The sequence below is a fragment of the Cibotium barometz genome, chromosome 56, assembly GCF_041138505.1.
Source record: "Cibotium barometz isolate CiBa-2024 chromosome 56, ASM4113850v1, whole genome shotgun sequence".
NCBI lineage: Eukaryota > Viridiplantae > Streptophyta > Polypodiopsida > Cyatheales > Cibotiaceae > Cibotium > Cibotium barometz.
In genome coordinates, this window is record NC_141101.1 from 37,846,172 (window position 1) to 37,918,260 (window position 72,089).

The window sequence follows — 72,089 nt, forward strand, 5'->3', positions numbered from 1 at the left end:
TTAGGGGGAAAGGGTAGTGTGAGGAGGAGAGAGGAGGGAGGAGACAATGGATGGGATGCAAGAACCAAGCTAACAAGAGCAGCTGGGAGGAGGAGGAGCACATCACTAGGTTCTAAGGTTTTGCTAATGTTCTACACCTTAGTAAAACCTTAGCATGTGCTAGATTCTAAGCTTCTACACCTTAGTAAAACCTTGGTAAAAAATTGAACAGGATAGCATCACAAATTAATTAAATAAAAAAGAGCGAATAGGCACCTCAAATGTCTTTTTTGGCCTGCCCAAAGGGCAAGGACTAAGTGTCACTCTACCTTTTTTCCTTAACTAAAATTGCAGAGGGAGTATTATAAATATTCATTGGTTTGTTTATTTTTTGGCCAAGGTTATTTTATATATTTGGCTTTGGATTCCTTCTTAAAGGATGGGTTAGGGTGATGAGTGGTGGCCACTTCATATAAATTGTAGGCTTTCTTCACGATTTCTTGGGGCTTCGCCGCCCCAGCCTTTCTGCTCTAGTCATGTCAAGGGCAGTGTGATGAGTGCTCACATTCTTTGCAGTGTTGATTATGGCCTGTTGATTTATGTTGTGAAGCGATCCTTTATCATAGCAAAGTAGGGTCTTTACCATGCAATGATGGTCACTATGAGCATGGGAGGTTTCATCATTTTCATTTTGTTTATTTACAAAGATGATACTTAGGAAAAGTGCAAGAAAGATTTGCATGTGATTTTTTGCATATATATATATATATAATATTATTTGTTATATAGTGAGTGTTATTTGTGATTTAGTATTTCAGGTCTCTTATATATTTGAAAAAGAGGTCTATATATATATTTTGCATGTGATAATGTATGTGTGTGTATAAATATATATGACATAACTCTTATGTGGTGAGTGTTATTGTAATTAATGATTTCATGTCTATTATACATATTTATATATATGACATAATTCTTATGTGGTGAGTGTTATTGTAATTAATGATTTCGGTTCTATTATACATATTAGATATAATATAATTTCTTATGTAGCAAGTGTTGTTTGTGACTTAGGGTTCATGTTTGTTTTTGTGCTTGAGATTTGCATGTGTGTTATTTTTGTATTTATTTATATAAATATGACATATGTCTATATTATTATTTATTAAGTGTTGTTTTGAATTTTTTCTGGTTTTTCAGTTTTATTTCAAATTTTAGTTTTTTATTTTTTACATGTTTTTTTTCTTTTCGGGCTTTTTTTTTGCTCTTCAAATTTTAATCTTTGGATTGTTGAGTGTGACACTTCTACCATGTGTGATGTGTGAAACAATTACTCAAAGTTCCCACCACAATATATATTAAGGCCTTGGACCATATATCCACAAACATGATACATGGAACAAACTTTTGCTATTGGTCAGATCACTCCTCAATTCACAACCTCATTCAGAAGCGGATTGCTACAACCTTTTCTTCCAATTCCTTACCTCCCCCCACCGCCAACTAATAGGCAAGCCCCGTGAAATTTTCACCTTGTTGTGACATTGAATGAGGTTTGTGGAAAAGGGTTGAAGAAAGGAATGATTTTGTAATGATTTTTAAAATGCATGGAATACAAATAATTATTTATTATACATGCAAAAGCCAATTAATTAATTGAATAGGCCGTTATGTTCAAACAGATGGCAACCCCCCGGACGCAACAGACAGAAACAGAGAGGGGGCGCATTTGGCCTGTGTCGTGAACATTTCAGGAAGCAGGATGATGACTGTGAGAAGGACAAAGCTAATGGGCATCTTGTGGCATGCGCTTTTGCCCGGTTGTGTCCCTGTCTGTGCGACATGGCAGCAGGAGGAAGTCTGGAATGCGTGGCAGGTGCGGAGCTTCAAGGGGATGCCAGGCCCCAGGTCGTGCAGGAGGAAGATGATCTTGGAGAAGATGAAGCGGCGGAACAGGGTGCAGAGCTTTCAAAATCTCATCCAGAGTCAGAAGGCCTTACGGCGAGTCCTCATGCTGAAGAAGGTTCTCGCCAACCATCCCCATCGGACCATGCAGGCCTCTGAGCTCGGCAGAGAGCTGGATGCAGCAGGCCTCATGATGCAGAGGAAGGCTATCTACCTCTTGAACAAGTATCCCTGCATCTTTAAGATTTCCCAGAGCCCCCTCTGGGATAGACCCTTTGTCCAGTTCACCGAGGAGGCTAATGCACTTGTAGACGAAGAAAACCGGCTCATGAAATCGTATGAACCCTACCTTGTTGAGAAAGTGGCCAGGTTTCTCATGATGGCCATGGACCGGAGACTCCCACTGGACCATTTGTGCCTCCTTGAACGTGAACTTGGCTTGCCACATGACTTCCGAGCACGCATCGTGCATCAACACCCTGAGTTTTTCAAGGTGGTGGAAAGGGAGGATGCCCTGTACCTGGAGCTCACCGAGTGGGATGATTCCCTAGCTGTTACCATGCGGGAACTGAACCAACAGGAGAGACCCCTGCACAACAAGATGCGGAAAAAGTTACCTTATGGGTTCCATCTTTTCTATGCAAAGGGCCACCGGCCGGGGCTGAAAAAAACCCAGGAAATGAACAAATGGCAACAGCTCCCCTTCATTTCTCCATATGAGAACCCTGAAGGGATTAACCCCATGTCTTTACAGTATGGCAAACGTGCTGTGGCGGTTCTTCACGAGTTCCTGAGCCTTACCTTGGAGAAGATGACTAGTGTAGAAGTTCTGGATGTGTTTCGGAAGCAATTTAGGCTTCCCTGCAGGCTTTATTATTTTCTTCATAAACACTATGCGATCTTCTATGTTGCAGATAAGGGTAAGAAGCATGCAGTGTTTTTGAAAGAGGCGTATAGAGCAACAGATCATCCTAAGAAAGTGGCTCATTTGATTGAGAAAGTTCCCCAGCTGGAGTTAAACGAGCGTTTTGAGAAACTGATGGAAGCTCGGGTGCCGTCAACTAGGATACCTGGTCTAGCAAGAAAGGAGTGACTTTTGGAATGTTTCTCCGGTACCTTCAGACTTTCGATTTCAAAGTGTAAGCTGTCTTGCATTTTAATTAATGACTTTTATGCGTTGTCATCAGGTATAGTTGCTTGTATGTGTTCATATGCTCCCTTACCTACTTAATCCTATTTTCGTTAGAGTTGTCAGCCAGTCCCCATTCAGTAGAAGATCTGCTAAAGGGGTGTCTCCTTTGACCCTTGAGAAGGGTATGGTCATTTCTCTCTGCTACATGCAAGTTGAAGAAAGTGCCTTGTGTTTCTCAAGGTTTGCTTGTGTCCGTTGCAAAGTCATCTTTTTTAAGATGATGTGTGCTACTGCAAATCATGGAGATTCTGAAATATAGAGTCCTTGCCTTCTAGGGTTACCTACACAGCCTTGTCATATTTCAAGCCTATTTAACTGAGGAGGAGCTTGTCCTTCATAGAAATTCCCTTACCATCCTTCATTGAGAGTTGTGATAAGTGTGGCTGTTTATCATTGAATGCAAAATTTGGGGAATTGGTAGTTCACTCAATGGAGGGACCTAGGCCTCTCTCTTTAAGTCATTCTAAGGACCAAGTCACGAACATATTTATCAGCTGCAAAAATCTCATCCTTTGTATGAAGGATGGGTGGTAATACCACTTTGCCATAAATAATCTCAAACGGAGCCTTTCCCGTGGAGGTATGGATCGTATTGTTGTAGGCAAACTCAACAAGGGAAAGATACTTCTCCCATGCAGTCTTTTGATCTGCCACATAACACTTTAATAAATCCAACACGACTGAATTTGCAGCTTCACTTTGGCCATCCGTTTGGGGATGATAAACTGATGAAAACTCAAGTTGAGTACCCAAGTTATCAAATAAAGCCCTCCAAAAGAGGCTTGTAGTCTTGGGATCTCTATCCCCAACAATGGATTTAGGCATACTATGATGCTTGAAAATGTTAGCAAGAAAAAGCTTTACCATATGATCAACTTTAATGGTTTTCTTGACGGGCAAGAAATGAGCTTGCTTGCTAAACCTGTCCACAATGGTCCAAATAGCATCATTCCCATGCTGGGATCTAGGGAAATCCATAATAAAATCCATAGTAATACTTTCCCAAGGTTGCGAGGGACTAGGCAATGGCTGAAGCAAACCTGGAGGTTTTTGCCTGTCAAATTTCACCTTTTGGCAAGTAATACATGCACGCACATAAGCCTCAATGTCTTTACGTATGCTTGGCCAAAAGAAATATCTCTCAATCATGCATGTAGTGGGCATGATACCTCTATGACCACCAGCATAAGGTGGAGCGTGACATTCCTCCATAACCTTTGGACGCAAATCCTTCACTACACATAGGCAATTATCCTTCATAAGATAACCCTCGTTGATAACATAAGAGGCATGTGAATGACCAGCCATCAAATCAGTCCATATATGGCAAAAATCAGCATCCAAATGATACAAATCTCGCATAGTAGATAAGTTGCCATGACAGGCCACTGAGACTGCAGCTACATAAGGCCTCCTGGATAATGCATCGGCCACCACATTTTTCTTTCCTGGAGTATGCACAATCTGAAAATGAAACATGGAAAGAAAGTTTGTCTCTGCTTCTCGGAAAGCTTTGTTTGAGATAGAAAGTATCTCAAGCTTTGATGATCTGTCTTGACTACAAATTCAGCCCCAAGAAGATAACGTTTCCATATCTTTAAGGCATGAATTACAGCCAAGAGCTCTTTGTCATAGATATCCATATGAAGCTCAGCATCATGTAAACGACGGCTCTCGTATGCAACTGCATGTCCTTCTTGATTTAGGACAGCTCCTATACAATCACCACAAGCATCACATTCAACTACGAATGACTTGTGCAAGTTAGGAACAATCAATACAGGTCCACATATGATAGCATGCTTGAGCTGCAAGAAAGCATCCTGTTCTTTGCGAGATCATGTAGAGGGGTTGCTATCATAGCAAAATGCCTTATGAAACGCCTATAATACGAACATAATCCCAGAAAACTTCGTACTTGATGTACGTTTTGCAATTCGGGCCAATTCCGAATGGTCTCTATCATTGCAGGATCCATTGTTACTCCATCTTTGGATACAATATGACCTAGATAATGTATCTCTGAAAGGAAAAACTCACTTTTCTTGGCATTAATGAAAAGTTTATGCTTCTGCAACTCTTCGAACACTGTGACCAAATGAGTTCTGTGTTCCTGCTCATTCTTGGAGAAAACCAAGATATCAGCAAAGAATACTCCTGTAAATTTGCGATGGGGTCGGAATATCCTATCGATCATACGATTAAACGTGGCAGGAGCATTGGTGAGACCAAAAGGCATTACCAAAAATTCATATAATCCAAAGGCTGTCTTGAATGGAGTTTTATGGACATCTTGTGGCACCACTCGTATTTGGTGATAACCACTTTTCAAATCAAGTTGGCTAAAACAAGCTGAACCATCAAGCTTATCCAAAATGTCATCAATACGCGGAATTGGGAATCTGTTCTTGATGGTAAGCTTGTTTAAAGCTCTATAGTCCACACACATGCGGAATGATCCGTCTTTCTTTTGAACAAGAAGCACAGGAGAGCAATAAGGTGAGGAACTGGGCTGAACCAAACCTTTCTCTAAAAGCTCATTTACCTGCTTCATGATCTCTTCTTGTTGTGCAGCACTCACTCGGTATGCGGGTTTGCCAGATTTTACCAAACCTTTTGAAGTAGTTACTGATGCCAGTGGGTTTGCTATGCCTTAGGCGGTGCTCTTATGCAAGAAGGTCATGCTGTGGCCTATGAATCCAGAAAACTTAGAACACATGAGAGAAATTATGCCGTCCATGACTTGGAGTTACTCTTAGTAGTTTATGCTTTGAAGTTGTGGAGACATTATCTTTTGGGACAGAGGTTCACCTTGATGACAGATCATCAAAGTATGAAGTGGATCTTCACCCAAAAGGGATCTCAACATGCATCAAAGGAGATGGATGCAGACCCTACAGGAATTCGATTTTGAAATCAAGTATCGGCCAGGGAAAGAAAATGTGGTGGTAGATGCGCTTAGCAAAAAAGCCTCCTTGCTTGCAATTACAATGGTGTCAAATCCATTAATCAGTGAAGCAAGGGAGAGAATCATGCAGCAAGACAAATTCTTTGCCCCTATTGCTACCCTTCTGATGCAGGATAGCAAGACTCCTTAGGAAATGAGTCGAGTTCTTGGGTACAAATTGGATGAAGGATGCATGTATTATAATAATCGGCTATGCATTCCCAATGATGAGGGAATAAAGGGAAGGATTTTGAGAGAAGCCCATGATATCCTGATAGCTCGACATCCAGGGTTTATAAAAACCTATATGTCCGTGAAGAAAAGCTTCTTCTCGCCAAGACTAAAAAAGATGTAGTTGATCATGTGCGGCAATGCTTATTGTGTCTCAGAGAATCAAGGCAGAGAGAGTCCAGATGCCAGGGAAACTGCAGCCTGTAGACATTCCACAGATGAAGTGGGAATGTATCAGTATGGACTTTGTCACTGGATAACCTTCAGTGCAATCAGGTTACAACTCCATTTTTGTGGTAGTTGATAGACTAACCAAAGTTGCCCATTTGATTCCAGTGAAAGAAACATACACTACAGTGGATGTTGCCAAAGTTTTCCTTAAAGAAATCTTCAGATTGCACGGCTTACCCCTAGGAGGATAATAAGTGACAGAGATCCCAAGTTCACATCAAAATTCTAGACTACATTCTTTGAAGCAGTAGAAACTTTCTTGGATCTCAATACGACAGATGGCCAGACTGAAAGAGTGAATCAGGTAATAGAGGATATTCTTTGGTCATGTTGTGGCAGGGAACCCAAGAAGTGGTTAAAACATTTACATCTGGTTGAATTTGCTTACAATGCTTCTTATCATCGAAGCATTGGGATGAGCCCTTTCAGAGCTCTGTATATGGATAAGATTACCTTACACCATTGACTTGGTCTGACCCATTGATTAGAGTTGAGATGTCCAAACAAACGCTTGATGACATGGACCAGCAAATGAAATCAATCCGTAAAGGTATTAAGGTAGAAGTAGTATGCAGATAAAAAGAGATTAGAGAGTTTGAAGAATCATATATGGTCTTCATTCGAGTACGACTAAAAAGAGATTAGAGAGAGAGTTTGAAGAATCATATATGGTCTTCATTTGAGTACGACCAAAAAGAAGTTCCTTATCTTTAGGGAAGTACAAGAAGCTCTCTCTCCTAGGTACTGTGGACCGTATGCTGTTATAAAGAAAGTAGGCGATCTAGCTTATAAACTTCTTCTTCCTCCCCATCTCAAGGTACATAATGTATTCCATGTTAGTTTGCTTAAGAAATATATACCCAGCCCGAGTCACGTGCTTGATGTGATGAACAATTGATTTCTCCGACTCAAAGCGAGATGGTACTCCAACCTAAAGAAATCCTTGATGTTTTGGAGAAGGTTCTCAGGAGCAGAGTTTCGGTTTTGGAAGAACCAAGGGATTAGTCTCTTGTCCGGATATACGCGGGCGAGTCCCCGAGTGAGGGACCCTGCCTCGCGAGACGATGAAGTGCTACTTCCGTTGCTTAGCACCCCTGACTTTGTTGCCTGGAGAAGACAATGATCTTTCAGCTCTGGTATCAGAGCAAATTGGCTAAAATGGATCAACCAAGAAGCCAAAAATGTCAAAAATTTATGAAGTAACAGTAAAAAGTTAGAAATGTGTGATGAAATTCATACAAATTGATATTCAAACTGAAATTCATAATTTATTATTTGGATCTTCTGATGGAAGTACCACAATAGTCCACAGAGAGTTTTTAGTCAAGTGGAAGTTTTTCCCTCTAGAAGACGCCACCTAGGAGAAAGAAGAAGAGTTGGCAAAAGATTACCCCTACTTTGCGAGATGACGACATCTCGCGTTTTTCAAGGGTGGGAGAGGATGTAAGATTCCTCTTTGAATAATGAATAAGCTTTTACCTCAATCCCCTGTAATCATTCCCTATTTCAGAATGCAAGAAAATATTGTTTTTCCTTGTTTTTGCTTAGAGAGAAGAAAAATTCTAGAGAGAGGTAATTCAATATTGAGATATTCTTAGATATAAAAAATCTCTTAATATCTAAAATATATTTCCCTAAAACAAAAGTTCAAAATAAATTTTCCAATGTGCATTAGGAATCAGTTAAAAATGATATAAGGGACCTTAGCCTAAGGGTCTAGATTTTCAGAAATTTATGGATTATGGTCCAATTAAGGTTCCTATGGGTAGTGTGACACGAAGTTGGGGTTTGGACTTTGGTCACTTCTTAGAATCAAAACACACTTGTATGAAACCTCACAGCCTCCTCACCTCCCTTTCTCTCCCTAGGTTAAGATAAAGATATACACATCAAAGGTGAGATCATAATTCATGGAAGGGAAGATGAAAGGCTCCGGAGAAGCAAGAATTTCTACCAGTCTTGCAGCTCCAAACAAGAGGGCGATTCTTGTTGGAGCTCTATATATGGCTCACTCTACCTAACTTGGTCTCACCTATATATATGTATCTTGTCCTCAATATGAATCAGTCTTTGGGAGCGTACATGATGTGTCTCTTGTCTCGTCTCTTTCTCTCTACATTTCAACATGGTATTAGAGCATCTATAAGGGAAGCATCTATGTCTTCTTGTTAAATTCATGATTATAATTTCATGTCTTACAAGATTGTTCTTTGATTATGTGGTGTCTACATGATTTTATAGCTTAACTTGTTGTAATAAGAGTTGTTTCTTAATCGCGTCCTCAAGTAGGTGCCCACTTTTAAGTATATGTGAACATACAACCTTATAAAACAAAAGGTTAGAAATAAGATATTAAACCAACATGTGCAATATACTTACCACCTGTTCACACGCAACAAAACTCGTCAGAAGACAGAGCAAACTTCACGACTCACTGGCAGGCGTCCCCGCTTAGTAAGTAACACGTCAAGCAGGCAAACACAAAAATACAAGTCATGCGAAAACAGTTTCAAACATGCAAAACATGAGTGCATGTGCAAATAGTATCATGGACATATCTCCCATTCATGGAATAAGTACAAAATATCTGTCGGGCACAAAAATGGTATGACGTAAAACATAAATCCTGGTCTTCCTATGGAGTGACGGTCCCATAGGTAAGACACAGTTCCAGGCACGAGCCTCCCTATGGAGTGACAGTCCCATAGGTAAGACACGGCACAAATACTGGCTCTTCCATGGCGTGACAATCCCATGGATAGAACACAGTCCAGGTCATACACGGGTGGCACCAATCTGGCTCCCGTCCATACGACACCTTCTTGCTAACACACGGGTGGCACGAGTCTGGCTCCCATCCATGTCAAGCAAAAATACTGGCCTCTTCACATGAGACACCGGCCTGGCCTCAAGTGAACGAGACACAAAAACTGGAGATGGACCAAATGGTCGGCCAATTGGTGACATCCCCCCGGGCTTCTAAAGAGTTGTCCTCAACTAAAAAGCCTCAAGATATGCTTGCAACAACTGTGGGTAATCAACAAAATAATCCTCATTTACCCACTTTGCATCAATAGGCAAATAATTTTTAAACTTCACAAGGTATCTCCTGGAAAGCTTTCCGGCAGGTAGCTTTCTCTCCTTGTGAAAAACAATCTGTTCTGGCTGGAGGATCTCCTCAAGCTCATCAATCTCTGGCGGATCTTCTGTGATGACAGGCTCGTCAGGATCTGGCCCCACATATTTCCGAAATAGACTCACATGAAATGCATTGTGAATCTTCCAGTGACTAGGTAAAGCAAGCCTGTATGACACTTCATTGATCTTTTGAATCACCTTGAAGGGTCCATAATAGCGAGGAGAAAGCTTAGGATATGATCCTTCTCGTCCTGGCCTCTTCCGAAGCCTAGCCTTCTCAAATTTCAGCAAAATCCAATCACCTTCTTTGACTTGCATGTCTGTTCTATGCTTATCATCAGCAGCCATTTTATGCTTATCTTGAGACCTTGCAATGGCTGTCCGCACCTGACCAAAGGCTACATCCAAGTCACGAACATATTTATCAGCTGCAAAAATCTCATCCTTTGTATGAACGATGGGTGGTAATACCACTTTGCCATAAATAATCTCAAACGGAGCCTTTCTCGTGGAGGTATGGATCGTATTGTTGTAGGCAAACTCAACAAGGGAAAGATACTTCTCTCATGCAGTCTTTTGATCTGCCACATAACACTTTAATAAATCCAACATGACTGAATTTGCAGCTTCACTTTGGCCATCCGTTTGGGGATGATAAGCTGATGAAAACTCAAGTTTAGTACCCAAGTTATCAAACAAAGCCCTCCAAAAGAGGCTTGTAGTCTTGGGATCTCTATCCCCAACAATGGATTTAGGCATACTATGATGCTTGATAATGTTAGCAAGAAAAAGCTTTACCATATGATCAACTTTTATGGTTTTCTTGACGGGCAAGAAATGAGCTTGCTTGCTAAACCTGTCCACAATGGTCCAAATAGCATCATTCCCATGCTGGGATCTAGGGAAATCCATAATAAAATCCATAGTAATACTTTCCCAAGGTTGCGAGGGACTAGGCAATGGCTGAAGCAAACCTGGAGGTTTTTGCCTGTCAAATTTCACCTTTTGGCAAGTAATACATGCACGCACATAAGCCTCAATGTCTTTACGTATGCTTGGCCAAAAGAAATATCTCTCAATCATGCATGTAGTGGGCATGATACCTCTATGACCACCAGCATAAGGTGGAGCGTGACATTCCTCCATAACCTTTGGACGCAAATCCTTCACTACACATAGGCAATTATCCTTCATAAGATAACCCTCGTTGATAACATAAGAGGCATGTGAATGACCAGCCATCAAATCAGTCCATATATGGCAAAAATCAGCATCCAAATGATACAAATCTCGCATAGTAGATAAGTCGCCATGACAGGCCACTGAGACTGCAGCTACATAAGGCCTCCTGGATAATGCATCGGCCACCACATTTTTCTTTCCTGGAGTATGCACAATCTGAAAATGAAACATGGAAAGAAAGTTTGTCTCTGCTTCTCGGAAAGCTTTGTTTGAGATAGAAAGTATCTCAAGCTTTGATGATCTTGACTACAAATTCAGCCCCAAGAAGATAATGTTTCCATATCTTTAAGGCATGAATTACAGCCAAGAGCTCTTTCTCATAGATATCCATATGAAGCTCAGCATCATGTAAACGACGGCTCTCGTATGCAACTGCATGTCCTTCTTGATTTAGGACAGCTCCTATACAATCACCACAAGTATCACATTCAACTACGAATGACTTGTGCAAGTTAGGAACAATCAATACAGGTCCACATATGATAGCATGCTTGAGCTGCAAGAAAGCATCCTGTTCTTTGCGAGATCATGTAGAGGGGTTGCTATCATAGCAAAATGCCTTATGAAACGCCTATAATACGAACATAATCCCAGAAAACTTCGTACTTGATGTACGTTTTGCAATTCGGGCCAATTCCGAATGGTCTCTATCATTGCAGGATCCATTGTTACTCCATCTTTGGATACAATATGACCTAGATAATGTATCTCTGAAAGGAAAAACTCACTTTTCTTGGCATTAATGAAAAGTTTATGCTTCCGCAACTCTTCGAACACTGTGACCAAATGAGTTCTGTGTTCCTGCTCATTCTTGGAGAAAACCAAGATATCATCAAAGAATACTCCTGTAAATTTGCGATGGGGTCGGAATATCCTATCGATCATACGATTAAACGTGGCAGGAGCATTGGTGAGACCAAAAGGCATTACCAAAAATTCATATAATCCAAAGGCTGTCCTGAATGCAGTTTTATGGACATCTTGTGGCACCACTCGTATTTGGTGATAACCACTTTTCAAATCAAGTTGGCTAAAACAAGCTGAACCATCAAGCTTATCCAAAATGTCATCAATACGCGGAATTGGGAATCTGTTCTTGATGGTAAGCTTGTTTAAAGCTCTATAGTCCACACACATGCGGAATGATCCGTCTTTCTTTTGAACAAGAAGCACGGGAGAGCAATAAGGTGAGGAACTGGGCTGAACCAAACCTTTCTCTAAAAGCTCATATTCCTGCTTAATGATCTCTTCTTATTGTGCAGCACTCACTCGGTATGCGGGTTTGTTAGGGGGAGAATTACCTGGCACAAGATCTATGCGATGATTTTTGGGCCTTTGGGGAGGTAATTCACCTGGTAATGAATCAGCAAAACAGTCGTTGAATGTATGAAGAAAATTCAGCCTATCATTAGTCATAGCATCCACATTTTGATGATTTGGCACAAGGCTATCACGAACAAAAACCAAGTATGCAGAAAGACTCTTTTTCATTGCTTTATTAATTAGGATGTGTGATACAAGTGGGATGGAATCCCCTTCTTTGCCAGCATCAATAAAATGTATGCGGCCTTTATGCATAAAAGAAATCATATTGGTCTTGTACTCTTTGCGGGGCTCAAGCCTATGATGCCACGGCTTGCCCAACAATACATCACATCCATTTAGTGGTGCAACTAAGAAATGTTTATTATCAAGGTAGCCCTGGATATGTATGCGCAACTTCCCTATCAGCGGGGTAACCTGCACCTCTTTACCAACAAATGCAGCTTCGGCTTCAATCTGAGGTCCCATACTCAACCTCAATACCCAATGCAACTGCCGTTTGCATAGAGATGAAGTTATCGGTTGCACAGTCATCAAACATGAATAAGGCGGGCTGATCCTTGATTTGTCCCCAAGCCTTGCATACCATCCACTCTTTTGCATCATGACTTGTATTTCCTTGCACATCAGGAACTGCATGTACATTAGCCTTGGTCTGCTTGTCCTCGTGCTTTGGTTTGCGGTCAGGGCACTGTCTAAACATGTGCTCTTTGCTACCACAAGAAAAACATTTTCCCTCCTTGGCATATTGCTCTCTTTGCTCCGGGGTCAAGCCGAATTTGTTCTTCTTTGGGCCCTGATCTTTAGATGAGGTATTTTCAGCTCTACCTCCCTTGTGGGTCTCCCAGAAGTTCTTTTTAGATGGCTGTCCACCTTTTTGCAGATTTGGGACAGCCTTGTCTTTCCCCTTTGAACCGCCTTAATCCTGCTTAATTTTGAGCACCAATTGCTCTGTAGCAAGAGCAGAAGCTGTGAGCTGTTGCAAAGTATGTGTCGGGTGCAATTCAATGCCCGAACGATATGCTGGTTGTAGTCTGGAGCGAAACTTCTTCTTTCTTTCATCCTCCGTGATTTGCATAAAAGGAGTTACTTCCAGCAACACTTTCCAGAACTTGTTGACATATTGTTGCACGCTTTCATTATCTCTTTGCTCAAGTCTGTCCCACTTTTGGGTGAGAGTTTGCTCCGCATTTGGTGGCAGGAACTGAGCATAGAATCTATCCTTAAATTCCTTCTAGGTGCAAATGGGGTCCTTGGTGATCTTTTCAGTGATCCACCAATGAGCAGCGGTCCCTTTCAAAAACATGCTAGCATGGCGTACTTTTGACTTCTCAGTGAAGTCATCGCTAAAAGCAATGTCAAATTGTGCCACAAATGCTAACACTTTGGAAGCATCATGCTCTCCATAAAAAACATCAAACTTAACAGATTTGTCACCTGTATTAAATTCCTTGGGCTTTCTGGCACGAGGCTCATGGTCTTCTCTTTTTCTTTTCCCCTTATCCAACGGGGCAGCCCTATCTGCATGGGCTCAATGGGCCATCATAGAAGTTTCATGAAGCACGGTGGCTGTGCTCCATGAACTTGAAAATCAGATGCATGTGACTTTCCTGCATAAGGCAATGTCTCTCCATGAGACAATTCAGTGGGCAAAGCTCTTCTAGTTGCAGACCTGTCACCCCTACCATGGGATACATGTCTTGAATGCATGTGACTTTCATGCCCTCCATGAGCACTAGCATACATATATCTGTCAGGCTTTCTGCCTTGTGGGGAAGATGCATAACGAGAGGTGACTGTCACCTCTTCCTTTTGCATAAAAGACCTCAACCTTTGAGATGCAGGATCTCCATGCTTCAAGCGAGGTGGATTTCTGAATTTCAGCTCTTCGTCGTCCCCCTCTTTGATGTCACCTTTGCGGAGGAGGTAGGAAAGTGCCAACTCCCTTGGCTTCTTGCCCACTTCTTGTGCCATGGACTTCTACTACCATTGCATCGGCTTTCCTTGCTTCAATGGCACTTTGCACATGGGGATCTTCATGCAAAAATTTTAACTCTTGCTCTTGTGCCTGCAAAAGCTTTCTCATATGTTCCAATTCAGCCCTCATAGCATCAAGCTCTTCTTCTAGCATGATTGTCTTTCCTCGAGACAGTTGACCCTTTGATTTACTATCATTAACCCTTTCAAGGGACTTGTGCCTTCCTCGTAGAGCATCAGAACCACGAGAGGCACTAGATGGACCCCTCGAGTTAGGCACTTCCAAAGGGTTGCCTTGGCTGTCCATTGTGTTAAGTGTGCTAGAAGCGGGGTGTCCAATACACAGGTTCGTTTCCCCACTAGGAAGAGGGAAACAACTGTGCTCTGATACCAATGAAACCGATCTCGTCAAGTGGGAATAGACTCCGTTGGACACCCACACGCGTAATAGCACAACTTAATATCACAATTTGAAATGGACAACTTAATAACAACTGGAATTTGAAATGAAATGAAATGAAATAGATGGACACTAGCACTGGGGCCGGAACGGGCCGACCCCCCCTCAATATATGATATATTATTGGGAGTATTTAACAAATACAATGCTCCATGGGTTCCAAGAACCAGATGATGTCCATGTACAAATGAATACAGTACCAAACAAAAGGCTCGAAGTAGATGTTCGAAACAGAGCGACCACTCAAGTGGTCCAGTCTCTACGGTCCTGTGCCTTCACTGGACTCCGCGGAGAGCGCCCCACTGGTGTTCCAGGACCACGCACAAACAGGCGCTTCCGTACTAACGCCTGGCTCTCCCGATCTCAGCACCTTTGGACCGTGGTTCTCCAAGAGCTTGGACTACCCGGCACCGAACGGGTGTTGCCGTAGAGAGAATTCTTTATCAGATTTATCACAAAGTTCTTGACTTAAATCTGAATTCACTTACTTGCAGCTTGCAGATGGAAGACCAATACCCGGATGTGTCTGTCTGTGTGCAGCTACGAGTGGAGGACACCAAGACACAGCAGCCTGTCGAAGAGGAGGAGGAGCTGCCTGTGTTGAAGGTGTAGCCACTTGAAGAAGGGAGATGCCGCCTTTGGAAAGGAGGCACAACCACCTACAAAGGAGTTCCACCATCTGCTGTGCAGGACACAGCTGCCTGCTGTGGAGGAGGAGGAGGCGTAGCCGCCTATGGAGGGGATAAGCAGCCCGCTGGAGATGGAGAAGTAGCTGCCTATATGCTGAGTACAGCCGCCGGCCGCCTAGCTGTAGGAGCACAACTGCTGGAGACGAATACACAGCCGCCTGCTGTGGTAGGCAGCGCAGCCTGTATGGCTGCCTGACTGTGGATGCACACACATCAGCCTTGTTGAGGTGAGATGGAGACGCCTGCAGTAGACAGGCGCAGCCTGCTGGACAGAGTTGAAGCAGCCGCCTTGTTGAGAGGTGTAACACCTGGCTGCAGCCTGCGCAGTTGCTTGCTGTGTAGTGGGCAGCCCACTGGATAACCAGCGCAGCCACCAGAAGAGGGTACAGCCGCCAGCAGAGGGGTTGCAAAAACGCAGCCAGTCAGCAGCCGCCTGGGAGCAGAAGTGTCATGTGCACAGTGTGTATCTACCGTGTGCTACACGCACGCAAGACTAGTTTCGAGGCTTGGGGAAGCTTGGAATTAGGCAGGCTGATTGATGAGTTGAGTTAGGGAAATACTAACGGGCAGGCACCCAAGTATGGACGGGCGGGCGCCCAAGTGTGGACACCCGATGACCGGCCAAGAGCCTATAAAAGGGTGGCCAAGGTTAGTTATTGGGATATAGAGAATCTCGCGAGTTGTGAGAGCTCTATGGTCTTGGAGCCTGGATCTAGTGCAGATGTGCACCTGCTTTACGCAGCCAAGGCCGGCAGCAGTCTCGAGGCCCGCGAGGGCAGCTTCGTGGCGGTATGGGACGTCGCGAGGAGGAGATTGGCCGGTACGTCATCCTAGTTAGCTCAGCTCGTGGCTCTGTGGGGACAGCCAAGTCTGTGGGCTTGCTTACGGCTGTCATGGTTGGGAGGTGAGTCAGGCCTGCACCCCTTGTTGTTTGTTTATTCGTTTGTTTGCAGGTTTCGAGTCTCGAACCAAGGACGATCACGAGGAGATCCGTGGGAATTCGACAGTGGTATCAGAGCATACTTCGTGAACGAGCAAGTCGGTAGGTAGAGAAGATGAGGTCGAAGAAAGGTATGTGTTAAAAAGCTTGCTGTTTTTTCTGTGCATATTGCTGTTTTCAGAATAGTATGTGTTTTTTCTTCATCAAAGAATCCCATGTTGATGGGAGGTGGTAGTCTAAGTAGGGTCTTTTTGCTTGGCAAAGAAGAGGCATGAATCGTTTGTGTAGTCGCATGAACGTAGAGAGAGAAAACTGGAAAATGCAGGTTTGCTTTTCGTGAATGAGACAGAGAGAGCGCGTGTGAGAAGGTGGACTCGCTGGCGAGTGGGCTTGCTGGCCGGGTGCAGGTTGATGCTGCGGGTGGTTGAGGGCACAAGTGCTTAGGCGGCCAGGCATGCGTAGCCAGCCCAGGCAGCGCAGCAGCGCCTATGCCAGGCGGCCAGGCTTGCGCAGCCAGCCCAGGCAGCGCCTACGCTAGGCGGGCAGGTACCCCAGCGTGGCCAGGCAGCGTAGCTAGCCAGGCAGCGCCCAGGCCAGTCCTGCGTAGCCAGCCCAGGCCCACGTTGGACAGCAAGCGCAGGTAGCTCCAGCGACGGCAGCCAGCACGCCGGCGGCTAATCCTGGAGGGAAAAAAGAAAGGTGAAAGCACGTTTTTTTTATGGGCTTTCGCTTTTTTGAGTTTTAAATATTTTTTAAAAGTTTTAAAAGCCCCTCCTCCAAGGTTTCAAAGTGTTTATTTTTTTTTAAAGAATATAGAATATATATATATATATTAAAAAAAAAACACAAAAGCAAAAGCAAAAGCTTAGTCTAGCTTTTGGAGATTTTTTGGCTTTTGGAGCTATCTTTATAAACCCCTTAAGTGGGCTTCTTGCCACACATCTCTCAAGTTTTCAAGCTCTCAAGCTCTCAAGTTCCCTCGCACTCTTGTTGTGCAAAGATCGAATTTTCTCTCCACGTATCCTCTTCACGATGTCGACCCAAGAATCAAAGTTGGAGCCCCTTGTGGAACGTGAAGGCTTGCCGGCTACGGAATGTACCGATGACGATCTTTTTGACGATTTTGTGTCAAAATCAGATTTCCAAGAGTTCAAAGTAGCTGTTGAAGCTTCTTCGACGGAACGTCAGGCACAAATCGGAGCCCAGATGCAAGCTTTGCAGAACTCCATTGCTCTATTGACCACTACTCTCTCTACTTTCTCGGGTATGGATACCTTGGTCTCTGCTTTAGGTCCCAACATTACTCCGGAACCGTTCGGGGGCGAGCAAAAGCAGCGCACCAAGGAGAGCGTGGACACTTGGCTACATAAGTGGCAAGTTCACTTTCAGTTTCATCCATATGATGATGAAAAGAAGATCCAGTTAGCAGCAGGTTTCCTGTCCGGCAAAGCTTTGCTTTGGTGGAAGGAACTCAACCCTAAGTCAACGACTTGGGCACAATTCGAAGACGTCTTCAAGAAAGAATTCCTCAAGAAAGAGTATGATTATGATGTTGTTGCCCGGTTTTCAGCTTTGACCATGACCTCGCAGCACCTCACTTATGAGGTCTACCTCCAGAAGTTTCGTGACTTGCAGATGAAAGCTACAAAGATGGATCCCACCACTCTTTTGGGGTTTTTCGTAGCTGGTTTACCAGACTCGTATCGATTACAGGTAAAAAATAACAAATGTAAAACTTTGGACGAGGCCATTCATTCAGCTCGTATCTATGATGATACGATGGTCTCTTCCAAGTCGAAATCCATTACCGAGCAGGGGAACAAGCATACAAGAAAGTTCTCCGCACCTATGGCTAACTCGACAGAAGGAAAGTCTTCGGACCAACCTTCGAAGAATTCCAGTTCGACACCAGCGAAGAAGAAACGACTCCTTCGGGCTTTAAAGCTCAAGAAGGAAGGACGTTGTTTTATCTGCGAAGAAAAAGGACACATGCGTAACGAGTGCCCAAAGCAGAAGGGTACCAAGACGAACGCAGGACCCAAGCCAAAGGCAGCTAACCAGTTGTCTTTGACAGGTACGTTAATAACTGTACTTTCTCGCGCTAGTACTTGTTCTGATTGTCTGTTCAATTCTAAAGTATTTGGCTTGCATGATCTTCTCCGAGTTTATGGAGAAGTGAATGGCCATAAAATTCACATTCTTTTAGACCCTGGTAGTTCACATAACTTTGTTAACTACAAACTTGTGCAGAAATTGAGTCTTGATACGACACTCAGCGACCATACCTATGAGGTACGTCTACTTGCGGGAAGGCAAGTTTGGGATCGCAAGGTGGAGATGCTTCCAATCCAGATTCAGGACTACAAAGATACTCTGGAATGCTATGTAATGCATCTGGAAAATGTAGACTTGTTATTAGGGATTGAGTGGTTTAAGACTCTTGAAGTCCAAATAGATTGGTCTAGTCATATTTTTTCTTTTCAGCATAAGGACACCAAGTATAGTATTTTAGGTGATTGTATTCATTCCTCTTAGGGGCCTCTTGTAAATACAATTGATTTTGGAAATATAATGGATTCTTCTTTGTATACCGCTTTCCATTGTGTATTGATTCCACTTTCTTCTTTTCTCATCCCTTCCATGGATGTAAATGAATTAAGTGTGTTTGAAAGCAAAGAATTACAGAAGATACTTGATTCGTTTCAAGACGTATTTCCTAAGGAACTGCCATCGGGTTTACCACCTGAACAGGCAGTAGATCATCGTATTGACTTGATCCCTGGTGCTCATCCTGTGAGTATTCCACCTTATAGGATGAGCCAAGCCGAGGAAGATGAGTTGGCTAAACAACTCGAAGATTATTTGAGGATGGGCCAGATCCGTCCAAGTAAATCACCTTGGGGTGCACCTGTGTTGCTTAGGAGAAAGAAGGACAATACTTGGAGAATGTGTATAGATTACAAGAGATTGAACAAGCGGACCATTAAGAACCGTTATCCTCTCCCTAGATCAGATGACCTGATTGACTGGTTAGCAGGAGCGAAATATTTCACAAAGATAGATTTACGTACTGGCTACCACCAGATACGTATTCATGAAAGGCATGTCGAAAGAACCGCCTTTTGGACTAGGTATGGCCATTACGAGTTTCTCGTATTACCTTTTGGGTTAACCAATGCTCCAGCCACTTTCCAGCAAATGATGAACGATCTTTTTCGTGAACATTTGGGGAAATTTGTGGTGGTGTTCCTTGATGATATTTTGATATATAGTCGTACTCTTGAGGACCATGTCAGACACCTCATGATTGTCTTATCTATTTTAAGACAGAATCGACTATATGCTAAGTTAAGTAAATGTGAGTTCTTCATGATTGACATCATTTACTTGGGACACAAGATCACTAGAGATGGATTGAGCATTGACTATGACCGAGTTCAGAAGGTTCTGGACTGGCCTATACCGCGAACAGTGAAACAACTTCGTTCTTTTCTCAGTTTTGTTGTTTTTCTTCGGAAATCTGTACGGGAGTACTCTCAGCTCACACTACCGATGACCGACTTATTGAAAGGTCGTGGACGTAAGTCAAATCAGCCTATCACTTGGAATAACGATTTGGATATGGCCTTCAGACTTTTGAAAGATAAAGTCAAGGAAGCACCTATCTTAGCATTACATGATCCTAGTCGGCCTTATGTTCTTGAAACTGACGCCAGTGACTATGCTATCGGGGCTGCTTTATTTCAAGCTAGACGACACTCAATCTCGTTGGCCAACCCTTGAGAAGGAGCTTTATGCTGTGATTCATGCTCTCAAGGTTTGGAGACATTATTTATATGGCTCCAAGTTTGTGGTATTGACTGATCATCATTAGTCAATCAAGTATGTGTGTGATGCGGATGATTTGAGAGGCAGGAAAGCTTGTTGGACAGAGTTAATGCAAGATTTTGATTTTGAGATCCGTTATCAGAAAGGGTCCATGAATAGTACTGCAGATGCGCTTAGTCGAATTAGAGAGGTGAATTCTTTGTCATTCACCGAGATTTCTACTGACTTACTTCAGTCATTGAGAGGGCTTTGCAAGACTGATAGTTATTTTGGTCCATTTTGGCAGAAGATCCAGGACGGGAGCTCATTGATTGACCAAGACTCGATGACTGAGCAGTCTACTATTCAGGCTGCAGGAGGCCAGTGGATGATTCGGAATGGTTTACTATTCCGTAATGACAAAATTTGTGTACCACAGATCCTGGACATTAGGTCCAAGATTCTTAAGGAGTGTCACGACGCCCCTTCTGCTGGACACCCTGGGATACACAGGACACTATCGTTAGTGAAACACACTTTTTATTGGCCAAAGATGAAAGGGTATGTAGAAGATTATGTTCTCAAGTGTCAAATTTGTCAGGCAAATAAAACTGAACGCTTTAGACAGGCTGGGTTATTGCATCCTTTGCAAATCCCAGGTAATAAATGGGAAAGTATTTCCATGGATTTTATTACCGGATTGCCAAGAACACATCAAGGCTACGATTCTATTTGGGTTGTGGTAGATCGCTTGACAAAAATGGCTAGATTTTTACCGACCCGGAAGACTATTACAGCTACGCAATTAGCACGACAGTTTATCGAGCAATTGTTTAGACTGTACGGGTTACCGCAGGACATAGTCAGTGATAGGGACTCTAAGTTTATGAGTGATTTTTGGAAACTTGTTTTTGAGAAGTTGGAAACAACTTTGAATTTGAGTTCCTCAGATCATCCTCAATCTGATGGCCAGACTGAAAGAGTGAATCAGATTTTGGAGGATATGCTTCGAGCATATGTATCCAAAAGACAGAGTTCATGGGAGGATTATCTTCCTATGTTAGAATTTGCATATAATAGTACTAAGCATACGAGTACAGGGTTTAGTCCTTTCATGCTTATGTATGGTTTTCAACCTAGATCACCTGTTACAGTAGGATTCTCAGGACTTCAGCATGATGCAGCACGTAATTTTTTGCAAGATATGCAGGAAATGTTACAAGTTGCAAAGGAATCTATTAGAAGTGCACAAGACCGCGACAGGTTTTATTCTAATAGACATCGTTCACCCAGAGAGTTCTCTCAAGGAACGATGGCGTATTTGCGAGTTCCGAAAGATTCCGAGACTTTACGGACAGGTCGATCTCCAAAATTATCCCCTAGATATTGTGGACCATTTCGTGTTACACGACGGATTGGTTCAGTTGCATATGAATTGGATTTGCCTTCTCATGTGAAAGTTCATCCTGTATTTCATGTCAGTAGACTTAAGGAAGTACTGGGTGGAGCAGATCAATTAGTTACTCCTCAAGAAATTATAGATGTCGAGGACATGACATTTGTTCCGCACGAATCTGAAAAGATTCTTGGATTTCGAGGTTCTTGTTGATTCCACAGCTTGGTCATACACTCTTCCCTAAAGTTGCCTCGGGTTGCCTCTATGCCATAGTCGTTATGAAACATGTTTCGTACGGTTTGAAACGTTTCATAAAAGTTTCGCAGGTATGAACACGTTTTATACCTTGCCCAAGCTCTATCCACTTGATGTTGCAACTTGCATAATGTATCGATTTAAGCATGTTTTATAGCTTCTATAAGTTGCTTATTAGGGCAACATAAATTGAACTGCATATATATGATTTTTGGGGCTAGTCCCTCCCCTCCCCTCCCCTCCCCAAAACATGAAACGGTTCTATGTGGGGGTTCTTGAGAGATATGTGAGATGCCTCTGAGGTTTGTGCGAAATCTGTCTTACAATGACCTTTAACCTCATTTATACAGGGATATGATAGCAAGTTGTTTTCAGGTTGGCTGTCCATTTTTGGGTTATAAAACATCATCAAAATAACCATAAAAGAGGTTCATATTGTGCATACCTTGTGTCCTAACCATTGAGCCTTGTCTTGGGCACCTTTGGGTGTTGTTTATTGGGTTGTCCAAACTGCCCATTGGACCAAATTCTATCCTTATAAGCTAACAAAACATAATGTAAATGAAAAATAGATGGAACATGTCAATTATGCCAAGAAGAGAGTGACGGATAATGAGGGCATAGTATGTCAAAGTTTGTCACTAGTTGGGCATTCTCTACGCTTTAGGACCTATGGACGGACTTCATTGTGTGGACATGACACTTCATGGCAGGGGACTTATGTCGACGTCAATGGTCATGTGGATTGACACTTCATGGTAGGGGATTGATGTCTACACCAGGGGCCAATAGGTTGGACATGAGAGGCTGGGGATTTTGGTCTGCACCCATGTCGAGATTACGGTATTCCCGTTGGCCTGGGGATGTAATATCTACGCCTAGAATGACTTTTTCTTACAAGCTAAATGAAAGGGAGATTGTCCAATACATTCTTATGCATGGCATACTTGCATGTACGAAACTGTTTTTGTTTGCACTGTTTTACTGCTTGCAAGATCTGTGTGTGTAGTTTACGGGCAGGGGATGCCCGCGCGTGAAATGTGCGCGTGAATCTGTATTCTGACCTAGTTTGTGGGCTGGAGACATAGTTGTCTGCATTCGTCGCATTCGTGCATTTGCATACGAGTTTGCAAAGTTTGCTAAAGAATGCTTCAATCTCGGAAAGGGTTGCATTCGTGACCTTATGATTAGATTACTAGTGAATGAGGAACAAAGAGGCACCATTGCACAAATTGAGATCTACAACTTTGACTAATACAAGAAACTTGAAAGTTGAAACAAGCGAACATCTTAGGCTGCAGCCTGGGTGCAATAGATAATAGAAATAAAAAACAGCTACAATGGAAACAAATGGAGCATCTGAACAATCAGCTCAAGCCTTGAAAAAAGAGAGAGGCCAGTGGCCACTAAAAAAGATAGACTGTCAACGATCAATCTTCATCCTCCTCGTTAGAGGAAGATGAAGTGTCCTTGTCATTGGTCTCTTGTTGCTATTCAATGGAAGGTCCTTATGCATGCATGTTTTAATCCACTCATCAGACACTGCCATCTTTCTCAAGCCATTGTACATTCTCTCATCAAGAAGGTTTGCAAGTACAATGAACGTGTATGCAAATCGTGTATCTGCTGGCTTCAAGAGCTCCTTCTTGCTATAGGTTCGAAACATAGCCAAAAGTGTTGGCTTTCTAGTTATGAACTTCGCAATCTTTTTTCCTGCATCTAGGACAGGAGCAACGCAACTCAAGCTGTCAATATCCTCAAACAACAAATCCAAGCAATGACATGTGCAACGAGTATAGAAGATGTGGAGCCACTCTGCTTCTATGAGCTCTCCAGCACGCACACAGTTGGAGGCATTATCCATGCACACTTGGACAACATTTGCAGGTCCAACATCAAGAATTACATCTTTAAGAATACCAAAGATGTATTCACCTGACTTGTATTCACCACTCACATCAACAGCTTTCAAAAACACACTGCCATAGATAGAAGATGCAAGCACATTAATTATTGGCCTCTTCTTGACATCAGACCATCCATCACATACAATTGTACATCCATATCTTGACCATTTCTCTCTCACCCCAAGCAAATCTTTGTCAATGCATTTGACTTCATCTCTGAGCTCCTTAATGCATAGAGCTTCGTACGTAGGTGGCATGTAAGTTGGTCCTACTTCCCTAATGGCTTTAACCATATCAATAAAGTAAGGACTTCGCACCTTGCAAAAAGGAATATCCTTAGTATAAAAAATCGCCTCACAGCAACTGTTGCATTCTTTCTTGCTTGAATTTGCCACGATTCAGCAAGCTTTCCTTGCAACTGAGTAGGTTTGGAGACTCTCGGTCTCTTAGTTGATACATTTACAACCCTGCTTGCATTGGAAGAGCCACACATGTTTGAAGGAGAACTTGCAGATGCAGTTGCTTCTCCCAAATCCCCCACTTGCGCATCAATGTCAGTAAATCCATCTTTAGGCATTGCACCCACATGCAACTTCCTGCATAATCTTTTGCACTTTGCGGAGCACTTGGGCATTTATCAACACCATGACCAATAATGCATAAGATGTGTGCTCGTATACGCAAAGGACCCCCAATCCACTCATGGGTGCAATATTTGCATCTAACAAGAGCAATGCCTCTTGATTTTTGTTCAATAACATTCACATGCTCCCATTCGAGGCCCTTGTGTCTTGTCATACTTGAGATGTTGAAGGCCGAAAACCAAATGCTGGCATTAATTTTAGCAAGAGATTAGTCATTGAAAGAAAGCTCAATTGAAAAAAAAGCCCCAAATTTGACGAAAATCTGCACATTTTCGTCAAATTTGGGGCTTTTTTTTAAGCTTAAAGAGAAGCAAATACCCAAATTCAATGAGAAGAAAACTCAATGGAAAAAAAACTCATTGAATTTGTCTCATGAAGCTAAAAAAAGTCCCAAATTTGACGAAAATCTGCAGATTTTCATCAAAATTGGCGCTTTTTTTTAAGCTTTCAAAGTATTAAGCTCTCAATGAGAAGAAAATACTCAAATTCAATGAGAAGAAAACTCAATGGAAAAAAAAGCCCCAAATTTGACGAAAATCTGCACATTGTGCAGATTTTCGTCAAATTTGGGCCTTTTTTCTATTGAGTTTTCTTCTCAAAAGCTGAATTTAAAATTTTTAAAAAAGCCTCAAATTTGACAAAAATCTGCACAATGTGTAGATTTTCATTAAATTTGGGGCTTTAAAAAAAAAAAGTTCAGCTGTCAATGTATTAAGCTAGCGAAGAGAGAGAGAGAGAGAGAGAGAGAGAGAGAGAGAGAGGAAATGAGTTCAATGCTCGAGCCTGGCGGTTCACCTGTAGGCTACTGGATGCAGCTCGTTTTTCTAGGTGGTGCATATCCACCGCCCAAATTTTTTTTAAAAAAGTTTGCAACTATGGCTGTAGACAGGTGGTAGGTGTGTCTCTAAACTCTGTGTTTCTTCATTTAAGAGTTATGGCTAAATTTGCTGTTTTGCAAGTCCACACCTCATTTAAGTGTGGGCGGACAAGTTATAAGTGACTTTCATTCACACTTCATTAAAGTATGGGTGGACAGCTTATAAGTGGGTTTGGGTGCTTGGCCAAGACTTGGCCATCCTTCCACTCTTGGGAGAGTTATGGATACTTGGGAAGAGGTCCAATGAAAATCTTTTGCCAGAATTGGACCAAGGCTTTGTGAGAATATGCAGCAGAGATGATGACAAAATCTGTGAACATGAGAGCAAGTGCACTGCAGAAAAATACAGCAATGGAGAAGGAGAGAGAGAGGCGTGTAACTCTGCTCTATATACACAAGAAAATCCCGAAAACCTAATACAATGAGTGGGGGGCCATGGGGCCATTTTATATGGCTTCACATGTGTAGTCGACCAGCAGTAGTACAGCCGACAGCATGCTGATGGACACCTGACTGCTGCATCTCAAGCGCACATGTGAAGTTGACCAGTATAGCAGAGAGAAGTAGGGAGCAGTTGGCTAGTGTCAGAGCACACCATCCTGCAGTCGGCCAGCATACAGAGGTAGCCGACATGCACAAAACAGCCTCCCACAGTAAAAAAATAGAGAAAAATATGGAGAGTGGGGAAAAATGAGAAAACACCTAATCCGGGCGGGCACACCCACAACAGAGGCCATGGTGTAAATATACAGATAGGAGATGACTGCTAATAGGCTTATCCTTTGTTTCTCTCTCTCTCTCTCTCTCTCTCTCATTAGATGGGCGCATATGTGAAACCCTAATTCTTGCAAAAACCCTAATTTTGTAAAAATCCTAATTTTTCAGAATTTTCTCAACAAGAACAGGTTATTCAACCTTTGTTTATGCTTATCTCTACATATGGTGCTGCTGAATTCTGAAACCCGAAATTTCAGAAACCCTAATTTTTGCAGAAAACCCAATTTCAGAGCCCTAGTGTTGTAGAAACCCTGAATTCAGCTGAAACCCTAATTTACAGAAACCCTAATTCAGCTGAAACGCAGATACCCTAATTTAAGCCGGGAGTACAATGGAGAATTCTTTCATCACTACTTCAACCTAAAGTTGGAAGGAGTCTGCATTTGGAAACCGTTTTCGGGTAAGAGCTTATTGTGTTCTCAAATCTACTCTACATCCGCGTTCTTGGCCATTAAGGTCTCCTATGTCTCGGCCTGGCACACACATTTGCATGTGTATGGATGCTAGTGGAGCATAGCTGCATGTGGCAAGACACTGGGGATTGGGGAGTGAGATTCTTCTTTGAAAGAAGCTGAAATTCAACCTCTTCAACGACACAACTTGTTTGAAGATGTTTTCATATGCATGGATGTCATTGGAAATTTGGCAAGCATTGCCCATGAAGCTTGTATGTAATCTACCATGGTAATACAATCAAGTTACAAGGGGGGTCGGCCCTTTCGGGCCCTATTGTAGTGTCATTTAAAATTTTAGCATTGCTATCTCATTTGGTTTTGTGCCATTTCATCTTGTTTAATAGTATTAATAGTTTAAGTGTGTGACAAGATTGTGCTCAGCCCTCTTTGGGGTAATTTCAAAGTTTGATAAGGTCATAGAGCCGTCTAGACTTTCAAGACCTTGTTGGTGATATGCATGAGGGGGATCCAAACTAATAGATTGCCATAAGATTGAAAATGGTCATGTCCCCAAGGTGGTGTCACATGAAGGGTGGTCTCTTTTGTTGAGCGTTGGGCCTTTGATGTGCTCTGCTTGTCATCGTCCAACAACAGGTAGGCGTCTAGAGGTCAGGATGGAAACTCCCAATGGGAAATCTCTCTATGGTGTGCTCCCTGGTCTTGATCTCATGCATATCACATAGTGCATATTTACTAGGCTCATCCTTGATCAGTGTTACTGGCTGTATCCATGTCTTATGGATGCAAATATGCTAAATGTCATTATTGGCAGTTACAACAGGGCTGTATGATCATTAAAAGAGTTGTGCACAAATTGGGCAAGCCAACTGTTGTAGATTCCGAGCTGCCTCGAAGCTTGTGTGCTGATTGAGGAGTTGGGTAAATTGCCACATTCTTGGTTTGATGTGACCTGGGGCTACAAACCAGCCAAAGAAATCTTTATGTTTGAAGGTCTCGAGTACGGGGCTGGTGTGTGGGAATACTTCACATGGTAAGAAGACGGTGTGCTCCTAGGCCCTATCCAGACAACAGTGTAGTTGCTTCTAAGTTGAGGCCATGAAGTTGTCATGGGAGAGCAGTGAGGAGATTGGATTCTTTGTCGAGCTGTTCTGATTTGCTTGTCACTGTTTTCTCGACTGAGAGTGAGAAAGTCTCATGGAGTGCCCATAGGGCTTGTACTTGGAAATTCCCTTTTTGTTATAAAGAACTGGAATTGGGGGCAGGCCCATCTTTTGCTCCTAGTTTGGTGTACTGCACACAGATCATTGCACACATACACAGAGTTGATCTTGTATCTATGCTATCTTGCATTGTGTAGTTGAATCAAGTGAGTAATTAAGATCTTTGAGACACGCACTCGTTACACGAGGCCTTGCTCAAATCATCAAACCACCTAGTCTCCCACATGAACTAGAAAAAAGGCCTTGGCTATTAGAGTACCTATAAAATCTGGTGAATTGGAAGGATAGGTCAACAGAGTTCAACTCAGTAAACAACTCAAGGAAAAGGTTTTATTGTAATATTTTGGAGGAGGCAACTGTTGCTCTAGTTGCTCCAATAGGATGATGTGTTGATGGTCAATGGATCAACACCAGGATTGAATAGCTTCCTTCTATGATGTTGCTGGACCCTTCCTTATCTTGGTTCTTCAGAGTCTCTTTCTTGGCATGGCTTGCTTCTTCCATTCCATAATGGAAACACTTGACTTCCTATTAGGCTATTTGGATGTAGATTCGTTTCATGAGTCCCTTTTTATCTTCCAACTTGGCGTGCATTGGTGGTGAAGGCTTGGTTGTTGCTGCGTTTCTTTATGATATTCAATGCAGCAGTGCACAGAACTCTCAAGGTGTAGGTCTCTTATCTAACTGGCAGGGCACCAGACTCTTGGAATGTGAGAGACGTAGGTCTTTGATGAATTGGGTAGAGCTCAGACCAATATTTGAGCAAGATCAAAGAAGTTGAGAGAGATCCTTATGGCTGCCATGTGATTACAAAACTCTTTGACTCACGATAATGCTTCAGCAGCTTTGCCATCAAAGAGCAGCTTTGAATGAAGTTGATTCTTGAGGTAGAGGAATTCTTTAATACCTTGTGTTGTTGTACTGTTGCAATTTAGTTTTTTCCGTCTTTCGTATCTCAGATGTACAGATTTTAGCTTGTGCATGTTCCAAAGTCCCAAGGCTGTTCTATGAGTGTTTCCAGGCTTTTATTATAAGACACCATCGGATTTGGAGGAAATAATTTATGATAGGCTCTTTTTCTTTGTTTGCAGGGCAATCTTTTTCACCTTGCCATGGCCATGGTATGTAGTGCATCTGCTAGGCCTGTAACATTGGGTCAGAGCTTTTTATGTTTCAAGATCATAGCCTTTTTGTGAACGATACAGTCTGTTGAAAGGAGTGAGAAAATTGTGAGTGACATGATGAGATTTCCTTACAAGAGAGGTTGAACCACAGGCAGGGTTGCCTTTCTACTTTCAACATAAACTTTGCAGTAACATGGACATGGCCTTTTTGATTGTAAGAGGGTCAGATCCAGGCTGGCATATTCAGACAAGGATTGATGCTGTTCTAGATGCAGGTAAGTTTTCACAAATGTGGTAAGCTGATCATGCTGCAAGTTTGGCATTCAGCAGTTAAATTGATGATGCTGCAAGTGTGGCATTCAGCATGTGATGCTTTGTGCAGAGTATACATCAAGCAGGGCCTAACGAGCATGGCTTTCCTCAATAGTCTGAATACAGCTACATTTTCATGTATGTAAGGATGAATGCTGTGAATGCCTCACAAGCTTTTGGTGAAATGGGGCCAACTATGAATGCAATACATGTCTTATCAAATAATGGGTGTTACATCCTGGGCGGTTGATTATCCTCAGATGGCGCTTGGACACTCTGCAATTCGCCAATAAGCAGTCATGTCCACCACCTGTGAAGCCCCCCTCATGTTGAGACCAGTGAAGTGGAACTTCAGCAACAGCTAGGTCCCCTATGTTGCTTAAAAGCAAATCTTTTGTACATGAGGTTCTCTCTCTCCATTTCTGAGCTATCCCCAATACAAATTTGGATTAGTCTGTTGCCTCCAGCCATGGGTTGCTCGTTTCTTTGTGACTTTGTTTAGGATAGACTTGGTCTCAAAGTTCATTTGATACGATCATGAACTGTGGTCTATCCTAATGCAAATGAGATGAGAGCACTACTTCGTACAGCAGAGGTTTGACTATCCTTGTAGCTTATGTTATTTACATCTTCATTACTGCTATGAAAATACCACAGAGGGTCAGAGACATGCGAGCTCTCTTACATGCCCACAGAGAGAGATGGGGAGGATTATTGTAAATTTTTTTCCAGAACTAATCCCCAAGGCCAAACGAGAGAATATGATTGAACCTTAGAAAATAAATTTGAAATAGCATATTCCTAACAAATCTCTTGCTGCTTGATGGTTAAAAGAGAAGATTTTGGTTCATTTATACATGACTCGTTTTTCTTTAACCATGTAATTAAAAAAAAAACCAAGACAAGACTAGTTCACTCGACAATATGCTTCCCAATGTATTTCCTCATTAACTATCCACATCAGCTTGGTAAACTTAATTGACTCGCCATCTCATCATCTTAGTCATCATTAATGCCACATCATTTTGCCACCCTTAGTGTACCACCTCGTTGACATGGCAATCCATGCAGTGCTTAATTGAAGCAATATTGTGTTGAAGCTTTAGGCATTCACAAAGCTTTTGTTAGTTTTCTATCTTCCATCTTCAACAAAGAGTCATTTTTTCTTAAACTAAATTAAAAACAAAAGCCTAACATTACAAATACATATTTTTTAATTTTTTTAAAAATAAATATTTTAAAAAATATTTTTTAAAATTACAAGTAAATAATAATCATATAGTTACATAATATTATGTAATTTTTGGCTTTAAAAAATGATGTCTCAAATTTTTTTAATTTTAATTAAAAAGATGAATTATTATGTTTAAAAATTCATACATTTTTTAATATAGAATTATCTAATGAAATGCAAGCAAGCTTTCTTGCTCACCAATGCAAGCAAACTCCTACACCTCTTCTTCTCTCTCTTAGCTCTAAATCCTCTTCTTAGCTCCACTGACACTTAACTCTCTTCTTAGATCTCTTAACTTTTCTTAACTCTCTTGTTCTCTCTCTTAGCACTTAACTCTCTTCTTAGCAATCTTAGTACTTAATTCTCTTCTTAAGAATTAAGAGCTAAGAACAAAGTTAAGAGTTTAAAAAGCTAAGAGTTAAGAAGACTTCTTAACTCTTCTAAACACTTAGCTTAACTCTCTTTAGAATGGGTTGTCAAAGCTGTAAGAATTGAAATTGTGATGGGAAAAGAAAACCTCCACTCTTGATCTTCGTGAGGACAAAAGAAAGAGGATTTCTGCCAAGGTCTCCTATGTGAATCACAAATGAGCATAAGATCCAAGCTTCTTGGTTAGTGGACGGGAACGTGAATGAAGGAGAGAGTGGAGAGCATGTTAACGTGCCATTAGTGAGTCCAATCCTCCCACTCCCCTTTCTTTCGAAGCTTCTCACATGCCCACTTCGCCTTCTTCTCCTCTCCTCCCCCTTACGTTAGATATTCCACATGACCTCCCTCCCCTTCCCCTACAAGAACCCTCTCCACTCTCCACAAGAACCATCCCCACCTTTTCCACAAGAATCCTCCCGACGCCCTACTCGCAAGAGTGTCCATAGCATTCATTCATATCCTTTATCATTCATTCACATCCTAACTCACATGCCATCACATTCATTCACATCCCATATCATTCATTCACATTCCTTATCATTCATATCTATCCAATTTACATCACATCTCATCGCCTCTATTCTCGTTCATATTCATCACATTCACATTCACATCCACATCCACATCCACATCCACATCTATCCTTTCACCTACATCTACATCCATCCTTTCATATACATACATCCACATCTATTCTTTCACATACATCCACATCCATCCCATATCATTCATTTACATCCTGATTCACATAACATCTCATCACTTCTATTCATCTATCCATCCATTTATTCTTTTATAAAAATCAACTTCAGTGGGAATAACACTTTTATAAAAATCTTTTTATACATCTATTTATGCATAAATTCAATTTTAAGAAAAATAACACTTTTGAAATAAAAATAAATCATTTATGCATCTTTCTATGCATAAAATAAAATTTAATGAGAATAACTCTTTTGAAATAAAAATAAATTCTTTTATGCATCTTTCTATGCATAAAATCAAAATTAATGAGAATAACTCTTTTGAAATAAAAATAAATTTCTTTATGCATCTTTCTATACATAAAATCAAAATTAATGAGAATAACTCTTTTGAAATAAAAATAAATTTCTTTATGCATCTTTCTATGCATAAAATCAAAATTAAATGAAAATAACACTTTTATAATATTTTTTTTTCAATATGCATCTTTCTATGCATAAAAATTAATTCTAATGAAAATAATGCTTTTACAATAAAAATATTTTCAATATGCATCTTTCTATGCATAGAAATTAATTCTAATGAAAATAACGTTTTTATAATAAAATATTTTCAATATGCGTCTTTCTATGCATAGAATGAAAATAATACTTTTAGAATACACAAACGGAGGGGATTACTCTTTTTGAATAACATAAAGATAAAACTTATTTCCACAAATTTTGCCATAACCTCCTTTGTATGGTTGACCTTTTTTTAATTTTTACACTCTAAATCTACTTAGAATTTACTCCAAGATAAATTTAGCATTCTAATTTAATCAATTTTTATTTTTTAAAAGAGAAAACAATACGAAAAGTTTAACACAAGTCTATGAGATTGACTACTATGAGGAGAAATTCAACCTAGTTTTGAGAATAATAATCTTGAGAGCTATCATTGCTATATTTGTAGCAAAAGGGTTGGTCTTTACATCAGATGGATGCAAAGAATGCTTTCTTACATGGTGATTTGTAAGAAGAAGTATACATGATTCCACTCGGTTATGAGAGTGATGCACACCTAGATTTTGTGTGTGTAGTGTGACGCATGGCTTGAAGCAAGTACCCATAGAATGGTCAAACAAGATCAAGGAGTTTATTGTTATCATTGGATTTCAAATATCCAATGTAAATTTTTCACTTTATATGATCAATTGTTAGTTATTTATGTGGATGACTTGATTATCACTAGTGATAGTGATAATGATATACAGCTGAAGTTTGAGATAAAGGATTTGGGTGAGTTGTGATATTTCTTGGGTATAAAGAGATCATGTTGTTTGTAAGATTCCTCCCCCAGCCCCTCAAGATGTCCAGTTTCTCTCCCTATAATCAATCCCCTTTTCAGAATAATAACAGATCTTGTTTCTTTCTATTTTGGCCTAGAGAGAGAAAATATTCTAGAGAGAGATAATTCAGTTTCTAGATATCTTTGGATGGAAAAATATCCCTTCTTATTAAAATGATTTTTCCTGAAACAGAAATTCAAAAAAAACTTTCCAGTGTGCAGTTGGAATAAATGAAAATAGGTAAAAAGGACCTTAGCTTGAGGGTCCGCCTGAGGGTTCGCCTGAGGGTCCGCCTGAGTGTCCAGATTTTCTGAAAATTTTGGATTAAGGTTCCTATGGACCAATAAGATTAATCCAAATGTAGGGAGGAGATAAATTGAAGAATAAAAGAAAAATCCTCCAAAAATGAGTAAATACTCACATAAGATGAAGAGGACTAAGGACAAGGTTATTAGTTAAAAAAGAAGAGATATTTAGAGGAAATGATGCATTTTTGACACCTCAGTGTGGGAAATTTTCCTCATGAAGGAGGCGCTTATTTCACATGTGTGGATGAGTTTTAAACTCACAAATAATGAGATATTTTCATCTCTCCTCTCTCCTGTTTCAACTAGATCCAAAAAGTAAGCTAAACTGACCTAAAAATGGTCAAAAAGTGACCAAACTAATCTGGAAAATTTTAGAATCAGTTTGCTTGGTTAGAGGCTCACTTTTTCCTATAAATAGAAGCCTCCCTCTTTGTAAAGGTTCATAGTGTTTTATGCACTGTTACTCTACTCCTCCCCAGAGCCAAAAACATTAAATTCATTGATAATTCACTTGTTTTTGACTATTTCCTCTACAAAGAATTGGTGGCCACTTTTGATCCAAGCAAGAGTAGAACCCTCAATCCCTCAAGCCAAAGGATAGCTCACAAAACCCCATGTAAGTTAGAAATCCTACTTTTTTCTAATTCTATTCTATGGTTTTATGATTTCTTGCTTCTTTTAAATTAAAATTGGATGTTATGCCTTCTTGATGGAAAGGCTTCCCCCTTCTCTTCATTGAATTCAGCCCTTCTTTATCCAAGATGTGTAATCAAATAAATATTTTGATGGATCAGGCATAAAAGGTTAATCTACCTTTTCCTTCCCTTTGTGTGATACATGTGTACCTACATCTATCCTCAACTTGCCTGAACATGGACTAACATTGGATCCACTTCTAGATGCTCTTTAGGTCCATTAAGCACTTGTGATTTTGTTGCTCTATATATGAGCCTGCATCATTACTTCTTACATCTGCATCTTTCATTGCCTTCACTAGTGCATACCATCTCATCAAAGACAACATCGTTGCTTACTCGCATCTCACGAGTGGTAGGAGTATAACATCTCTATATAACCTTTCTGATTCAAAGTATAACCAATGAAGATGCATTTCTTTGCCTTTGAATCCAACTTGGTTCTCACTTCATCATCACATGAACATGCACATATGCAATACATCTAAACACTTTCAAGTGAGACACGTTTAGTTTTATGTCTATAAACTTTTGTTTAGGGCATCATGCCTTAAATAGCTGTAGTGGTAGGGGTTCTTGTTCATTATGAAAACATCAGTTGCTATTACTTCAACCCAAAAATAATTTGACATATTCTTTTCAAACATCAAGGCAAGTGTCACTTCTGCAATGTGCCTATTTTTTCTTTCTACAACGCCATTCTATTGTAGAGTATTTGCATGTAAACTGTCACTTGATTCCTTGCTTTCTTAAGAAAACACTAAACTCATTCGAAAAATACTATCCCCCACCGTCTGATCTTAGGCATTTGATGCGTCATATCTTTTTCCTTCTTGACTAAGTCTTTAAATATGTGAAGGTGAGCAAAATACAAGTTTCCTTCATAAAATAGACCCATGCTTTCCTAGTGTCATCATCAATGAATGTAACATAGTACCTACAACATGCAATTGTCACAGTCTTAGCCGGTCCTCACACATCACAATGTATAACATCCACCAATGGCCTTACACACTAACGTACTTTTTATGTGGGAAAGCATGTTTAGCCTACTTACAAGTTGACATGTTTTACATACTTTATGCACCTTGAACTTTGGCAAACGTACAACAATATTTTGGGCCTACATAGAATTCATCCACTATATATATATATATATATATATATATATATATATAAAACCAATGCGATTGTGCCATATGTCAATATCTATAATGACATCTATCCCATGCACAAACATGACTGCCTTTACCTTAGGTATGTTAACATCCAAAGTAAACATCCTGCCATTTTTGCTACCCTTTGTAACCAAGACGCTGATTTTTGAAGTCTTCCATAAAGCACCCTTGCAGATTGAACCTCACTTATATAGACCTTTCTCAACCATTTGTCCAACAGAAATAAAGTTCTTTATGGAACATGAGTACATCTACCAAGTATATTTTTCCATTTTGCATAGACAATGATACTTTACTAACATGCATAATGTGGTGTGCAGTATCATCACTTGTTTTTATATTGTTTGTATTTTCCAAATTTTTACATATCTTTAAACCACTCACCATGATTGGTCATGTGGTTAGAGGCACCAAATATCTTGTGATACTAACATATCTCCTATCGTGGAATTAAATATGTGGTTAGAGATGCCAAATATCTCCTGATCTTGACATGTCACCTGTCGTGGAATTCAGCATGTTGTATCTCCTGATCTTGACATGTCACCTGTCGTGGAATTCAGCATGTTGTATCATAAATAGCTACTCAATTTTGTCACCACCTTCTTGTTTACTTAATGATACATAGTTGCCTTGCTGTAACTTTCAACTTTTGATATCTTTTTGCTTTTCATAGCAATCCTTTTTCACATGCCCTAAATTGTAATAATAATACTCTATATGCTATTTGCATTTTGATTTCTTTGTTAATTACCTCGGTATCTATGGCTTCCTCTACCTCTAGAGTAGCCTCTCCCACTTTTTTGTATATTTCGATTCATGTAGTTGTTTTTTTTACCCATGTTTTCTCTTTCCAAAAATGGTCTGCACTTCGGCCTCTAGATGATGATTTGCCTCTACCTTTACCTGTATCTGAGTAGAAGGCTTGCTCATGTGAATTTTTAGAGGGTGGATCTTCCCTAATATTCATCTCCTCATGGATGAGAAGAGTAGTCAATTTAAAAATTAGGAAAGTTCTCTCAAACTCCAATGGAGGTCTAAAATTGGCTATATTCTTGCCAATACCATTCAAGGTCATCAACACCATATCATCGTCATCTCTACTGGTGATCTAATAGAAGCAAGGGCATCTACAAGCCCTTTAACCTTCACTGAGTAATCATTTTATACTACTCAACTTTCCTCTGGTCACATTATACAACTCATGCTTTAGTTGTATCTTCCAAGCTTAAGTGTTTGTCCTATACATCTTCACCAAGGTGTCCCAAGCCTTCTTAAGTGTTTTTGCATCTTTTATATACACAATCATAGAATCTGTCACATAGAAACTTTCTAGCTCTTTCATGCTAGCTTTACATGCTTGCACCTGATGTGGAGTTGGATTTTCTTCGTCAATCTCTGGCTCCCTTTTATCACCTATGATGAACTCCTAATATCCTTTTTCCATAAGGAAATTGGTCATCCTAGATTTCCATGCCTGGAAATTATTATTGTCTAGCTTCTTGCTTACAATATGTGATACGCTATCAGACATTTACTTACAGAGAAAGTAATCCCTTTTAACAACTTCTTCACTTACAGCCACTTGTAATCCCTTTTAACAACTTCTTCACTTACAGTCACTTGTAAACTCTGACACTAACACTACTTGCAGTAATGTAAGGTTGCTATAATGCCATTGTATATGAACCAATCACATACACATACATTCGCCACACCTGCAAATCTTAAAATCTTTCTCATCTTCTCCATCTCTACTCTTGACTATTTGAAGCTCTGCTCTCGTCGATTAAACCTTTGCTTTGAGAGCCTCTCAATCGTAAGCAATGTATGGATCTACACTCCCAGACCTAGTGCATGCAAAAAAGATCATATGCCAATAAGATATCTAGAAAAAACATAAATATGATTATGAAGAAAATATTTATGCAATAAAATATAAAACTACCCAGGAGACTTGGTTTTAAAGAAGAGATGCACCATATGCTAGATGGTATCTGGTGGTGGCTGCACACACATCCACCCCTACTTGAGAACCTACTGTGACGAAGGGCTAGCGGAAGTCACGTAGCTTAGTCCTGCATGTGACCCTTTCCAACACCACTACTAGGCTGGTAGCTGGTGTAATCCACCTCATATCCCAATATAAACACTGTGTATAATTGCTTCAGAAAAAGTATAATGGAATCTGGTGATGGTTAGGCACATATAGATATGTGCTTCCATAGTAGGGTGGGAACACTTAGAGATAGAAAGGGGATTCCCTACCCCAGACTACACTCTATGGCTATTGATAAAATTTCAAGCATAATATCTCTAATGTCAGGGAGCCTATCTACCCCACAATAATCCAAGCCCTGAGACACACTAGAGACACGCTAACTCATTGTCCCCATTCATCTACGTATAAGACACTATTGAGGCTATGTGTAGGGATGCAAGCATGTCATCTAATTCCATGATGTGGAGAGCATAGACAACGCTCACATTAACATAGCTTATGCTCAATAGAAGACATGGGTTTGCGTGACTCCATGCTAAGAGGATGGGCGCATCTAAAAAGATAAGTATTAAAAAGGGGATTGGACAGAGAGCTAATTAGGGATATGTAAGGACAATTAGGCGTAAGAAATTTCCTAAACAAGATAAAGAGCTAATCTAACCACCACTAAACAAGAGAGATATAGGATTGAAATAGTGAAAATGAAAAGTTAAAGGAGTTTATACTACCTCAATTATCAAGTTATAGGGTTAGGGTTTTTTCCTATCCAATCATATGTCTTGAATATGGATGATGTATATTTGATCTTGGCTAACCTTAATTGAGATATCTATGGCAAAGATGACATCTCCATACCTTGATTGAGGTATGGACATTGTAGATGTGGTTTGCATACACCTTGATTATGGTATGGAGGCAGAGATGCCATTGGTGTACCTGTATTGAGGTATAGATGACGTAGATCTTTTGGGTCTTCAAGAATGTTCATCGATTTTGTCAAACGATTATAAAAAGGAATTATATATAATAAATTATTAACAAATTGGCATTTTTACACCTCAATCGAGGCCTATGCACATGCTTAAGCATGTAATGGGGCATGATGAATGGACCATGATCGATGTTCATCATGGCACTTGCTTAGACCTTGCCAAACAAGTGCCATGGTGACCTCGATTAATTTCTTAGACCTTGCTTAAGGTCCAAAAAAGCACCACGATGGACCTCAACCACTCTAGACCTCAATCAAGGTCTATCGTCATGCTTGTTGGTGGTGGATCAGTCCCATCATGGTACTTATGTGGACCTTGACTGAGGTACAAGAGCATGATATTTGGTGGATATACAATATCATGGACCTCAATTTAGGAGGTACTTGAGCAATGGGGACATGTGAGAGATTCACATTCCACCATGTAACTTGATCAAGGTAGCCCACCAGTTTTGGCCCTCGATGCTTGTCCCATTTTTATGGAGAATCTCCAAAGTTGAGGACCCTAATCTTGAAACCACCCTTATTAGCTTTTTCTTTTGTAATAAAAATTGCATGTATGTTACATATTGACGCATGAAAGCTTCTTTGTATTTTTGAGGCTTGCTCTCTCTCTCTCTCTCTCTCTCTCTCTCTCTCTCTCTCTCTCTCTCTCTCTCTCTCTCTCTCTCCCCCCCCCCCCCTAACTCACCAATAAATTTGATGCCACGTAGATAATATCTGGCTAAGTATGGGCAACTGTAGACCTTTTACATATGCACTTATGCATATGGTCTAATTGCTTTTTCATGTCAAAGGTGAATTGCCTAATTCTCGGCCTAATTAGGATCATCGATTCTACTAAGATAAAATTCTAGAGGTATTAAAAATTAAAAAAAGTAGCTAGTGCAGGGGGTTTTGACCACCATCTTTGATTTTGACTCGCTAAATCCTGGAGAAAAACCATAAGAAATATAAAACCTCCTCAAAATATAAAAGCATTAAAAACTGAAAGGAAGTGACTAGCCATTAACCTAGATTAATCTAAGAAACATGGATTAATAAGGATTGACAAAGATTAGCAAAGGATTAACAAAGGTTTAAGGTAAGAAAGAGAGATTTATCATTATCAAGTGATTATTAAAGTTATGGCCTGTTTGGTATATATACATGACCACCCCTTTCACACTATCATAAGTGTTGTCCATGGGCATGGTCCAGTGGCCTTGGGACCATTATTCATATGAGGCCATTAACTTTGTTACAAAAACTTGAAAAAACCCAAAAAACCATAAAAAGTATAAAATTTCTAAAAAAGTATAAAATTCAAAAACCCAAGAAAAATCTTTAAAAGATTCGTAGCAAAAGTAATTACGGCGTTCAACTAAGTGCTTATGCATTTACGTTTGGGCCAAATTATTTTTGAGCCTCCATACTCAAACTTGGACATTTGAGCTCAAAACATTATCATACGCACCAATGCTTGGAGTGGAATAGGACCGAGAGTCAATCTAACCACCCTAGTACCTCCAGATTCCAATTCGGAAGAAAACCAGGAATCCTTCACAATAGAGGATACTAGATCAAGATTGTGGGGCATTAGCCCAATTCAACATCCAAACAAGATGGCCAAACGAGACCACTGAGTGTTCATAACACGAGAGTCATCAAAAGGAGCCAAAAGTTCCCAAACCAGAAGACCAATGGGTGAGAGAAGGGCAACGATCGAATAGATTAGACGCAAGGCTAGCAGCACAAAAACTAGTGAAGTGTACGTTTTTCAAATCTATGGATTCCACACAACTAACCAAGTTCCAGTCTTCATTAACACAAACGAGATACTCTTGGAGAAATGATAATGCCATCCTTGCATGGAATTGAGCAAGACTAACCTACAAGTGGTATTTTTGGCTAGTGGAAACTAGGATTTTTATTGACTTCGATGGAACGATGTATATCCCAATAAGAGACATCGAGAAAGTTAGGCCTATAGACATGGCTAGAGATAGAAAGGCCTAGGAGATTACAAGAAGCTACTAGAGCTCCAACAGAGCTGGTAAGGACTCAACCCCCTAATACAATTGACAAATTATTCGTAAGGAGGCTTAGACTCAACCAATGAAGGAATGATGTTGTATGAGGATAACTCATGCAACCTCTACACAATCACTACTTCTTCTAGGGACTTGTAGGGATCTTTTTTATTCCTTAAAGCACCCCTAAAATAAGAAAGTGTTACCAACCCACCTTAGATTAAATGACGTATGTCAATGATGAAGGTAACATCTATACCCTAAGACTTGCCGGTGAGGAGGCAAGTCTTAAACCGGCAAGTCTTAAGAAAGTGTAAAACAACGCCATCTAAAGAGAGGTAGCCATTCCCAGAGAGCCAAGAGTAGTGCTCAAGGAGTATGGGAAACTGAAAGACTGTATAGTTATGTGAACGGAGAGCTACAAGCCAACCAACAACCAGTATAGTGGGATACCCAATGACGCATATGGAAAACATGCTTCCAGAACCATTACACCATTACTTGAAACATCCATTAGAGTGTCAGCCTATAGGTACACATATGAGTATGTGGGACCATCCTATGCTCTAGTATATTTTAGAGGAGCTGAACCTAGATATGTAGCCCGAATGGCTCCAAAACCAACAATTAAGCTTACAGAACCTAGAGCACAAGCTCATGTTCCTAACGAAGTGAGAATAGTGCTAGATGCCATTCCTATGGTGGCTAGACTGCCTAGAGGAATAAGAGACAAATATGACCATGGCTATTTGAGGATTAGAGCCTAACATATATCCAAGCTAGTGTCCAAGTTTGAAGGATCAGGGGATCCCTACAGCCACCTAGCTGCATTTAGACAAATCTACACTACTAAGAGGGTAACCAATCCTAGAACTAAGATCGATGCCTTTAGATTGACCTTAGAAGCTAATGTGTTGTTGTGGTTTAAAATGCTAGAAGATTCACAAAAATAGACCATGGAGTATCTCGATCTAGCATTTACCATGGGCTTCTCAAAGATTAGTGTCAAGCACAACTCAATTACACTATTGTTATCAATCCAGGCAGCTTAAGCATGAGTCTATGGGAGATTATATCAACCGCTTTAAGAACTTAAACAACAGATGTCTTGCTAAGGAATAACTGAGCCAAACCACACTGATCTCATTGTTTTTAGAGGGATTAAGAAGCAAACAATTGCATGATGCATTATATGCCAGAAGACACAGAACACTAGTGGAGTCTTATTTAGACACAATACATTTTGATGATAAATTTAAAGGTATCCCTTCCATAGAAAGTAAAAGACTAGTCTCATTGGTAAAAACATAACCCAGTGTCAAATTCCAGGACACTTGGAAAATGGAAGAGCCCAAGTGCGCTAATGAAGACATTACGAATGTGATCAAAGGGCTAGAAGTTCTATATGGAAAGCCTCTCCTAGGGAGACATGTCATTTGTATTTAGCTCCAAGATGTCATAGTAGTCATGGGCTAGCGTTTTAACTATCTTAGGATCTATTTTCATGGCCTTCAACAAAGTCTAGAGGTAGTTGGCTAAGCTCAAAAATTCCTTCTCTAATTTTCCTAATTCTGGGTGGAGGCCCTTGGTATCTCTAGGTAGATGCAACAAGTCTCTAATTGCTTTGGACAGATGTCACCAGCCTTTGCAAGTGAGGTCCCGTAGCAGTGCTTTGCATTGGGTAAGTTATGACTGTGTGGTAGATTGGGGCATTCACTCATAATGTGTCCTAGCTAGTGACATAGATAACATTTTTGTTCCCTTATGAGTTGTAGCAAAGATTATTCAAACACTTGAGAAATTTCTCTTGTTGACCCACATTTTGGAAACCTTGGCTCATATTTTGAGCCCTATTTTGGTTCTCAAATCTAGGGCTAATGATCTCTTCGGAGCAACTAGGAACAAATTTCTAAATTGAGGGATCTCTTTTAGGAAAAACTTGGCGACGTCTTCTGCCATATGCATTGTTTCACCTATAGATTCTGGCTTAGCATTTTTAACTAACTTATCTATAGGTGAATCAAGCTTTCTAACAAAAGTTTTGAGCAACGTGCTATCATCCATGGATGGAGTGCGAACCACATTAGGTTAGCATAATCTTAATGATAAGCATCGATAGATTTACCATCCTGAGATAATTCCAAGAACTTGTTCATCTTATCTTCTTCATACCCTAGCAGGCAATACCTTTGGAGAATTTTTTTTTTCAAATCATCCCACCTTAATTGGTCTTGATTAAGGTGGTTGGCCTCAACATGATTCGTCCGAGCCGGCTTAAGATGTGCTAAGGCCATCTTGCTTCGTTCATTGTAATAGTCAATATAAAAATACTCATCCACCCATTACATCAATCTAGTTATGAACAAATTCAACTAAATTATTTTTTGCACCACGAAAAGGTTGTGGCTAAGATTTGTGCAAGGCTTCATGAATATTGCTATCAAGTTCTTCCATCGATGGGGAGATTTGCCTGCACGACTCATGGTGACAATTCTAAAAAAGATAATCTCCTATTTAGATTTTGAGACTTGGTGATTTGAGTAAATATAAAATAAAATATTTCTTTATTTACTCAACATCTCTTATTACATTACAATAGGGAAAACTAATCCCTGCATCCAAACAAGCGAAAACTTTGATAATGTTCCATAATTATAAGTTTTTGATAGGGAAGATACAAACTCAAATGATTTAATTTAGACAAATATTCATCTATGGAGTATTGACTTTGTCCTCTAATCCTATATTCTTTAACTAAATCAAGTTTCGCTAAACTCAGATTGGAAGCATAAAATGGGAGAAAATCTAAGTTAATTCAATGATGAACTTTTCCTCTGTATCAACCCACCAACGATGAGGCCATATAAAGAGTTCCTAGTAAGGTCGTCCAAAGTAATAATCTCTAAACTTGAGGTAATATGCTGCCATCCTTACATTATTGTTTGACGTATACTGGAAAGTGATGTTAACAACTTAATACTCACGATTAATGATCAATGACATTGGGCCATTACTACCCAACTATGCGTTTAATATTTTGAATTTAAAGATAATGCTTAATTAAAAAAGCCTTTATTTATATATCAATCTTATTTTTGTACAACATTGTCTTTTGCTTCTTCAGAGATATCTCGGGTTTAGTACTCCAATCCTCGCACGATGGGTCCTATGATGCCATCTACAGTTATTAAGATTAGGAGAAGTAAGGATCTGGTTCTAGAGATAAAGAAGCTAATAGATCTATAAATTTATATACGGGATATAAAATATCTAAGCACAAATGCATATATCTAGAGCCTATTTTTATCCCAAATATGCAAATGCTATCATATCATCTTCTTGGGGGAAAATCCCCGTATACCAGACATGTATGATTGGGTCATCCTTGCGCCATTCTAACTATCGCTTACTTAATTTAACTTAAAGATATTTTGAAAACTAAATAGAAGATAAATTTACAACCAAAAAAACACCACGTATATATCAAGATTATTTATATACAACATAAAGTTGGCCACAACTTAATATGCTCGCACAAAGTCTGCATCCTCCCTAGGAATAACTATCCTGTCCAGGGGTATATAATCCCTAAGAAATCTATACAATTTGTACTAAAGGATGTAATCTAAAGTAAGGGTAGAGCATAACACTAGCTCACGAATAACTCCAAGTCGCATGAGCACCATCGTCAACGTAACATTCTCCCAGAATTTAGAAGTCATGCAGCAATATGCATGGACTTGTTCTCGCTCGCTATAGTACTATAAGTAGCATCGGTACTCCTGAGTCGAGAAAAACCGATCAATACAAAGGTAGGTCATAACTATGGTCTTGGGAGAGTAGGTGCTCGGAAGAGTCAACAATATGATCCAACTCCTCCAACTCCTCTCGATGATCTAAGGTAATCTGTTACTTTGAACAATGGGGATCTATTGAGCCATCTAAAAGAAGAAGAATATGTGTAAGTTTCCATTCCTTTTTCTAATTTGGTTAGCCAAAACAATCATAGTGACTAAATCTGTACTCTACTCCTCACTTTTCTCTCTCAAAAAATAACCTAGGCACGGATACCAACTGTGAGGACCCCACCCCTATAGAATACATCTTCCCAAAGAATGGTAATTATGTCTACATGTATCAAGTAGAGAGTCCCACCTGGGGGCATCATACATACTGGCTTAGTGTCTGACTAATTAACAGCATGCATCTTTCTCTACAAAAAATCCTTACACCAAGAAAGGTATATGATTCCTCCTACATATGTCCCTTCATGATTCTCACAAGAAGAGGTGGCTACGTGCATCACGCATAGCACACGCCAAAGTATTACTCCTCGATCACATGAAGTAGATAGCCTCTACACCCTTGGATTGACTCCATTGCTTCCTAGAGTCTAATTTTTTGGTTCACCTATTTTTTAAAGCTTTTCGAACATATTTTTGGTTTCGTTTTGAAAGCACTCATTTATTATTGTCCACCTTGCCACCCACTTTCCAGTGATGTAGGCAAATTCTACTTTGACCAGATCCATAGGCACAACCTAGATCCCATCCAATCCCGTGGATCTAGCCTACCACCCTACCACTTTGGTCTAGGAACAACCTAGACCCTATCCAATCCCCTAAATCTAGCCTACCACCCTACCCCACTGGGCCTATGGAGACGGTGTGGACTCACACAACCATAATTGATATTAGTGGTTCATTACTCACACACCCAACCAAATCAATGAAAAATAGTTCATGCACACACTCAATGGCATACAAGTCCTTTAAATGCTAACATTGAACTTAAAGTTTTTATACATCAAAAGTACTGAAAAACATACATATTAAAAACTCTAGAATATCATACATATTAAAAACTCTAGAATATTATCTATCATACATATTAAAAACATACATATTAAAAACTCTAGAATATTATCTAGCAATTAAAACAATGTCACATATATTAAAAAATATCTCCTCGCACCATGCTCCTAAAACTAGAAAGATATGCACCGCTGAGCCTGAGCACTCCAACTTGTGCTATTGTCCGCCGACAATGAGAAGCTTACAAGTCTCGCATTCTAGATCAACCAAAGCCGCTTCTAAAGCCATGCCCTTCCCAAGGCATGAACATTCTAGGTTACATTTAAACTAGAGTCTTGAGGACTGACGTGTATGTCCACCCAGACTTGCCTAGCCCAGTACACCCCGGAACAACCTGTGTTTTCATACCAGGCATGTTAGGAGCACACCCACATCTGCCGAGATGGGTCAAGGTCTCAAGATGACTGTCTTACGACAATAGTCACCACTTGGATGATATTCACCCGCATCACATCAGTGTGTGTGGTACCTTCACAAACTCCACAAAAAACAGACAGTATCCAAGCAAGTATCAAACACGATCAAGAAACCATACATTCACGCATGCATCATGAAATAAGGTAAGCCATCATAAGCTCTGATGAGACAGTCCTGGTCCTCCATCGAATCTCTGAATGCGTTTCTTCCCAATACAATAATCTTGATCCAAGCCTTCAGGGTCCTTGAGCAACACTTTGGATTCCTAAATCCATTCTTCTCTTAAATCTTGAGGTCTCTAAGGGTCATATTTACTAGGATATTTTCCTTTCTACCTTTTAATTATTTTTTATAAGTCTCTCCAAACATATTCTCAAGTACTACGAATCCTTTAGTGTGGTGCTAGGATGAGCCCTCTATTATATTAGAAGGGTCATAGTTCTTAACTTTTATCCGAATGTCCTTGTTCACAATCTTGCTCGTCTATGCTAGGACAACAAATTTCTCAATTTAGTGTAAAAATCAAGTACACCTACTATTTACTTTAAATAATTTGACTAGATATTCACTTTTGTGTTATTCTTTAAAAGCATATTTTAAGTGTTCTAATTTGGATTTTTTTTATTTTTTAGGCTTAATTTCTATTGATGAACCCTTCCCTTTTTCCTAAGGGTTTTCTATCTCTCAAGTCTTCTATATTTCTATCTCTCAAGTCTTCTATATTTCTAAAGATAAACTTTATCTATATCTATAATTACTTGCTCATCTATCAAAGATAGACTTTCTCTCTCTCTCTCTCTCTCTCTCTCTCTCTCTCTCTCTCTCTCTATACTCACATAAAGTAAATTTGCATCGAGGTGTTAGCTAAATTTTTTTCCTATCACTACTCTCTCTCTAGAAAATAGAACTCTCCATGGTCAGAATACTACAATTATTTTATCAAGGTTGTTTATACATACCCTAGGCAAAACATGATAAATTCTAAAATTTAATCATCACTTTCTCCTTAAAAGGATTTTTATGGATATAAGATATGTTCAGTGTTCCTATGCATAGGGGTGTACTAGGGTTTATACAACTTAAGTACATTTAAACCTTCTATGAGGTTTAGTTATTTCTTTTTCTCACTAATTTTTGCTAGATTTAGGACTTATTTCATGACTCCTTTATCCTAAAATTTACACACTTCAACTAGGGAAAAGATCTAAAAAGTCTATATGTGAGAGGGGGGTAAAGTTAATTAAATAAATCAATCCATACGTAACCTTCTAAATTCAAATTTCGCAAGTTTAAACTATTTATAAGGAAAGGTTAAACTAATAATGCTAATCCTAAGGTTATCCAATTTAAATTATCCAAACATGGTCAAAGGTTTTTCTCCTAAGGTTTACTGTAGTTGATTTATGCATAGACTAGAATAAGATATCCCTCAAAGGTAGGCTATTTGTAATTGCTAAATCTAATGTTGACTGTAATTACCTACAACGGAATAAAAATTATTGGATTAGACAATGATGTGGTCACAAAGGTCATATTTAATTGATTTAAATATCAATTCTATTTATTGCTAATTGACAAAGAGGTAAAATTAATTGAAATTGAAATACAAGCACTTAATTATACAAAAATGGCTAAATATGAATAAGGGTAAATCATCTACTTGTAGAATTGAAAAAGCTTGAGGTTAATGTGTAGTAGGGGGTTGAGAAGGCCTCTAATTCTCTCAAGACATCCATGCCTCCTTTTGTTGGGGAATTGACCCCACAAGCTCCCAAATATGAAGTAAATGCTCTAAAAGACTAGGCTAGCTTCTATCTATGTTGGTGGACAATACTCAATGTACATGCTATAAGAGAGGTACTGATGTCAAGATTATGACAACATAGAAGAGCTCAAAAGTAGGCGTGGAAAAGAGAAGGGATAAAGGAGTCCTTTTATAGCTACCAACCCTCTAATGCATGAAAATGATGGCATAGCACACCATCCTAGTTAACTAATGCTAAGTCAAGCTACACTAAGGATATCCAATGCTACCAACCCTTTTATAGCTACCAACCCTCTAATGCATGAAAATGATGGCAAAGCACACCATGCTAGTTAACTAATGCTAACTCAAGCTACACTAAGGATATCCAATGCATGAGCGTACCTTGCCTAATGTAATTAAGAGAAGAGGAGCCTGACACACCATCCATTCAAAAAACCACTAGTCAAAACCATTACCACCTACCTAAATACCACTACTAGTATTAGCAAATACCATGTCTGCAAATCCACTTACCATTTCTCACTTACCACACTCCTCAAATTGACCTAGTTTCATTAAACCATGGTTTTAACCCAAGGGTACACATAAACCAAATTGAATTACCCAAGGGTACACACAAACCAAATTAATTTTAGTTTCCCAACGTGCTCATAATATTTTTACCCATGCCCTTGGCCCTAGGGTGAACCCACATTCTGGATTTAATTATGGCTTAGATTTTTTAAAATCTTTTGGGATCTAGGTGCATTCACACAAGGGTACACACACACGTGTGTGTGTGTGTGTGTGTGTGTGTGTAGATGTGCACAAGTGCTCCTTTATGATTTTTCGTAGCATGTAAACGTTAGCATTTAGGGTAATATTTAGGGTCCCAAGTATTTTGTGCGATTAGTGAAAAAGGTGCCTTTAGTCTTCTAGGCAAAGAGTTTGTGCTTCCTTAGATGTCCAATATTTTTCGGACATGCTTTTGATGATCAGTGGCATTCTTGGAGTAGACCAAGAATCATCAAAGGATATAAAAATATTATAACAAAATCATTAGACATGTTTTTCATGATCGACAAAATTCTTGGAATAGACCAAGATATCATCAAATAATACCAGAACAAAATCATCCAGTTGCGCTCTAAAGATTCCTTGCATTAGCCGATTGAAACTTGTAGGCACATTAGTCAATCTAAAAGGCATAACTACGAACTCATAGTGTCCATATCTAGTATTAAATTTTGCCTTTAGTCTATCTTATTCCTTGATTTGGATATGATATGATATTAAATTAACTACGAACTCATAGTGTCCATATCTAGTATTAAATTTTGCCTTTAGTCTATCTTATTCCTTGATTTGGATATGATAGTATCCAAACATTAAAATCAATTTCGGTGAATATTTGTGCACCATGCAATCAATCCAAGAGTTCATCAACCCTTGGTACTTATTATTGACTGTAAGTTGATTGAGTCACCTGTAGAGTCAATGCACAGCCTTATAGTTCCATCTTTCTTTCTTTGAAAGAGAGCTAGTGCACCCTATGAGGATATACTAGGCTTGATAAAATTCTATTCCAAGAGTTGCTTTCACTGTTCCTTGAGCTCAATTGCTTCAAATACAACCATCTTATATAAGCTCTCCTTTTGCAACTGGCTCAACTCTGGGTACAAGATCTATCTCATGATCCACTTCTCAAGTTGGGGGTATTTTGGTTGATTCCTCATGAAATATGCTCATCTGTTTCTTTCTCAGTAGAGTTGAGCTTAAAAAGATAGATTTCTTCTTCTTTCCTAATTCCTTTCAACATTTAGAATGGTTTTACTAGCTACAACTTTGGAGACTCCATAAACAGCTTTTCCATGACTTTATAAAAGATGTTTAACAAGTATATTTTATGCTTAGGCGTCTTGTTGCTGAGGTCCTTGCATCTATATAGCAAGATCGGTGGCTTATGTTACCCCTTTAACGGGTTGACTAGCTTCAGGTTCTGAAGGTTCTAAAGGACCTGCCTCATCGCCCACTAGAGTCAATTCCATACTCTCCATAAAAAAAGCTTCCAATTTATCCCCTATGAAGACCTCAAATTGTTGTCTCTTTAGATGCCCCTTGAACTCTTCACGTTCGTAGACATGCATTATCTTCTCGGAGTTGAATGTTCTCTATCCTTAAAGCACTCAACTATGGTGCCCATATTTACAACTTGGGCTCCTTGATTGGCTAACTACACCATGGTTTCATGCGCATCAAATGTGAGGGTAATAGGAACACTTTGATCAGCATCTCTGCTCCCACCTTGCCACACTACACAAACTTGTGTCGACCTTTTCTTGTCCTAGTGTTGATTGGTTTGTCATTCCAATCAACCCTTGTTTTGAGAACAATATGATAGTAAATTTGGTGAACCAAATACAACAAAAATTGCTTACACAGAGTCATTCGGATGGCTAACAGACTCATGTGGTGGATGAAGAGATGCATCAAACCAAGCCATGGTGTGCTAATGCTCCAAATTTGGACTCTGGTGCATGTTGAAGAAGAGCTAGTGGTCTAATCACCCCTTGGTGAGTGAAGTTGAGACATGTAGCCTCAAGAGTTGCAGCATCTATGCTTCCTCCATTGCTTCTACCTTTGAGAATCTTTGATGTGTAATAATTATCTATGAAAGTGTACTCTTTAATAATTATCTATGAAAGTGTACTCTTTAACTTTGACCTTGAGCACAATACCAGTTGCTCTGAATCCAAGATAGGTATCTAATATATGTGGGTTTAATACCTCTTGGATGCAATATCTTTAACAAGGGGTATAAATCTTTGGCTCGCATAGTCGAGCCCTTGATGTTGACTTGAAAGTGGTCTCTCACTTGATGAGGTAGCACCTTGATGTTGACTTGAAAGTGGTCTCTCACTTGATGAGGTAACACCTTGTTCAGTAGAGCAGGTTTACCTAAATGGATTTCTTGATGTTCAAAAATGTCGACCGAGGGAGCATGTTGTGCTGAGGCAGTAACTCGAGACTTGAATATTTGAAACATTTAATGTATTTTGACAAGTCTTGCCTTCACTTGAAGAGTGTCTTGGACACTTTTCAGCCATGTGAGCGAAGCCCTCATTGGCAAGAATGCATTAAAGCTTTGGTCATTCGCGAAAGCTTCAGTTAGTTTTCTATCATCCACCATCTTTAGCAAAGAGTCAATAATGCTATTGGTAAAGCATTGTAATTCAACTTTCAGAACATCTCTCTCTTTTGTTCTTCTCCAGCATGTGCCATGATTTATTGTAATTATAAAAGATAAATTTAGAATGGTATATGAAATAAAACATGTTATACTATTTTATGTGAGATTTAAAATTTATAAGCCATACCTAGGACGTGTTTAAGATAGGTCAAAGTTTAAAAAATTCAACTTGAGAATTTGGATTATGCGACACAAATAAATACACAATGTTATCCGAAGACAAACACCAAAATTTATAAATGTTAATCCAAAGGCTAGGAGTGTTACCACATATGAACATACGTGCACATCTCTAAAATATATATTTTGTTTAAAAAACATTTTAAAGATAGCACGTAGTTTAAAAATGAATTTTCTAGTGTTCTCATGGATAAAGGGTCGTGTACAATGATACCATGAAATCATAATGCACACACACAATGATCTACAAGAGATCAAAAAGTGTAAGGAAATTTATTAATGTTTATTATTATCACAGTAGCTCACACAAACCTAGAATGCAAAAGCACACTAAGCCAAGTGAAACTAAAATTAATTTTATTGTTATTTATTTTAATTCATTTTCACATTAACTCACAGGAGCCTAGAATGCAATAGACCATAAGAAATTAAAATGCACCACACATTGATTCACAAGAGATCAAAATAATACGGTATTTTAATTATTTTTTAACTTCAAAAATATAATCAAATAAATATCAAGAATCAATTAAATCAATTGATATAAAATTTCATACCTATAATATAAAAATTATAGAGAAAAATAGCCTAAAACAATGAGAGCATATGAAAACGGGCTTCAAGATGGAGTAATGCAAAATACAAACTATCGTTAGTACAATAGAATTATATCGTATGATAAATAAAATCTATCGTACGATGGATTTAGGGAAAAAATATTTTTCGTTGAATGAGTCTATCAAAACATGAATTATATGGAATTATTTGTTTTTTAAAAAATTGATCAAATTTATGCAACCTATGTGGTCAACATGCTTTGCCTATTTGTATCTCCTACTTTTGGAAGGCACTTTGTCATCTGACCTTTTTGTATTGGAAATCTATCTTTTGTAAGATGACATTGAAATATATATAAATGCGACAGAGTGGCTAGGAACTATTTTTAACTCGACCAAGTATGAACACTAGCCATTTGTATATAAGGTTGGAATTAAGCAATACAGAAACATTCTCGTCAATACACAAACATTCCCCTTGCAACAATAGAAGGTTGACATTAAGCCATTTGTATATAAGGCTGACATTAAGCAATACACAAACATTCCCCTTTTGCAATAGAATGCTTGTGAGAGCTCCCTTCCCTTTTCTCTCTACTCTCTTGCTTGTGTTCTTTTGAATCTTTGCATAGCTTGATGGATGCCTTGCATAGATAGGATTGGTTTCTAGGATCTCTCTTGCTGCACGAGCTTCCTCTCTTTCTATCTCTTGTGATAATGTAGGAAACCTTCGTCTTTTACTTGCACATCAAGGTGGTTTAAGCTCTTCCTTCACACCCCATGGTTGTGGAGCTCTTTGGTGTGACAACGGAGTGGGGATCTAGAGGATGCATTAGCACATGCACGACCAAGAAGTTGCATCTCGCGACTTCTTGGTTGTTACTCCCAACAATGACATATTTCGACAAGGCTAGGTAAGCTTTCAACTTGAACAACAATCTACGGTGGGCTAGCACACTGGTCTTTTTGCACGTGGGCGAATGCATTGGTCTTTTTGCACGTGTGCTACACGGTGGGCTAACGCATTGGTCTTTTTGCACGTGTGCTACAGCTCTATTTTAGCTAACTTAAAAATCATGCACTAGTGTTATATATATATATATAGGGGTGTGCGTTTTTTTTTTTTTTTTGGTTCTCCCCCACACTGTTTAGGAGAATGGCTACCAGGAGATGGAACGAAGCAGGGGCCCCTCGCAGCAAGGTAAGCGAGCTTCCCGAGCATGTGTTGATGAGGATCATGGCGCTGCTGCCTGTGCCCACGCTCTTCAAGGTACGCGCTGTCTGCAAGTCGTGGAATCGTATGCTTCAGTCTGCAGAGTTTTTGGAAGTGTACAGTAATACACAGAGAGAGAGAAGAGAGTGGTGGGTGGTGTTTGCAAGCACCATGTGGCTAAAGGGTTCAACGCATTCAGCCCATATCTAGGCACATGGTTTCGGTTCCCTCTTTTGGAACCCTCCAGCTTGGCATGGCCTGCCTTGTTCATGAGTGTACCAGGATCCCGTTACCTGGTTGCTAGTGCTGGAGGCCTCATCTGCTCTGTAGTGGACCATGGCCATGGGCCCAACCCACTCAACTTCCATGCCCATTCTGTTCACCCTGCCCCGCCGGTGTCCGTACACCCCACTGTGCTTGTCAGCAATGTCTTCACAGGTGCCACCAAGAGCCTCCCCCCTCCCAACCTTGGCTGCAGCCTCAATTCCATATCGATGTTCACCAATTCCACCACAAACTCCTACCATGTCCTCCTCGGGAACACCAACAACTGTCTCAAGGTCTACGATTCCGGTTCCAATTCTTGGAAAGACATGCCGGCTCATCAATTTATTAAAGCAGGCTCTGCACGGAGCATCCCAAATGGTGATGTCTTTGAATATGGGGTTTATGAGGATTTACTTATGGCCTACAACATAGAATCCAATACATGGAGCCACATCTATGTTGATCTACCATGTGATGCAGAAGATTGGTGCTTTGTAATCAAATGCCAAGGACAGATACTCCTTGTGGCAGAGTTGTATTTGCATTCTTGGGGATTTGGGGTCTGGGAGTTGGATATTCCAAACGAAGGCTCACTCGGAAGATGGTTGAAAGTGGCAAAGACATACCCTAAGCCCGGTCGATATCACAAATCCTCCCATGGGAAGTGTATCGTGGCTGGAACCCTTATATGCATAACGCGAGTTCAACCTTTCATTATTTATGACCTTGCCACAGGTTCTTGGTACAAAATAGCTTCCCACAAAACTGATGGCAATCTTGATGCACTTTTTTCATTTGAGCCAAGTCTAACTGCTCTGGTTTAGACAGAGTTGTGATAGCTGGCCCTATTAACAGTATCATCTAAAGGAAATTAGCTTTCAATCAGGGAACTAATGTCTTCATAGTTTTTCCGTTTATCAGTGTTTATAGGTTTTAAGAAATGCAAATGTTGATAAGGTCAGATTATTGCATGAAAAAACAAAGCAGCATTGAAGAATTGGACGATGCACAATCAGTGTCCGTTTATGGGCAGCCAGGAGACGTGGAGCTGATGCAGACAATTCAGAATTTTGAGACAGCTGAACTGGCCTTTCAACAGATCAGCTATGTCAGAATGGTGCGAGCCATTCCGATGCAAACTGTACCCTGTTGTCAACAGCTTTGGTATTTGCTCTTCTGATCGGCCACCATGACACAATGTGATAGCATTGAAAACAAAGAGGTACACAGAGCTTTGTTCTCCTTTTCATTGATGGCAAACAATGGTAAGCAAAGTCATTGAATTTCACAAGTTTAAAATCCCAGGTTTTTCAATAATGATTATCAAGGAGAAGAGAAGTTTGAGCATTGGAAGCTAGACAAACAAACCAAATTTGGACTAAAACCAAACATCCAAAGACATTTGCAGATGTTCAAGAGCAGGAGTTGATTGTGATCTCCAAAGAGTTTATTTTGTAACCACATTTCATCCCATATCATCATGTCTTGCTCCTATCTATTCAATTTCCCACTGCCAAGCTGTCACGGCTGTTATTCAGTTACAGCTTCAAATAGTCACATAGCCATGTAATGTTTTTTCTCTACGACTGGCAAACAATCAAATTGGTGGATATCCTTGAATTCATGTTACATCTGTAATTATACAAATTTCTGACATGTATGGAACTCATACAATTCCTCTCCGGAAATCCGTCGGTTATATAGAGTTTTTAGTGGGTGCGCCGGAGGGCAAGTCCCACACTACTTGGGCTCCTCCGAGAGTACTTGGTCGCTGTCCGTGGCTAGCGCATGGGTCTTCCGGGGTAAAATGCCCTAAGGAAGTAGCGAAACCCTGTGTGTAACTGGAGATGATGAAGCTAATGACAAAAGCGTTTCTTTGTTCGAGGCTCGCTTCTGACCCCGGGTCGAAAAACCAAAAAAATTGCCATTTAAAAAACTAATGCATCATCACCAGTATGATTCTTGAAAAAACAAAATAAGTAGATCCACTTACAAATACTTATTTGCTTAATCAAATTTATAGATGTCTAGAGCATGGGTTATATTAGTTAGTCAATCCACATAAAGTTTAAAGCAAAGTGCTAGTAGAGTTTTGAATTGCTTTTGAATCATTTTACAACTAATTAGTTTTTTGATTGAAAATCCTAATAAACATCTTAGGAGAGAGAGCTTGGGTAAGGTAAAAGAAATAGCTATGCAAACTAATGGTTATAAAAGCTAGCTTCTAGGAACAAAACTAAAAGACAAGTCCTTATGGAGAGATTCTTGTCTTACATTACCCCTTCCACATCCTGCTCCTCCTCCTCCTCCTGCTGTGCAACTCTGGTGCTAGTTGCTACTGTGCAGCCACGATTTCCTGCTGCACCAGCTTCTGTAGCTTCCAGTCCCTGTACGAGTCCTGCTTTGACTCCGGGAGGATTACCCCCACCAGTGCTTACTTCATCACCTCTCCCACCAACAGCATCGGATGAGTACTCTACTACAGTTGGATCTTCTTCTTCTTCATGCTTTGAGAGGAAGGTTGGCCTACCTCAGTGGATTCAGCAAATCTTTAGAGATTTTGGTCTCACTGATGCACAGCTCTGTAGCCAAATCTCTACCACCACCCTTGGACCTCACCGTTTATCTCGGGCTTCCATATCTCAATTGTTTTGGCTCTTGTTGCACACTTCAAATGGCTCGTGTTTCGGATGGATGTCAAATCCGCTTTTCTGAATGGAGATTTAGAGGAGTAAATTTATGTTGAGCAGCCTCTTGGTATCTCAACTCACCAAGGTCTTTCATGTCAAATTGCCCACTCAAAGCTTTCTTGACAGGCATCACATCTGCACCATGATCACCTGTGATAATCAAGTCATCCACATAGATGACAAGTAAAACAATCCCATGATCTGTCTTCTTCACATAGAGTGAAGAATCTGCTGTAGAAATCTGAAATCCAAGAGAGATAAGATTTCTGCTCATCTTATCACTCCACGCACGAGGTGCTTGCTTTAGACCATATAAAGCCTTTTTCAATCTGCATACATGAGTGGGATATCTTGGGTGTACATACCCTTCTGGCTGTGCCATATACACTTCCTCTTGTAAATCACCATTTAGAAATGCATTTTTGACATCCATTTGATGCATTTCCCAACCATTAGCTGCAGCCATAGCAATGACTGCTCTTATTGTTTCCATCTTTGCCACTGGACTGAATGTTTCATCATAGTCCAGACCTTGGGTTTGTGCATAACCCTTTGCTACCAATCTTGCTTTATGTCTCTCAATGGAACCATCAGATTTGCACTTCACTTTGTAAACCCATTTACAGCCAATAACATTTTTGTCCTTTGGTAATGCAACCAAGTCCCATGTGTCATTATGAACCAATGCGTCCATCTCAACATCCATTGCTTTCTCCCATACATGCTTTCCAATAGCCTCTGTATAGCATGTAGGTTCCACATGCTTCACCATAGATGTCATATATGCATAGCAAAATCTCGATATGTCAACAACGGGATATCTGACCCTTTGGGATCCCCGCAATGCATGCGGATCACTCTGAACACCTGTCACTGTAGCATGTGGTGGCACATATCTATCCTGCCTAGCACCAAGTGTGCGTAAAACAGGTATGCCAAGTTCCTCATCCAAACTCTCTGAACTCGATGACTCATAACCTGTAATTCCAATGCCTTCAACCTTCTTCTTTCCTTTATCCATAGCACTACTCCCAGTGCTCACACTCTCATGCCTCAAACGTCCTGACCATGGACGTACAGTACTACTCTCAGCTTCTGCTCTGCCCCAGACATAGTAGTAGAACTAGAACTGGCTTGTGGCAAGTTCACAGGCACATCTGCTTCAAGTGACTCAATGACACCCTCATCTTTTGCTTTGTACCAACTAGCAAGCTCATCAAACACCACATCTCGTGAGATAACAACTTGCCTAGTTTGTGGATTGTAACATTTGTATGCCTTACGATCCTGTGCATATCCAACAAATACACATTTCTCTGCCTTAGGATCCAACTTCCTTCTTCTTTCATCAGGCACATGTTTATAAGCTATGCATCCAAAAACTTTGAGGTGTCCAATGTCTGGCCTATAACTTGTCTGGCGTACTTCCATGAATGGCTGCTGCTGTAGGTGTTTTGTTTAATATATACACTGCAGTAGCACATGCTTCTGCCCAATAATAATCTGGCATGCTCTTTTCAGTAAGCATTGCCCTAGCCACTTCACATATGACTCTATTCTTTCTCTCAGCCACACCATTCTGCTGAGGTGTATACCTGCAAGTCAATTGTCTTCTTATTCCATGCTTCCTCAAGAAATGCTCAAAAGCTTTTGAGGTGTATTCACCACCTCCATCTGTCCTCAAACATTTAATCCAACAGCCATATTGCTTTTCTGCAAAAGCTTTGAAATCCATAAACTTTTCCAATACCTCACTCTTCTCTCTGAGAAAGTATATCCATGTCATCCTGCTGAAATCATCTATGAATGTCACATAGTATAAACTGCCTTTGATAGATGGATTTTGTGCAGGACCCCATACATCACTATGTACTATCTCAAGTGGGGCCTGCTACTCATATTTTCTTCTCTAGGAAATTGCAACCTTGCCTGCTTTCCAAACTGACAGGCTTCACAAACATGCATATGCCCATCATACTTGAATCTAGGCAGCCCACTGACAATGCCTCTTGTTTGCATGTTCTTGTATATTGACATGTCCAATCCTCTTATGCCACATATCAATGTCCTGTACCACATTTCTGCTTTTAGAGAACATGGCTGATTTTAGCTCAGGAATCCCAGCATCCAGCTTAAACAATCTGCCTTCTTTCTTGCCTTTAGCAATGACTCTACATCCATGTTTGAAATCCTCAACGAAGCAACCATGCTCGTTGAAACGAACTTGTAATCCCTGTTCCACCATTTGACCAACTGAGGCCAAGCTTTTTGTGATAGAAGGCACATACAATACATCAGACATAGACTTTGTTTGTGCATAATGGTACACTTCCAACATGTGTAATGGCATGCTGAGTATCATCTCCTGTTTCCACATAGCCTTTCACATCCATAGGCTTCATATGCTCAAACCATTCACCATGACAAGTCATATGGTTTGATGCTCTAGAGTCCATATACCATGTGTCATCATTTTCAGCATTTGTCATCATAGATCCAACAACATGTTTCATGGTAAACAAGTGATTTGCAGTGCCATCATTGCTGCTTGATGCATAGTTTCCACCATGTGCATAATTTCCACCATAATGACCACCACGTTGTGCTCTACCCTCTCTCAAATCATTCTGTTTGCGGAAATAATCTCTCGCCATATGACCAAATTTTCCACAATAATGGCATTCCACATCTTGCATAGATGTTTGTTGGCCTTGCCAACGTCCTCTACCACGGGGGTTACCTCTGCCTCTCTAAGGTGTATAACCACGACCACCTCTAGCACCATATGTGGGCTAAAAATTCTGTTGTGATGACTTGTCCTGCCATCCACGACCATTACCACCACGGCCACGTGATGCGAATCTCCCCCTGCCTCTAAAACCTCTTTGTGAGTAGAAAGCCTGATTTCTGCCATTATCATCATGGCTAGTAGATACATCCAGAAAAGAATCACTGAGTTTGATTTCCTCTACAAGCAAGAGTGAAACCAACTCATCAAAGTCTGGTAAACTTGTACTCCGAACCGAGATGGATGTATCAAAAGATTTATATTCCTTGCCAAGACCACGCAAGGTAATATCTACCAAATCATCATCAGGCATGGGAGCATTAATTGTTGCCAATGCATCTGCAAACTTCTTTATTTCTTGCACATAATCATGGATGCTCCTTTTATTCCGCTTCACATTATGTATTTGTTGTCGCAATTGAGACTTGCGAGCACTCGTGTCTGTATCAAACATCTTTACCAAAGTATCCCATGCATCTTTGAGATTCTCAGCATCCTGTATGTGTATGAGCATAGCATCAGAAATACATATAGACAGATAATGCAACACTTTGAATGCTCTTTCTGACCATTACTTATGAGCTATAACCTGCTGTTGTGTAGGTTGTCGGGGTAGCTCAGGCTCTGGTTCAGCACTTGTAATGAGATTCCAAAAACCTTTTCCTTTCAAGAAACTTTTGATCCTGTGCTTCCATGCCTGGAAGTTCTTCCTATCTTGCTTTTCACCAACAATCTGTACTGGATTATCCGACATATTTTCCAAATGCAAAAACACCTTGCGTACACTTCCAAATCTGTAGACGAGCCTTCCTCAGCTCAACCACACTCCAATGAGTGTTCCAGATACTCTAATGTAACCAACAATCTTCAAATTTGATGTAGAAAATCAACCTGTACGCATCCAAAATGAACTGGCTCACGTAGTCCGAGATACCCTGTTTTGATGTGCCTTCCAAGGCTCCAAATCGCAATGTAGTGGTTCAATCAAGTATGGGTAACTTGCATTGACACCTAAACAACCTCAATGTAGAGTATCAACACCATCTGACGTGTGTACATATCAATTTTTGAAAACCAATTTCTCTGAAAAACCAGAAAAACCAGAAAAACCAGTAGTAATTTTACTCTAATTTCTTCAATCCTTGTCCAAATTGAGCAACCAGGCATTCATTAGCTTAGCAATGATGTCCAATAACTCCATGTAAGAGGAATCTGTCCAATTGTTTAAGACCAAAGATTAATTGCTCAATTAAAATCACTCTGTTTCTCTGCAACCAGTGGAGAGGCTTTTTAATCAACTCATTCCCAGCTCATAATTGATCAAACCAATCATGTAACATTCTTCTCTAGTGTGTGTAGCAACCAATTGCTAAAGCAATCTTGAAATATATCAAGCAACCAAGTAGAATTTGATCCTCCACTCAGTAAAAATGTCAAAAACTGCCCTGTTTCTGCTATCCAATCAGCGCCGCCTGCTGTAGAGGGCTTTGGGAGTAATTAAAGTGTTAATTGATGATGGATATAAGTGCCCAACACACTTAGGTATGTGTGCAACCAGTCAATGGTTTGATTTTAGCCAAAAACATGCTCCAAATGTATCAATTTTTGACTTGCTTTTCTCTGTTTTGTGAGAGCTCAAAAACCAAATTTTTTCACACATTAAAATGCTTCCAAATTGCTCCAAAATCACAGTAGGGCTTGCATATGAGTTGCCAATACATTCCTCCTTGTTAGATACATATGTCTTTTGCCAGATTTACATGTATTTCCACCATACATCAGTGCTTCCAAGCTTTAATGGAAAGCTTCCAAAAAACCAAAATTTTGCTTTGCTTTGAGTTGCTCTAACTTGCTTTGTTTTTGCCTGAATCACCTGCAATCCGCTCAAGGATGTTTAGAAGACCTTACCCGGTAGGCCAAGCTCTCAGATCTGATAGTAATCGGTGTGCTCCAAGCTTCACAGCTCCAATGGCAAGCTTCACAACTTTTCTTCACAGCTTCTTCTCCCTCTTCTCTCACTCACTCATAAACCCTAATAAACAGCACAAGGCTCTGATACCATGTTGAAAGAACGGTAGAGGGAGAGGAGACACACACACAGGAGCAAACCCTAATGTATATTGCAAACCCTAACCATAGAGGGAAGCCATCTCCCTTCTCACACAATGCATAAAGCCATAATCCATAATACACACGACACACTATGAGTTGTGTCCACACACATCTAACCCTAGCTAATGTCCACACACTATGACCAGCTGGACACGCGGTCATTTATGTCTTACACATGTTCCTACCTAACATGCCAGCACATAGCATAGATGGCTCACACTGACATCGAGCTTGAATCTCAACAAGAAGAGGATGCAAGGTCCCTTCCCCTATCACGTGCAGTAAGGAGGATGCAAGGTCCCTTCCCCTATCATGTGCAATAAGAGGAGGATGCATACTAAAAAAAAGTTGTGTGTTCTTTTATATATGTTTTCTAAAAACATTTGTTTTGTTTTAGGGACAAGCATGTATGACATCATATTCACTTTGGATGTGTTAGAGTCGAGGGTTGAAGGTTAACAATTTTATATTGATTTTTTTTCTATTTTTCCATATTTCCTTTCTATTGATTCATAGTTTTTTAAATACATGACATTATATTTTGTAGAGCCACCTCTTTGGTGTGCACCCCTTCCTTATTAACATGTTGCTAGTAGACGATCACAATTTTAGCTTTGGAGAAGAATGTGACAAGTAGGTTAATGGAGTGGGGAGGGATTTTGGTGATGAGGTACGAGAGGATAGAGGCAGTTATGGGGAGGGTTTTGGTGATGAGGTACGAGAGGATAGAGGCAGTGATGGGCTTATCGAGAGAAAGATATTGTGTTGGAGGAGGTTTAGTTAGAGGTCTCACAAGTTGAGTTCGAGGATGTGGGCAAGGTTTTGAGGTGGATAGGAGAGGCTAGGTAGCTTGGTGGCAGTATCCATCAAGGTGTTAACCTTGCATTTTGTTTCAATGGATGCCTACCCTAGGGTTGTTGGCTACACCTGACTACTAGCACGTTCCTTGGCTACTTGCAGTAGCAGTTGCACATCCTTTTGTGCCATGGTCTTCTTCGTGACGTGTTTGTAGCCTCAAAGAATGTTCGGATTTGGTTTTGGCCATCCTGGGAGATTTGGGTGATGCAATGTGTTTCTTATGCTTCTCATCGGGTGAGGGAGCAGTCATCGTGGACTGACTTAGTTTCTTCATGGGCTGTGTGGAGCTATGCTTGTAGATGGTACATCATGCAAGGCTTCGGTAAGGCTTCTCTCTAGGTCCACGTGCGAGGCTTGCATTTGGGAATTGGCGTGTATAGTGGCATGGAGGTCATGTTAGATTTGGATAAGATCTATTCTGGGCGAGAAGCATGGCCGACTATGAGGTAATGACTTGCTCGTGTTGGCGTTACATATAATCCATCATGGAAGTAAGGAGATTCCTGGTGAGGTTGGAGAAGCCTACCACGCAAAATTGGGGAGAGTGCCTTGGGGGAGGAGCGGATACCCTCGAAAAAGTCATGGTGGGAGCGGAAGCATCCAGCTTGCACCCAACGGAATGTATCCATGGTATGGCATTGAGATGCAGAGAGTGAGGCAGAGAGGCCTTGGGGGAGGAGCGGATACCCTCGAAAAAGTCATGGTGGGAGCGGAAGCATCCACCAGCTTGCACCCAACGGAATGTATCCATGGTATGGCATTGAGATGCAGAGAGTAAGGCAGAGAGGCCTTCATTTGGGCGAGCGGGTGAGGGTGAGGGGAGGGGTTGGGCACTTGGTTGGGGTACTGGGAGTGGAGTGGAGTAGGGTCTCCTCCTCCAAGAACTGGGAGGCTTTGCAAAGCTCTTGCTCTTCAATAGCTTTGTGCATTAGGAATTTTTTGGATCCAAAGAGGGCCTCTTGGATTAACTTTTGATTAGGAATGGACCAATAAGAAGAGGGCTGGGTGCACATTTTTTACTTCTTTGACCCTAGGGAGCCTAGGCTTTGGTTTGCTAATGGGGCCTAATTACTACTCTTGTCTCCTTACCTCTTGGGCCCAAACTTAGAGGTCCCCCCCACCTAGAATCGCGCAGATGAAAAACCCTAAAAATTGAAAATTTTTAATTTTTTTCCAAAAGTGTGTTTTCTCTCTCAAACTTCCCCCCAACATACTCTAGGTTTGGAAAGCTCATTTTGAACCTCTTTCTTCCTCTTCTAAGCTCTCCATTGCTGCAAAAACTCTATACCTCTCAAGCTCTCCCTCCTTGTCAAGCTCCCTCAGTCTCAATCTCCCTCTTCCTCTTTCTTCCTTTTCTAAGCTCTCCATTGCTGTAGAAACTCCATCCCTCTCAAGCTCTCTCTCCTTCTCAAGCTCCCTCCCTCTCAATCTCCCTCTCTCTCTCCCTCTCCCCCCTCAAGCTCCCTCCCTCTCAATCTCCCTCTCTCTCTCTCTCTCTCAAGCTCCCTCCCTCTCCATTGCTGCAGAAACTCTATCCCTCTTTAGTCTACTCTAGGTCCAGGAAGCCTATTCTCAAACTCTAACCCTCTTTTAAGCTTTCCATTGCTGCACTGAAAACCCTGAACTTTCTCTCCTCTCCACTCTTCTGTTGTAAAACAAGCTTTTCTTTTCCCTTCTTTTCTTTTCTTATTACTACCATGGCCTCTTCTAGTAATGTGAGAAGACCTAGGGAGAAAGTGGAAGAGCTTGTGCTACATAACACAAGAGATGAGAATGGAGTTTGGGCTCCAACAAGATTCAGGGGGTTGGGGCTTGGGTCTACATGCAGCCAAGCTCTAAGGGACCACATCGAGTGCGTCAACTGGGGAATATGCTATATCATTGGAAAGAGTGGCTATAAGGCTTCAAGCATACTAAGAAGAAGGAAGGACTGGTTGCCATAGTGCAACATGTGTATACCCTTGGAGACCTGTACATTCAAGGCCAACGACTAAGGTTTCCTTCAAATTGTCAGTGTAACATAAACACAGCTTTAACAACATGCTAGTATCGGATTTTTTGTTTCAATTTTTCTTACGATTCTCCATTTTCTTATGTCTCTGTGCAGATATTTTTTCCTCTAATTATGTTGAGGAACAACCACTCCAAAGCCTCACTGGAGTTTTCTATGCTATGCATGCATCCATTATTGGAGAGGTAATGTTTGTATCTCAAAGCCCAAGTGATCTTGTATAGAACAATATCTTTTTCTTTTCTCACTCATATTTTGTAGATAAAAAACCAAGTTTATTTGGCAAGCTAGAAGAGATCCCCAACCCCCCTCTTAACAATCCCGAAAGGCCCAAACCTGATGCTTGGACCATCTTATGCTTAAAGTTTAAGATGGTAAGTGATATCAAGACATCACTCAAGTTTTCAAAGACATCTAGGTCAGTAGGGCTAAATTGGTTTTGTCCTTTATATGTTTTTGTGCACATGTTCAATTCCATGCCAATTCCATGAGTGAGTGGCAGACAACAAGAAAGCATTGAAGCCTTGCAGACCTGCATCAACACTTTAGCATCGCTTTGACAATGTGGAAGAGTCAAGTTTCAAGTTGATGAGAAGAAAGGTATATCTGATTCCACTACATGTCTAGAGTTAAACCTTACACTTTTTGGTTATTGTGCCACTTTCTATATTTTTACAGATTGAGAAGCATAGGAAGGGGACAACCATGGTCTCAGAATCATGGCAAATGAGGGACCTTGAATTTTCAGCAGAGGTGCATAGCCCTACCAACACATAGTAGGCATGTGGAAGAGCTTAAAGATGAACTGAGTATATGGGAAAATAGCCTCTGTTTTGATGCACGTGAGGGGCAAGAGTTTCAGGATCGAGGTGAAGGCAATGACAAGCTTTCAAGTCAACAAGGAGATGGAGATCAACATGAAGTAAATGTCACAAGAGGGGCAAAAAATGAAGACATTATAACAATTTTAGATTAGATGACATGCTTGTAATTTTGTAGCAGGCTCCTTTTTAACCAATCTTTACTTAATTAAAATCTTAATATTTTTACAAACTGTAATTTTTTTGTCTAGAGGTCTAGTGTGACAAGGCCAAACTTTAAATTTTAACTATAAATAGCCAAAGGTGTCTTCTTTCTCATTTTCACGTGATAGAAACCAAGCACGAGCTCACACTATCTCTTTGCATTCACATGGCTACCCACTTTGATAACTTTTGTGAGTTCCTCTCCACCACCTTGTGGGCGAGCAAGAGCGAGCTCTTTGTCACGTTCTCTTGTGAAGTCGACTTTGAAAAGTCGCTCGTCCTTGCATCCCAACATTATGAGACGCAGATTGCATACATGGAGCAATACTTGGCTCCCCACTCCATCTCCTTCCCCCATTGCCCCAATGATCGATGTGGGTGCTGCTTAAGTATATTCAACAATATGCCCGCCCCTACATCCAAGCACCTTGAACGCTTCATCGACATCTGCATCCCCGCAGGAGCTTACTATACCTTCAATAAGCAGGAGGTGAAGAGGTTGGGGAAGGGCAATTTAGGAACTAGGTTCCTCTCGTGGCTCGCCACTTTTGCATTCCTCATTAGCGAGATGAGGATTCAGATGAGGAGGTAGAGATGCCTGCATTGCAGTTGGCAGGGTATTTGAGGGGATGACAAGGAAGTGAAGGTAGTAGGAACGAGTGCTGGTGTAGAAGAGCAGCTTGCATCAGAGCACTTTCTAGAGGGTGCACAATGTGTAGCTGAACAGCCCACTGTAGTAGAAGATGCGGGGCCATCTTCCCCACACGAGGAGAGCAAGGTGCTGCCAGAGCTTGAGATCAATCTCTTGAGCACCATTGTGGTGGAAGGTGAAGAATACTTATTTCTTCATGACCTTGAAAAGACAGCTGGCTTGAGAATGGATGAATGCTTGGGCATTATATGCACGCGATGTAAGGTGGACCTTGATACGTCCAACCTCGGTCCTCACCTAGATAGTGCTATATTACCCCTTGGACAGTTGCTTTGGTCAAGGAAACTATGGTTGAGACCGCGGAGCAAGCCCTAGTTCCAGAGAAGGAATTCACAAGCTAGAGGCTGAAAAGGATACCCTTGCTACTAGAGTAATGGAGGAGACCAAAGCACCAAAAAAGAATGAGGCTAAGTCCTCAATTGACCTCTCCGTCCCCACCAGCACTTTGGCAAAAGAAGACATTGAGCAAGAGGTAATAATCGACCTTTTACAACCTAGAAACATTTGTAATTATGTATAGGAAAATATTTTGATTTTTCCTTTGATTGCAGAGGGTGGTTGAAATTGACGCATTTGCTGGGAGACGCGATGGCAGCAGAGACCAGGCCAAGGTCCATGGACATGATGCTGCGTTGGTGCACTATCTTGGTCAACTTCCTGTGGATGGCATCGCCATTATCCATAGGGACTACACCCCTCAATCTACCTTCACTCTCTTCTTTTTGAAAGCCCTCTCTAAGGTGCTCTGTGTAGCCTCTATGGCACAGAGCACCAAATGTATAGTTCTGATTTAAAAATCCCTTGCCTTTGATGTTTTTGGTTTTGGATTTAGGGGTAAGCTTCTTGCTCGTATAGGTATAGCCAAAAGCATAGGCATAGGATCCTCAAGAAATAGCCCAATCACTCCTTGAGCACACTCTGCCTTGCCCTATAAACAAGAGAAGGAAGCTCAATATTGTAAGAAAGCTTTTGTAAAAATGATGCATCACTTCTTATTATGAATACAATACAATTTTTGCAAACTTATTCTCATCAAGTATATCATTGTTTTTTCTAGTTTGTACCATCAATGTTTTTGTGAATGCATCAGAAATGACCTTGGGAGCCTGGGAGAGTAGTGCCAGAACAGTGCGAATTTTGAGCCTGCACCGCTCTGCTGTAGAGCCCAAATTAGCACTGTTTTGGCACAGCTTCCCCAGCCCTTTAGGAGCAATTCTGATGCATTGGAGATGACAAATAATGTATTTTTACACATGACTAAAGGTATTTTTATCTTGTAAATTACTATTTCTCATAATCAATGTACTCAACTTGATTATAAATGCATCAAAAATGATTCTGAGTGGCTGGAGGAGTAGTGCCAGAATAGTGCGAATTTTGAGCCTGCACCGCTGTTGTAGAGCCCAAATTTGCATTGTTCTGGCAAGATTGATGTGATGAAGGTGTGTTGATTTTTTGGTGCCATTTGGTTGAAGCCAAAAACTTATCTTTCCCTTCATTAATATTTATGTTCAAAGATATCCATTGTGCTGAACTTCAAAGGAGAATAAGCTATGGAGGTTTGGTCTTTTTTATGTTTTTATATCTTCTTTTGGTTTTTTGATATAGTTTTCTTTTCAATTAATGTTTAATGTAATGGTACAATATTTAAGTTTAATATTATACACTACTTTACTGACATGATTCAATGTTATGTTAAATTTCTTAAAATGTGTTATAATTAAGCTTGATCCTATGCTTATTATGATTTAATATGTGGTTATATTGTTATGGTTTACTACTCTATTAAATTAACTTTAAATATGTTATATTTGTCTGGTTTGATATTGAAGAATTCATGCATTAGATGATAAATAATGTATTTTTATACATGATTAAAGGTATTTTTATACATGATTAAAGGTATTTTTATTTTATAAATTACTATTTTTATAATTTATGTACTCAACTTCATTAAACGCATTAGAAACAATCCTGAGTGGCTGGGGGAGTAGTGCCAGAACAGTGCAAATTTTGAGCCTGCACCGCCGCTGCATAGCCTAAATTCGCACTATTCTGGCATAGCTTCCCGAGTCCTCCAGGAGCAATTCTGATGCATTGGATGACGAACAATGTAATTTTACACATGATTAAAGTTATTTTTATCTTATAAACTATTATTTCTCACAATTAGTGTACTCGACTTTATTATAAATGCATCAAAAATGATCCTGAGTGGCTGGGGGAGCAGTGCTAGAACAGTGCGCATTTTGAGCCTGCACCGCCGTTGCAGAGCCTAAATTCGCACTGTTCTGGCATAGCTTCCCCAGTCCTCCAGGAGCAATTCTGATGCATTGGATGACAAACAATGTAATTTTACACATGATTAAAGCTGTTTTTATCTTATAAACTATTGTTTCTCACAATTAGTGTGCTCAACTTCATTATAAATACATTAGAAATGATCCTGAGTGGCTGGGAGAGTAGTACCAGAACAGTGCAAATTTTGAGCCTGCACCACCGCTGTAGAGCCTAAATCCACACTGTTCTGGCATAGCTTCCCGAGTCCTCTAGGAGCAATTCTGATGCATTGGTTGATAAACACTATATTTTTACACATGATTAAAGGTGTTTTTATCTTATAAACTACTATTTCTCACAATTAGTGTGCTTAACTTCATTTTATAAATGCATCAGAAATGATCCTGAGTGGCTGGGGGAGCATTGCCAGAACAGTGTGAATTTTGAGCCTGCATCGCCCCGCTGCAGAGCCTAAATTCACATTGTTATGGCATAGCTTTCGCATTCCTCCAGGAGAAATTCTGATGCATTGGATGATAAACACTATATTTTTACACGAGATTAAAGGTGTTTTTATCTTATAAACTACTATTTCTCACAATTAGTGTGCTCAACTTCATTATAAATGCATCAGAAATGATCCTAAGTGGCTGGGGGAGTAGTGCCAGAATAGTGCGAATTTTGAGCCTACACCGCCGCTGCAGAGCCTAAATTGGCACTGTTCTAGCATAGCTTCCCCAGTCCTCCAGGAGTAATTCTGATGCATTGGATGATAAACACTATATTTTTACACATGATTAAAGGTGTTTTTATCCCTTTTTGGATCCAAAAAATTCCTAATGGGCATGCTTCTTTCTCTTGAGTGTCGAAGTGTTAATGTTTGGATGGGGGAGTTGTAGGGGAAGGCTAGGGTAGGGGATTGGGTGAGGGATAGTGGTATCTCCCTATAAATGGATGGGCTTGGGTAACTCTTCCCAACTTGCTACATGGTACAAAACTTTAGTGTGAGTAGGGAGGAGGCTGCCAGCTTGCCTTGTGGGTTTGAGCATTTGGAATGGAGCTCTTTGTGCAGGTACCCTGCCCAATTGACAGGCACACCTTGATGGACTCCGACAAGGGTGGAGAGGTTGCAGTTGGTTGAAGAAGAGGTCCGCCTAGCGTGCGGTGAGGAGGAAGGAAAGGGTCTTGCTGGCATCACCAATTCTTGGCGGCGGGTGATGTTGTGCCATTCCATGCCATCCTTGGTCGTGGGGCCTTGGAAAGTGTCATGCACATGCCTCATGACATGGCTATAATACACGTAGGGTTGCTCGATTTTGGGGAGTTAGAGTGCATCTCTAACCAAATCTAGACTAAGGTGCATTGTGAGGGGAGCTCCTTTCGAGTCTAGTACCTGCCTTGTTGGCTGGTCTACATTGTAAGTCTCAATAAAGTAGAGGCAGTTGAGGAGGTCAAGTCACCAGGGCTCCATTGTGGGTAAAACACCGTGAAAAACTCCATGATGGCATGGTAGCACGGTTCGGTGTAGTAGAGCAACTTGTGCTCCACTTTGTGCGTGTTCTTCATGTGGCTATGAATGGTGTGGTCATCAACCCGCTTCATAAGTGCCTTGCCCAGATGAGAGAGCTACGTGCGGTGCTTGCCGTATTCCTCAAATCGATGGTTGGTATGCCATCTCTTCTTTGGAGAGTGCGGGCAACAACCTTGAGAGAGGAGTCGAAGTGCTCACAATAGTGTCCAGATATGAGAGAGATAGGTGGGGTGCTTGCCATATTCCTCAAATTGAGGGTTGGCCTATCATTTCTTCTTTCTGGAGAGTGTGGGCGACAACCTTGAGAGAGGAGTTTGAGTGCTTGATAGTGGCCATTGCAATAGGCCCGAGGAAGAGGTGACAAGAGGGCAAGAGGCTACTGAAAATCAGACGAAAAAAGGGCAAGAGTGTGGCTAGATAGCAAGAAGAAAAGTGGGAAAAATGAGGTGTGGTGGGCCCTTATATAGATCTCTTGGGGAGGTATGCCCATGGCTTTGCAGAGGAACGGCCGTGGATGGGGAGAGTGAATGGCCATGGCTATTTAGAAGGTGAAGGAATAACCATGGCTAATTCAGATGAAGGACCGTAGATGAGCGAGAGTGAATGGGCATGGATACGGGATATGGAATGGTGGGGGCTAGACTGAGTGAATGGTCATGGCTGTGAATGGCTAGTCACTCGTCCTAGAGAGAGTTTTTTTTTTGTGGGCACCCTTTGACTACATGGTCCTTTGACTACATGGTCAACACCCCATTGTTGCAGGTTTTGTACTGACTCCTTGCCCAATTTGCTATGGCTACAAGTCGAGTCCAATTGGGTTTGGGCAAGGTTGGAAACTCTACTCCACGCCATGCTACTACTTGGCTAGGGGGCTGCTAACAGTTAGGGGTTTGGGGGATGAGAGGCTTAGTAGGGGTGAAGCTTGGGAGTTTCGTGAGGGTAGGTGGGGTGGCCGAGGTGGAGGGACTATCACTAAGGAACTTTGTTTGTGCAATAGTCATGTCTCGGGTGCCCTCCTGCACTTTCTCTTTGCCCCCCTTAGCTGGTAGGGCAACATGTGTGCTTAGCTTTGGCCACCATTGGAACTGTTGGGTGGGAATGGGTGTGTGGGACTGGATGATGCGCATCAACAGCTTGGGTATCCATACCTTTCTATTACCTCCATATAACTTTTGGGATATTAGGAGATCCTTAGGTACCCACATTTGTGTGGTTTTGGCTTGAGGACGAGGTGGGCTTTTTTGATGTCTCTGTTTTTAGGGTGGCCTCCTTCGGATGTTCTTCATCGCGGTTGCATTGGTGGGGCATTCGGGAGGTGCTAGTAGTGTATCCATGTGTCGGAGCCTTTAGTGTCACCACCAAGGCTTGAAGGGTAAGTTGTCTCTTGGGAATCCACATGGTAGTAGCATCCTTATAGTAACCTCATGATGCAGCAACGAGGAACCCACCCCAGTGTGAGTGTTGTGCGTTGGGGTAGATTCCTTTGGTGCTGGGGTTCATGCAAAAACGGTTTGGGGCAGGATCTACTCTGGCAGTTAGGAGTGTTAGTCGAGTTGGCAGTGTTAGGCGTCCTTGGCATGGCTTGGCTTGTCGAGTTTGTCATGATGATCAGGCTTTGTTGTAGAGGGAATCTTGGTAAAGGATTGGTCTCTTTTTTGGTGGTACCGTTTTATCTTTTTCAGTGATCAAGGGGGTTGGGAGGATTGGTTAAGAGGATTCTATGCCGCTCCAGCTCTTCATCCATCATGAGGACCGTAACTTTCCTTGAGGCAATTTGTATTATGGCTGTCCTTACTTCCCACTCAATGTGACACATGATGTGGCCCATCCTCTTCCACAACAAGGAGGATTTCTTCTTGCATTGTCCCTTTAGGCATAACATAGAACTTGCCTTCCAAGGGGTTTTTCCCAATGTGAATTAGAATTGTAACAACACCTAGGCATTTAACACAATTTAAAGCAATGGTAGTGACAATGGCCAGGGGGAGTAAAGTTGGATTGATCAAGAGAGTCCAGGTGTCATAAGACATTAAGTTATGATTAGCACTCATGTCTACACTGGTAGGTTTGACTTCCTAGTCCTCTTCTTCTAGGTCCACTACCTGAGACATGTTCACATGGATTTTCTTTTCTTTAAGTTTAGCTTACCTTTCCTTGGTTGCCATTTGTGTTGCCTTTTTCATCTCGCTTGTTCTAGGGGTCTTATATGGGGTAGATCCCCCCATAATGGCTTTACTTCTTCTAACTCACGAGTTCATGGTCCATAGTATTAGGCATGCACACAGTGCTCAACATGTGTAGAGAGATCAAACTTTGCAAGAGTGAGGGTTGGGTCCACATATACACTCTTACAAAGTTTGGTCACCACCATCAGAGCACATTTGGATACAATGTGTATACCATTTTCTTGGTTTTTAATGTGTTGTGGCCTTAGACAGCCCCCTCGAAATTAGACCTTTGGCTTGCACATTGAAACTAAATGTGCTCCAATAGTGACCAAACTTTGTAAGAGTGAGGGTGGGTCCATATACACTCTTGCAAAGTTTGGTCACCAGAGCACATTTGGATGCAATGTGCATGCCATTTGTATCCGTGGTTTTCAATGTGTCGTGGCCTTAGAGAGCCCCCTTCAAAATTGGGCCTTTGGCTTGCACATTGCAACCAAATGTGCTCTGATGGTGACCAAATTTGTAAGAGTGAGGGTGGGGTTCACATATAGACTATTGCAAAGTTTGATCAAGATGAGAGAACATTTGGACATTAAACAAATAGACACCAAAAGGTGCAACAATCAAATAGAGAAGATAAATTACAATGAGAAAAAGTCAAACACTAATAATATAATAATAAAAATACAAAGCGCAACTCATGATGATATCAAACTAATCATTAGAACCCTCTCTATCTCTTAAAACGTCTAATATGCTCTCATGCTCATCTACATGAAGCCGCTGGAGAGGTTGAGCATTGCTTTTAGGGCTCTAAACTTGATCAGAGCTGAAACTTAATCGTAATCACAAGATGGGAGAAGATGTATACCTCTCATGATCAACCTTGCATTCTTGGAACTAAATGTATCTCCCATGCCTATGAACCTGTTGAAAATAGTAGCATGCCATGACCATACTATGTGTGTCAAATTGAAACCCATGCCCATCCTCATTGTTAAGAGTGCTCTTTGACATAGAGTATCTCAACAACAAATAGTAGTCTTGTTAAAACCCTAAGATCTCTCTAGCTAATAACCATGCATGAACCATGCATATTATCATCCACCCCACCACCCCCAAGTCCAAGGGTACACACATAAATACAATGAATTATCACATATCTTACCTTAGTGTCCCATACTACCAAGAGATATGACTTCACTCCAGCAGCACTTGGCTCTAGCTTGAAATGGTAAGAGAGTAGACACAATGCTCTACACAAGAGAACATCCCTTGAGAGTTCCCCATGCCCCTATTATATAGGAGAGCTCTCAAGTGACTCTTGGCCTTTCATTCCCAGAGTGACTCTTGACCTTCCATTTCCTGAGTGACTCTTGGCCTTCCATTTACATGTGTGACCCTTGGTTGCCTGACCCTAACTTCAATCCAAGGTTAGACCTAACCCTTGCCCCACTAGAGCATATTCCCATGCTTCTATGTTCACATGCCTAGGGTGGGGGGGATGGTCAAAAAGCGAGCCAAGAGCAGCGAGCA

The 72,089-nt window shown here is 40.6% G+C and overlaps 1 protein-coding gene and 1 long non-coding RNA gene across 2 annotated transcripts; both read left to right on the forward strand.

Annotated features, from left to right (window-relative positions):
- The first annotated feature begins 1,657 nt into the window (after positions 1–1,657).
- Positions 1,658–29,208, forward strand: LOC147607191 (protein WHAT'S THIS FACTOR 1 homolog, chloroplastic-like). The gene is made up of 2 exons (XM_086791410.1): positions 1,658–3,023; positions 28,645–29,208. Exon 1 carries the CDS (start codon positions 1,742–1,744, stop codon positions 2,975–2,977), a length of 1,236 nt encoding a protein of 411 aa, XP_086647536.1. The 5' UTR covers positions 1,658–1,741; the 3' UTR covers positions 2,978–3,023; positions 28,645–29,208.
- Positions 29,209–52,041: 22,833 nt separating this feature from the next.
- LOC147607192 (uncharacterized) lies at positions 52,042–53,994 on the forward strand. The gene is made up of 2 exons (XR_015264882.1): positions 52,042–53,600; positions 53,684–53,994. It is a non-coding gene; the product is annotated as an uncharacterized LOC147607192 (long non-coding RNA).
- Positions 53,995–72,089: the final 18,095 nt, after the last annotated feature.

Excerpts from the sequence above, each read along its gene's own strand:
- LOC147607191 (XM_086791410.1), top strand. The coding sequence starts at position 1,742 with ATGATGACTGTGAGAAGGACAAAGCTAATGGGCATCTTGTGGCATGCG.